The sequence below is a fragment of the Oratosquilla oratoria genome, chromosome 33, assembly GCF_046742065.1.
Source record: "Oratosquilla oratoria isolate Oo_2021 chromosome 33, ASM4674206v1, whole genome shotgun sequence".
Classification (NCBI taxonomy): domain Eukaryota; kingdom Metazoa; phylum Arthropoda; class Malacostraca; order Stomatopoda; family Squillidae; genus Oratosquilla; species Oratosquilla oratoria.
In genome coordinates this window covers 38,086,562-38,149,061 of record NC_134809.1, presented here as the reverse complement: position 1 = coordinate 38,149,061, position 62,500 = coordinate 38,086,562, and the positions used below count along the sequence as shown (strand labels likewise).

The window sequence follows — 62,500 nt, the reverse complement described above, 5'->3', positions numbered from 1 at the left end:
CCTACTCGTACCACATTCATACCGCACCCCCCTTGATCTCGAGATCAACCTATTCGTCGTCTTCCTTGTCTTTCCTACTGTCTACTTCGTAGTCCTGCAGCCATCCCGGAGGACGTCTATTACGCTGCGGTTGTCGAGGCGCTGCTCCCCCATCCACTACCGCGTCGTAATTCTCTTCATCGTTTTCTTCGCCATTCACCACACGACGAAGATCTAAGATATGTCGTGGCACTCCCTCGACAGAGATGTTGTTCCGCGAATCTACCTCCGTTACGATACCCCTCGTCCACTATGAGGTGCACTTACTATCCTTTGGCTTCACCCATACCTCCTCCCCCACCTGTACTGAGGCAGCGCCTTCAGCATTGGCCGGTAGCACCGGCGCTACCCTGGGATGTCGCCAGTCATATTTAAATAAGACTCTCTGTGAAACCGTGTCTTCGTCTTGTCCTGGCCTAGGGGACACATTATACCATAAAACTGCCTCCATGAGCGGTATTAGTGCCCTCTCGGCAATGGACTTGATAGTACAACGGTGTCGTTCTACTATTCCATTCCCGCTCGGCCAGCAAGCAGCCTATTAAAAAAAATAATAATAATAAAAAAAAAAAAAATCGTGCTCCACTTGTCCAGCATTTCTTTCAGTGCTCCCGACCGAAACGCAGTGCTATTATCTATCAGGACTTCATCCACTGGATCCGTTCGAGAAACATCTCATTCATCAGCCGTGAAATTTCCTCTCCCGTCTCCCTCTTCAGCTCCCGTCAGACGGTGAATTGTCCTGGGCGACAATCAACCATCGATAAGTACATGCCCCGTCGATAGTGGGTTACATCAACCGCCAATTTCATCCAGTTCTCTTCTACGCTAAGTTCCCCCGTTGAATGTTGTCTTGGGGTAGGATCTATTAATAGATATCGGACACATGCTCTCGCAGACCGCCAGACTTCTTCCTTCGTTATATTCGTGTCAACTAAATTTCCTTGCTAAGAACAATGGCTTATCAACACCTAGGTGATGTATTCCATGCAACTTCGCGCACACTTTAACCTTCTCCTCTTCGTGTTCTTCCGGCACTCTCAGCCAATATTTCTTTACTCTGGTTGACACGTCTACTTTGTTCACTCTCGACGGCACTTGGATTACGCTCACCTTCGCGCTGAACTCGTCTATTAACTCCCTCAGGATACCAAGGCGCCGTTTCTCAATGACTTATGCTGCTCCTTTCGTGCGTATTCTCTTCTCAGCAGTTAACATTGAGTCCATCCATCCCGCCACCGTGACTGAGTCTGTCCTGATTTCGATCTCGCGTAGTCCCCATTTCAGTGCCAAATTTACTCCTTTTACGACCGCATCTAACTCCAATACGTTAATGTGATGGCATTCATCCTTTTTGCGCTGCCACGCCTCATCTTCGAATACCACATAGCCTATCTCCAGGACTATGCCGGTTGCTATGCTGTTAGCATCACATCACATTACACCTATGTTCTGCTGTGGTACACTCCACTCTCCTTTCAATGGATCATAGCGTCTCACCCGTCGTACGACGTCACATATCATCGTGAGCGTGCCCTCATTAACCTTGTCTCCCCAACCCTTCAACCCTGACCGCCTCTTAATATAACTGCACGCAACACGGAGCCAACCTGCGATCGGGTGGTGACCAACCAATTTGCCACACAGCGAGAAGAGCTCTCGTCTGTTCATCTCGTCCGTCACATCCGGAATGTCGTTGCCTCTCCTGAACATCAGGTTTCTGCTCCCGTCCTTCTCTTGTCACCCTCCTTCCATCGGTTCCGGCTCCTTTGAGACTAATCCAAACCGAGCCAAGTGTTCCACTACGTCCGACGCCGGCACAACAGTTTCATCCACTACTATGTCATCGAGTTAGGAATCCGTGCCCTTCTTCATCACTTCAGTCTTCTTCAGCACTGTCTTCAGAATCTTCATCATTATCTTCGGAGCTGAGCACAACTCGAATCCTAGTCTAGTCAAACCATATGTTTTATCTTTATGTTTTATTAGTTGGTATTTCCACAGCTTCTTCGCCACGTGCATTTGGAGGTAAGCCGCCCGTAGATCTACAATCGTGGACGCACCCCTCATTTGGCACCATTTGCGTAGAGTCTCCTTACAATGTCTACAAAATAATCGCCAGTGTGAGACCTTACAAAATGGTTCAGCTCTCGGAAGTCCAACAACGGTCGTACTTTGTTCTTGGTTAGCTGTACCACTGCCATCAGAGGCAAGATTGCATCCTGCCGTGACGAGCTCTGTACATATATATATATATATATTAATATATATATATATATATATATATATATATATATATATATATACATGATTTCAAGAAGTCTACAGCGACAATGGCGTTGTTGAGCTTATATTGAAGCTTTAATTTGTCTCGTGCAACAAGTTTCTGTGCTGGTTCCAAATAGCTGAGAAGGTGTCCAAAAGACATTTGGTGCGGTTTTCTCTTTGTTTATTTTCTCCAATACGTATTTCGACCTTACTCGGTCATCCTCAGGGAGGGAGTTACAAAGTTTTGGTGATTACAAGGGTTTATATACAGGCCGTACATTGGCCGAACACTGGGAGAGGTCATTGTCTATAGCCGTGATCCGTAGCGTTGCGTACGTGGGAGTAGCAACTTTCTTGTGGATTGTGGAAATGGGTGTAATTGTTTGTGTTATGTGCGTCTATTGCTTGGGAGTGTGGTTGTGGGCATGAGTTGTATGTTAATGGAAGGTTTTTTGATGTAAATGTTCACTGCTTCGGCCATCTTAAGGCGAAGGGGGTCATGAGCTTTGTAAATTATTTTAGTGTTTTCGTTTAGTGTTTGTCTGTTGATGGTGGTTTTGTGTTCTTTTGTCATGTGTGTTTTGATGGCGCCATTCTGGAGGTGGTATGTGAGTCTTTTGGAAAGGGTCATGGAAGTCATGCCAATGTATGAGGAGGTGCGGTGCTGACAATCACCGACAGGGCAATCGAACTCATACACGACGTTGACTTCTTGTAGGGGAGGGTTGGGGGGCTGGCTGTTGTTCTTCATTACCAGGGTGTGTGTTCTAGAGGTTTTGTAGTATATGATTAGGCGTATCTTAGTGTCTGGGTTGATGGGTCGAATGTTACGTGTGATAATATTTCGAAGTGTTCTTTCGTCTTCTTTGTAGCCGGTGTTCATATGTCCTTTGTAGTACAGATCTAGTGTTGGTATATTGGTGTTTGTAGGTGTTGGTTGGGCGATAAAGGAGTTCATCTTGTTTTTGATGATGGATTCGATGGAGTGCTGTGGATAGCCGTTGTTGACGAGTAGTGTTGTTATACGTTGTAGTTCGTTATTCGTAGTTTTCCATGTACTGCTGTGGGAGAAGGCTCTGTTCACTAGTGATTGGATGACACTTTGTTTGTAGCGTTCTGGGCATTCGCTACTGCCGTTAAGACAGAAACCGAGGTTAGTGTCTTTGACGTAGACTTCAGTTGTGAATCGATCTACAGCTGTGCCTACTAGTATGTCTAAGAAGGGGAGAGTGCCATCGTTGCGTTGGTGTTCATAGGTGTAATTGAGGGTTGAATGTTTCTTGAACATGTGTAAGAGTTGAGTTACTGATTGAGGATCTTTTGCGCTAATAAAGATGTCGTCGACATACCGGACGTAGATGGAGGGCTTCATGACAGGAAGGTCGTTGAAGATTTTCTCTTCGATGGATCCTATATAGAAGTTGGCGAAGAGTGGCCCAAGGGGGGATCCCATTGCCACGCCGTCAACCTGTACGCGCATCTTGTGTGTGTGTGTGTGTGTGTGTGTGTGTGTGTGTGTGTGTGTGTGTGTGTGTGTGTGTGTGTGTGTGTGTGTGTGTGTGTGTGTGTGTGTGTATTTACCTAGTTGTATTTACTTAGTTGTATTTTACGGGAAGGGGAGCTATGCTCGTGGTGTCCCGTCTTCATATCTCATTTTATCTAAACTATTTTTAAATTCATGTATTGTTTTTGCACACACTACTTTCTCAGCTAACTTGTTCCAACTGTCTATTACTCTGTAAGGAAAGCTGTTCTTTTTCAGATCTCTTCTATAGCTGTCTTTCTTGATTTTCTTTCCGTGTCCTCTTGTATTTCTATCATCCCATTTTATTAGATCCTCTCTATCAATAATTTCTATGCCTTTCATTATTCTGTAAACAGCTATCAAATCTCCTCTCTCTCTTCTTTGATCTAGTGTCTGTAGCTCAAGTTTTGCTAGTCTCTCTTCATATGATAGTTTTGAGAGTGTTGGTGCCAATTTTGTAATTGTTCTTTGTATTCTTTCAATTTTTTTTCTATACATTTTTTTGTACTTGGTGACCACATCGTTGCTGCATATTCCAATCTTGGTCTTATCAGAGTGATTAGTATTTTCTTCACCATTTCTTCATCCAGGTATGTAAATGCCACTTTGATTGTTAATATTAAAGTATAAGTTTCTCAAAAAATCTTATTTACATGTTTCTCAGGTGATATATCATTCATAACAATGACTCCCAGGTCCTTCTCATTTTCTACTTTCTTTTATTCCTTCTCCCAATTTATATGATCCTGTTTTTCTGTTTTTGCTTTTTCCAAATTCCATTATACTACACTTTTTAGTGTTGAGCTCCATCTCCCACCTCCTACTCCATTCCCATACTTTATTTAGATCACTCTGTAGTGACTCACAATCTTCTTACTTGTTCACTTTTTTCAATAGTTTTGCATTATCTGCAAAGAAGCTCATATAACTTTCAATTTCTTCATCCATATCATTATTATATATAGCAAACATTATTGGGGCCAGAACTGTTCCTTGTGGAACACCACTTATTACTTCATCCCAATTTGAGTGTTTGTCTCTTATCACTACTCTCATTTTTCTTTCTTGCAAAAAGTCTTCCATCCATTTAAGCAGTTTGCCCTGTATTCCTCCTTCAGTTTCTAATTTCTTAAGCAACTTCTTATGTGGTACTTTGTCAAAAGCTTTTTTTAGGTCTAGAAATGCACAATCAGCCCATCCATCTCTTTCTTGTATTATATCTATTAGCCTTGAATAGAAACATATTAAATTGGTGACGCATGATCGTCCTTGTCTGAATCCAAATTGCCTTGGATTTATCACGTTGTTGTTGTTGCTGTTGTTGTTTTTCTAAATACTTTACCCATCTACTTTTGACAATTCTTTCACAAATTTTTGCTATTGTACTTGTTAGAGAGACTGGTCTATAGTTGGTAGGGTCTTCTTTATTTCCCCCTTTATATATTAGTACTATATTTGCTTTTTTCCAATCTTTTGGAACTTTTCCTTCTTTCAAGAAACTGTTCATTATGCTATGTATTTTGTCTGCCAGTTCATTTCTGCATTCTTTCAAAATCCAGTTTGCTATTTCATCTGGTCCATGCGATTTTCTGACATCAAGATTACTCAAGTGTTTCATTATTTCATTCTTTGTTACTTCTATTTCTTTCATAGGGGGGGGGACTTTCTCTTTCCATTCGATCTCTTCAGGTTGTATGTTCTCCCTTGTAAACACTGATTTAAAATGCTTGTTCATAATTTCAGCCATTTCTATTTCCTCTGTGTATCCAACTCCTTGCCTTAATTTTTTCTAATTCTTGTTTGTTTTTCAGTTTGTTGTTTACAAATCTGTAAAATAGCTTTGGTTGATCTTTATATTTTTCTATGACATCTTTTTCATATTTACTCTTTTCCTCTCTGCACACTTGTACATATTCATTTCTATAATAAGTATATATTTTCCATTTTCAGGTCTTTCGTATTTCTTCCATTTGGTCCAAGCTTGGTCTTTTTTGTCTTTTAACTCCCTACAAGTTTTGTTTTAGCAGCACTCTACATATTCTTTTTCTTGTTTTTGTCTAGGGAGATACTTTTCCACTCCTTTTTTTTATAAATTTTTGTCAAAATATTCCATTTCTCTTCCACTGTTGTTTCTTCTTTGTATATTCTTTCCCAATTTTCTTTTTGAAATAATTCTCTTATTTTATAAAAAAAAAAAAAATCATACATCATTCTTCCTTTCTATATTGTTAATTTCTTTTCATGTATTTTTCCTCATTTAGTTCCAGTTCAATCAATATGTGGTCACTTTTACTTATTGGTGTCTTATATTCAATCTTTTCCACTATTCTAGGTTCAGATGTGATTATTAGGTCTAGTCTCGATGGTTCTTCCTCATTTCTATACCTAGTGTTCTCCTGTATCCACTGTGTCATTGTATGATCAATAACCATCTCGAGTAGAACATTTCCCCATGAGCGTCTCCACCCTTTACTGTCATCTCTTCCCAGCAGACTTCTTTGCAATTAAAGTCGCCCATCATAACTATTCTTCCTCCATCTTCCATTATCTTATTTAATGTTATCCTTGTGTCTTCTAACATACTTTTATGTTCACTCTCTTCCCACGAGGCTGTTTTCGGAGGCACATAATTTATCACAAATTTTCTGCTCTTCTTATCTCTGTCTTCTTCCACTTCGATCATAATCATCTCTACTGTATTCTTTCCATATGTGACACACCTCACGTTTATGTCCTTCTTAGTCAGGAACATAACTCCACCCCTTTGTTTTGTCTTTCTGTTTCTAATCCAATAATTATATGCATCATGTCCTACACTGTTGGGTGGTAGTGGACCTTTTAATTTTATTTCTACAATTCCCATTATGTCCGGTTCTTTTTCCTTCGGATAATCATTCAGCTCATTCAATCCTGTTATTAATCCATCTATATTTATGTAAGGCACTTTTAGTTTTCTGCCACTTCCATTGTATTCTGTTTCCCTTTTGTTTTTCTCTAGTATGTCGCATTTCCCTACTTTCATATTCACTACTCTCCAATAGAATTTATCTTTTTCTGTCTCTGTTCTATTCTCGTCTTTTTTTTCTCCTTAACTTCTTGTCTTTTCATTTTTTCCTCCTCTCTTTCCTCTTTATTCATTTCTCTTTTTATCCATACCTTTTTATATTGTTCACTTGCTGCTAGTTTCCCTGTTTTTGCTAAGATATTCTCTGCTGTCGTTTGTGACCTGAATTTAATCTTAATTGGTCTGGTCTTATCTGTACTATACTTTCCGAGTCTATACATCTCTTCAATTTGTTTCATGATTTCAGGTTCATCTTCCTGAACTAATTCTAGTAAACTGCTTACTTTTTATTTTTCCTCACTGATTCTTGTGGTTCTATTTAGGTTATATTTCTCTTCCATTCCTAATATAATTATACATTTCTTTTTATCTGCTAAGTCTCTTACTATATTCTCCTTCTGTCTCATCATTTTGATAACTGAGTATTCAGTTTGTTCCTTCATTTGCTGTTTTATTATGTCAGTAAATGCAACTTTACTGTTTTCTTGGATTTTTTTCCAACCCTGTGCTTCTTTTGCTATGGCCTCTTTATTGTCTTTATTATTCCTCTTTAATTCCTCATTCTCCTCTTTTACTTCTTTTAACTGTCTTTTTAAATCTTCCATTTCTTTAGTTAAGTTTTTGTTCACCTTCTCTAGTTCTTCCAATTTTTCAACTCTCTGCGCAATCTTTGCTACGTTACCGAACGTACTCTCCCAATGTTCGGTCATTTTTTCAAGTTTTTCCTCTAGTCTTGCTAATCGGGGGAGGTTGGTATCCCCCCCCCTCATTAAACCCCTGGAAATTATTATCTTCACCTTCCATTGTGCTGCTCTTATCTATATTTCTAATCTTTACATTCTTGTTAATCCCTTCTTCTCCAAAATCCTCAGTCCTTCGTTTGTTTACACGACGCCTGGCTTCCTGGACCAAGTCCTCCCCTTCCTCATTTCCTTCCATTTCCCTCAGTAATCCCTCCCCTTCTCCTTTTTTCTCACCTTCCCACTACACCACGAGGTTTTCCCCTCCCTGTAAATACAATAGGGTACTTCCTTGACGTTGAGATCCACGTAAAATTTGATTTTTCTTCGGAACTCCAATCTTCGCCGTCCATCCGACGAAAGTGTGTGTGTGTATTTACCTAGTTGTATTTACCTAGTTGTATTTTACGGGAAGGGGAGCTATGCTCGTGGTGTCCCGTCTTCATATCTCATTTTATCTAAACTATTTTTAAATTCATGTATTGTTTTTGCACACACCACTTTCTCATCTAACTTGTTCCAACTGTCTATTACTCTGTGAGGAAAGCTGTTCTTTTTCAGATCTCTTCTATAGCTGTCTTTCTTGATTTTCTTTCCGTGTCCTCTTGTATTTCTATCATCCCATTTTATCAGATTCTCTCTATCAATAATTTCTATGCCTTTCATGATTCTGTAAATAGCTATCAAATCTCCTCTCTCTCTTCTTTTGTGTGTGTGTGTGTGTGGAAGAGTTTAAAGGTCAACTGAGAAGGTTTTGAAAGAGATGGTGAATATTTGCTAGATCTATGGCTTAGTCACGTTTTGATCAAAATAATTCAAAAATAAATCCTAATTATTACGCAGTGTGATAAAAAGGTCTTTCAAAATATCGGTAGCAGAGTATCTTTCCTTCGCCGATCTTCAGCTGTTCTCGTAAGGCTATGACGTCAACCTCGCTGTTTATATTCTGATGTATCCATATGCGTGCACTATTAAATGTTGTGCCGCACTGTCAACTTGATCAGTGATCTATCATATTTTGTGTATTAGCAAGGTTTTGTAGAGTATTCAGTTTGAATATGGTTATGTCGCCACAAATTGCAACAGTGATTCGACGAAACATTCTGCTGCGGTTAGACTTCATTTTCATTCTTTTTCGAAAGATCCTTTTCACAAAAAAGACAGGATTATTTGGTACAGACGGCACGAGTCATGAAAGCCTGGATTGAAAGCGAAACTCTGTTCGAAACATTTCGAAAAAAAGTACATTTAGGGCCTTCGCCTTGCCGAGTCACTGGGAATTAGCATAAATCCCATTGTAATAGAAGATGTAACACCGACAATTTTTGTCATCGACAAAACCCTAGGTTCGGCAAGCAAACGCCGTCTAAGGAGCACTGCTATTGAAAAAAGACAACGCCTGGAGGTAGGTGCATCAGTCTGTATCATGTGTATAGAAAGGCCTGTGTTATCTATGCTGTCACTGACAATCGTTAACAAACATGGTTAGACTTGACTAACAATTTTTGGGCTAGGCCTAAGCAGATTAGGGGTACAGTCATGACATAGGCTAGCTATGCCTGTAGGCCTATAAATATGATCACCCCACTCCACCAGGGTGACAGGCATGACCATGTTGACAGGGCCTTCCATAATAGGCCCATGACCAAGTCTTGTCAATTGGAGTCATCCAAATTAAAGTCCGTTTTTTGAGTCAAACAAATGGAGTCCCCCACCACCACCCAACAGGAGGTAAGCCTAATTATCCTGGACCAGGAGGGAGGAATTCGTACTGATATAGACCTAATGATTTTTCCATCTGTTACAAAGTGCCTGTACAGCCGCGACAGTCACGTGGCATGGAACGTGACTGATGTCGCTCACGACCTGACGCTTTTCTGCCAGTGCGACCCTGCTTGACCCAACCTAACCTAACCCAGTGCAATTATCTAATTACGCACCACGGGTAACTTACCCACGCGATATATATGGCGGCTCCCGCAGCATGTAAAATCAGTTCACTCGTTCCTTAAAATAAAGGAAGACGAACTCACACTTCTTTCTATTCACCAATAGTAGCATCACTACACTGTTGACCATTCGGAGCGACAATGGACCCATCTACCGCTGCCATCCCCGACGCCACGCTGCCCGCTAGCAACACCGTCAACGCCGTCTCCCTCAAGATGCCACTTTTTTCTACGGTCGACGCTCCCACTTGGTTTCGACGGACGGAGATATAGTTCCACCTTTGGAATATCAGCGCGTCCCAAACGAAGGCAGACTATGTTCTCGAGGCAATCCCCGAGGATGTGTTCCCACTCATCTCCCAATCAATGGCTCGATCAACACGACGGCGTTATCCAGTATGACGTTCTGAAACAGTACCTGCTTCAAGAATTAACGCCGTCAGCTGCCTCCAGAGCATCCTCCAACTCTCCCAACAGTCACTGGGGGACATTAAACTAAGTACAGCATACCTCGAGATGATGTCCATCGCCCGCCTCCCACCCACAGCCAACGAAACCAGCAGGAATGTCGATATGCTTCGTCAATTCTGGCTCATGCGCCTCGCAGTGCCCGTCCGATTTCGCCCCTGGCAACGCCGAGGAAATGACCACCGACGAAGTTTCACGGAAGGTGGACCATCACGCCGATGCCCACGCCGCCGCAGCAAGGAGTCAGGATGTCTGTGCTACTGACGACATCACGGACGAAATCTCCGCCTCAGCAGCATCGCCAGCCAACAGACGCCAACAACACCAGCAAAGGCAGCGAAGCCGGACCACCGCCCCTCTGTACCTGTGCTACAACCACACAAGATTCGGCACCTTCGCCAGGAAATGCCAACCAGGATGTACCTGGACAAAAAACGCCTAAAAGAGCCACCGTCCATCACGGTGGCCTCTGCAGGCGCAACGGGCCCCTACATCAACGACAAGGCCTCTAAACGTCGCTTCCTTGTCGACACTGGTGCTTGCAGGTCCATATTTCCTGCATCCGCTGCTGAACGCCGGGTCCCCAAGGACGTTGGCGTTTGGCTCGTCGCCGCTAACGGTACTACCATAGCCACCTACGGGTGGAAACGCCTGCACCTCACCTTTGGAAGTCGCCACTACTCACGGAACTTCATCCTGGCAAACGTCAAGACGCCCCTTCTCGATGCTGACTTCCTCGCTCATTACAGGTTACTGGTCGACGCCGCCAACAACCGCCTAGTCTGCGCATCGGCATCCACCTCGACGCCCCTGCAAATCATGCCACAGCCAACCACGGTCGCTGCCATCGACGCTAGAATGCCCTACGCCCACTTGCTCACGGAATTTCGCAACGTCTTCAAGTCTGAGCTGGGACAGACACCACAGACGCCAGCTAGAAAACAGCTAAAAATGGCGTGTACCACTACATCAAGACGTCTGGGCCCACGGTATTTGCCAAATACCGCCGCCAACGCCCGAGAAACTCGCCGTCGCCAAGAAAACCTTCCAAGAGATGGAAAGACTAGGCCTCTGCCAAAAGGCCTCCAGCCCTGGGTCCCCCCCCCCTCCACCTCGTCAAGAAAAACAATGGTTCTTGGCGCCCCTGCGGCTGAACATGATGACGGAACCTGACCACTACCCACTCCCAAACATCGCCGACGTCACCACATACCTCAACGGCGCCAAGATCTTTTCGACACTGGACCTCCTGAAGGGCTACTACCAAGTTCAGGTACATACAGACGACATCCCGAAGACCGCCATCCCCACCCCCTTCGGGACGCACCTTTAATCACTTCTGCTTCGGTTTGCGAAACTCAGGTGCGACCTTCCAGCGCCCTATGGACGGCATCCTCGGCGACCTCGACTTCTGCGTCTGTTACGTCGACGATATTCTGGTCTTCCCCAACTCGCCTGACCAGCACCTCCAACAACTGCGGACCATCCTCGAGCGTCTCCAGGACAACAGCCACGTTGTCCACTTTGACAAATGCAGCTTCGGAAAAAGGTCTGTCCCCTTTTTGGGACACCTCATCTCTCCTGACGGCGTTCGTCCCCTGCAGGATAAAGTCGCCGCTGTCGACAAATTTCCCAAACCTACTACCATCAAAGCCCTGCAGGAATTTATTGGGATGGTCAACTTCTATCACCGTTTCCTCCCTAACATCGCTCAAACGCTGCACCCACTCTATAACGCCCTTCACGGAAAACCGAAGGACCTCCTGTGGAACCCCGCCATGGAAGCTGCCTTCGTCAACGCCAAAAAAGCCCTTGCCCGTGCCACCACCCTCTCCTTCCCTGCACCAGGTGCCCAGCTACAACTGTCAACGGACGCCAGCAATGTTGCCATAGGGGGTGTGCTCGAACAAATCCTCCGTGGCAGACCTACACCCCTCGGTTTCTTCAGCAGGAAACTCTCCAAGGCCGAGCTCAACTACAGCACCTTCGACAGAGAGCTCCTCGCCATCCACCACGCCGTCCGCCACTTTCGCCATTTCCTCGAGGGCTCCTCATTTATCATCAACACTGACCATCAACCTCTGGTGCACGCCTTCACGAAACAACAGGACGCTTGGTCTGCCAGACAGCGCCGCCACCTCTCCGCCATCGCCGAGTTCAATTGCACCATCAGGCACATCCCCGGCACAAACAACCCCGTCGCAGACGCCCTCTCCCGAATAGCCATTGACGCAGTTCAACTCGGCCTCGACTACGCAGCTATCGCCAGAGAGCAACGGGAGGATCCTGAAACACTTGCCTACAGGACATCCATCACATCCCTTAAGTGGTAAGACGTTCCTTTTCACGACAACCACACTATCCTATGCGACATCAGAACCGGCCACCCACGACACCTCATTCCAGCTGTCTTCCGACGTCAAGGGTTTAATTTAATACACGGCCTGTCTCACCCTTCAGGGCGCGTCACTGCGAAGCTCCTGAAGCAGAAATTCATCTGGCACAGCATCTCCAAGGACGCAAAGGAGTGGGCCAGATCCTGCATTGCCTGCCAGCAAAGCAAAATTCATCGCCACACTGAATCAGGCATCGGATCATTCCATCAGCCCCGACGACGCTTCGCACATATTCATGTCGACGTCGTCGGCCCACTCCACCCCGTCGGAAGGCCATCGTTGCCTCTTCACCGCCATTGATAGATCGACCCGCTTATGGAGGTCATCCCCATGAAGGATAGTACCGCCTCATCCTGCACTACAGCATTTTTCAGTGGATGGATCGCCAGATTTGGCCTCACGGAACATGTCACCTCCGACCGAGGAACTTCCTTCACGTCGTAGCTGTGGCACTCCCTCGCTGAACTCCTGGGTACTACAGTCCACCACACTACCTCCTACAACCCTGCAGCCAACGGCATGGTCGAGCGAACCCACTGCTCACTCAAAGCATCTCTTATGGCACGCTGCAACAACGGCTCCTGGCTACCCCAACTACCATGGATACTCCTTGGCCTTCGGACAGCCATCAAGGGCGACCTCAACGTGTCTCCAGCAGAGATGGTCCTCGGCCAAACCCCACAGAATTCTTCCCTCCACAGGATTCTCCCGAGAACCTGCAGCAGCTGCGACGCACTGTCGGCAAATTCGCCCCATGTGTACCGACACATCACCGGGAGGTGAAGAAATACCTCCCAAAACACCTCCACACCTCGACATAGGTTTTCCTAAGGACGGACGCTCACACCCCACCTCTCACCCATCCCTACACTGGCCCCCATCTTTTCTTTGAACGTAAGGACAAGACCTTCTGCATCTTCATCTTCGGCAGGCCAGAATGGGTTTCCACTGACCGCCTAAAACCGGCACCCCTCGACACTCCGCCCACCAAATTCTCACGTGCAGGACACCCCCTTAAGCCAAGGCAAATTTAAGAGGGGAGTATTGTACAGCCGCGACAGTCACGTGGCATGGAACGTGACTGATGTCGTCCACGACCTGACGCTTTTCTGCCAGTGCGACCCTGTTTGACCCGACCTAACCTAACCCAGTGCAATTATCTAATTACCCACCACGGGTAACTTACGTGGTATATATAGCGCCTCCCGCCACATGTAAAGTCAGTTCACTTGTACCTTACAATAAAGGAAGACGAACTCGCCCAAAACCTCTTTCTATTCACCAATAGTAGTATCGCTACATGCCTATGATGAATATCCACCTACTGCAAGTACCACTACCAGCAAAATTGAGATGGAATGTGAAAGTGACCATGGTGACAGTGGCAGGCATAACCTATGATTGATGGCTTCTCTTCCCCTACAGCAACCACTACCTATGGCAGATGATTTTATAGACACGTCTGTGAGTATCTTCTGCTTGCCTTCCTCTCCCCTCCAATCAAATGATTTCTCTATTCTCTTTGCTACATAGGCCTGTTTTATTGTAACTTATCACAAATAAAATAAAATAAATTAAATCACGAATTCTTTAAACTTTTGCCTGTAAATATGAAGCTTGGCATTCAAATCCGATAAATCTGCTTCACTCGATGTGAAGTCACTTTCCTATCGCTGGCCATGTCCAAGAATGTAAACAACCATTCCGTCATCAGCTGCCCTAGCGGTGGAAAATGTAACTACGACATTGAAAAGTTCATCTGCTATCAGGCATTTTTCAGATCATGCTATTTGGATAAGATCAAAACTATAAAATGCTTGAACGTGCATTTTAGTGCTTTAACTTCAAAGTTATATTTTTATACATGAAATAACAAAAAATAAAGAAATCCAAAACCTTCTCAGTTGACCTTGAAATGTGTTTGGGATGAAATGTATGAGAAGCTTGGTAGGGGTTACTAGGCTGGATAGAGTGAGAAACGAGGAAGAGAAGAGGAGAGCAGGGGTGGAAAGGAGTTGGGAGATAGGGTTGATGAAAGGGCACTGGTATGGTTTGGACACATGGAAAGAATGAATGAAGAAAGATTAGTAAAAGAGGTGTGGAAGGCAGAGGTGGAATAGGTGAACATGAGGGGGCGACCAAGGTAGAGATGGATGGATGGGGTAAAAGGGGCATTGGGAAAGAGGGGAATGTATGTTGAGGATGGGAGAAGACAGAAGATAGGGGTGAGTGGAGAATGGTTGTGTATGGAAGATGCTGTGATGCATGGAAGAGTGGGTAGGGGATGGGGGTCACCGAGTATGTGTGAATGATACTTTAATGCAACCCGAAGGGATTCCTTCCCGTCTTCTCTTTTTCTGCGACCAAGGATGAGCGGGATGGATGGGGTAAAAGGAGCATTGGGAAAGAGGGGAATATATGTTGAGGAAGGGAAAAGGCAGAAGATAGGGGTCAGTGGAGAATGGTTGTGTATGGATGATGCTGTGATGCATAGAAGTGGGTGGGGGGATGGGGGGTGAGGAAGTATGTGTGAATTATATTTTGACGCAGCCCGAATGAGGGGACGGAGAGTCGGGGGGGGGGGGGTTGCCGATTAAATGAAGCGGCCTTGCTATGGATATGCTGTGTCTTGCTACATTGCTTCTGACCCAGGGCAAAGGGTGAGATGCAGGGATGACCCGTCATCCAGGAGCCAAGATATGAGGTAGGGTGGTGAATGGGATTGGAGTCTGTGGGGATTAGAAAGGGTGGGAGGGGGGTTATGTCTTTGTTTTTGGCTACCTCTCTTGTAAATGGGGAAAAGCCGTTGGTGTGTGTGTGTGTGCATATATATATATATATATATATATATATATATATATATATCTTTTCAACCACAAATCTTTGCCATCTCAGTCGAGACTGAGAAGTTCGAGGGAGGCATATATTGAAAACTGAAACGTGGTCGAGCCGGGGACTCGAACTCAGCTCAGACGTGACAAAGTGTCAGTGACTATACCCATTACGCCAATCTCTCTTGGTAGCGTAATGGGTTTAATCACTGACACTTTGTCACGTCCAAGCTGAGTTCGAGTCCTCGGCTCGACCTCGTTTCAATACCCAATATATGCCTCCTTCGAACTTCTCTGTCCCGATTGCGATGGCAAGGAATTAAAAGTGATTTGTGGTTGAAAAGATGTTAATCTGTTCACTGGGAACCATTCAATGTACATATATGTATGTATATATATATATATATATATATATATATATATATGTATATATATGTGTATATATATAATATATACACACACACTATATATATATATATATATATATATATATATATGTATATATACATACACATATATTTGTACCCTGATGATGTCTTGAATAGACGAAAACATTTGGTATTCTTTTTTTTCCATGTGGTTTCTGCAAGTATTGTTATAACGTGTGTTTAGTGAATTGTTTTACATATATATATATATATATATATATATGTGTGTGTGTGTGTGTATGTGCCTATACACATACATACACACACACACATATATATATATATATATTATATATATATACATTTATGCACATACACATACACACACGTCGGTCGAAGTGACAGCGAAGATTGGAACTCCAGAAAAAACATTAATTTTCGTGGATATCAACGAGGGAGTACCTTTTTGTATTTAAAGGAAAGGGGAAAGGTCGTGGTGTGGGAAGGCGATGAAAAAGAAGGGGAGGGATTACTGAGGAGAATGGAAGGAAATGAGGAAGGAGAAGACTGGGTCCAGGAGGCCAGGCGCCTTGTAAACAAATTAAGGCCGGATGATTTTGGTGAAGAAGGGGGTTAGCAAAAATGTAAAGATTAGAAATATAGATAAGAGCAGCACAATGGAAGGTGAAGTTAATAATTTCCATGGATTCAATGAGGGGGGGGGATACCAACCTCCCCCGATTAGCAAGCCTAAAGGAAAAACTTGAGAAAATGACCGAACATTGTGAAAGTAGGTTCGGCCAACTTACACGGATTGCGCAGAGTTGAAAAATTGGAAGAACTAGAGAAGGTGAACAAAAACCTAACTAAAGAAATTTAAGAATTAAAAAGACAGTTAAAAGATGAGAATGAGGAATTAAAGATGAATAATAAAGAGAATAAAGGGTCCATAGCAAAAGAAGCACAGTGTTGGAAGAAAATCCAAGAGAACAACAAAATTGTATTTGATGATATAGTGACATAGCAGATGAAAGAATAAACTGAAGACACAGTTATTAAAATAATGAGGGAGAATATAGTAAGAGAATTAGCAGATAAAAATTATACAAATATATTAGGGATGGAAGAGAAGTATAATCTAAATAGGACTACAAGAATAAAGGAGGAAAAGGAAAAAGTAAATAATATATTAGTAGTTCAAGATGAACCTGAAATAGGAAAACAAATTGAAGAAATATATAGGGTCAGGAAATATAATACAGATAAGACCAGACCAATTAAGGTTAAATTCAGGTTACAAATGACAGCAGAGAATATCTTAGCAAAAACAGGAAAACTAGCAGACAGTGACCAACATAAAAAGGTATGGATAAAAAGAGAAATGAATAAAGAGGAAAGAGAGTATGAGAAATCAAAAAGACTAGAAGCTAAGGAAAAAAACGAGAAAAGAAAAGAGAAAGAAAAAGAGAAATTCTATTGGAGAGTAGTGAATATGAAAGTGAGGAAATGGTTCATAGCAGATAAAAATGGAAGGGAAGCAGAAAACACGATGGAAGTAGCAGAAAATTAAAATTGTCTTGCACAAATATAGATGGATTATTAACAGGCTTGAACGAACTGAATGATTACCTGAATGAAAAAGAACCAGACATAATGGGAATTGTAGAGACAAAATTGAAAAGTCCACTACCACCCAACAGTGTAGGATATGGAGCATATATTTGTTGGATTAGGAACAGAGAGGTAAAACAAGGGGGTGAGTTATGTTCCTAAGAAGGATATGTGAGGAATGTCACATATGGAAAGAATAGATTAGAGATGATTGTGATGGAAGTGGAGGACAAGGATGGGAAGAGCAGAAAGTTTGTAGTAAATTATGTGCCTCCTAAAACGGCTTCGTGGGAAGAAAGAGAACACAAAAATATGTTAGAAGACACCAGGATATCACTAAGCAAGATAATGGAAGATGGAGGACGAATAATTATAATGGGTGACTTTAATTGTAAAGAAATCTGCTGGGAAGATGACAGTGAAGGGTGGAGATGACCTATGGGGAAATGTATTACTTGATATGATTATTGAAAATACAATGACACAATGGATACAAGAGAATACTAGGTATAGAAATGAGGAAGAACCATCAAGACTGAACCTAATAATCACATCAGAACCCGGAATAGTGGACAAGATCAAATATAAAACACCAATAAGTAAAAGTGACCACATATTGATCGAATTGGAACTAAATGAGGAAAAATACATGAAAAAATTAACAACATAGAAAGGGAAGATTGATGTATGAAAAAACAAACTTTGACAAAATAAAAGAATTCTTTCAAAAAGCTGACTGGGAAAGAATACACAAGGAGGAAACAACAGTAGTTGAGAAATGGAGTATTTTGACAAAAATTTATAAAGGAGTGGAAAAGTATGTGCCAAGACAAAAGCATGAAAAAGGATATGTAAAGTGCTGATACAACAAAAGATGTAGGGAGTTAAAAGACAAAAGAGATAAAGCTTGGATAAAATGGAAAAAAAAAAAAACTGAAAAATGGAAAATATATGCTAGTTATAGAAATGAATATGTACAAGTGCGCAGAGAAGAAAAGACAAAATACGAAAAAGATGTCATAGAAAAATGTAAAGATCAACCAAAATTATTTTACAGAATTGTAAACAAACTGAAAAGCAAACAAGAATTAGAGAAACTACGACAAGGAGTCGAATACAGAGAGAAAATAAAAATGGCAGAAATTATGAATAAGCATTTTAAATCAGTGTTTACAAGGGAGAACATACAACCTAGAGATATCGAATGGGAGGAGAGAGTCCCCCCTATGAAGGAGAGAAGTATCAAGAAATGAAATATTGAAACACTTGAGTAATCTTGATGTCAGAAAATTGCATGGACCAGATGAAATGGCAAACTGGATTTTGAGAGAATGCAGGAATGAACTAATAGACAAAATACATAGCCTAATAAACAATTCATTGAAAGAGGGAAAAGTTCCAGAAGACTGGAAAAGAGCAAATATAGTACCAATATATAAAGGGGGAAACAAGGAAGACCCTACTAACTAGAGACCGGTCTCTCTTACAAGTATGATAGCTAAAATCTGTGAAAGAATTATCAAAACTAGATGGGTAAAATTTTTGGAAAAAACAAAGTACTAAATCCAAGACAATTTGGATTTAGACAAGGACGATCATGCGTCACAAACTTAATGTGTTTCTATTCAAGGCTAATAGATGTAATACAAGAAAGAGATGGATGGGCTGATTGTGCATTTCTAGACCTGAAAAAAGCTTTTGATAAGATACCACATAAAAAGTTGCTTAAGAAATTAGAAACGGAAGGAGGAATACAGGACAAACTACTGAAGTGTATGGAAGACTTCTTGCATGAAAGAAAAATGAGAATGGTGATAAGACAAACACTCTAATTGGGATGAAGTGATAAGTGGTGTTCCCCAAGGAACAGTTTTGGCCCCAATAATGTTTGCTATATATATATTAATTACGTGAATGAAGGAATTGAAAGTTATATGAGCTTCTTTGCGGATGATGCAAAATTGTTGAAAAAAGTGAACACAAGAAGATAGTGAGTCGCTACAGAGGCATCTCAATAAAGTATGGGAATGGAGTAGGAAGTGGGAGATGGAATTCAATATCAAGAAGTGTAGTATAATGGAATTTGGAAGAAGCAAAAAAAGAATAGTGGGATCATATAAATTGGGAGAAGAAGAAATAAAAAAAAAGTAGAAAATGAGAAAGACCTGGGAGTCATTATTTTGAATAATATGTCCCCTGAGAAACATAGAAACAAAATTTTTGGACAAACTTATAACTTAATAAGAGCAATCAAAGTGTCATTTACATACCTGGACAAAGAAATGGTGAAGAAAATACTAGTTACTTTGATAAGACCAAGATTGGAATATGCAGTGATGATGTGGTCACCAAGTACAAAAAAATGTATAACAAAACTTGAAAGAATACAAAGAGCAATTACAAAACTAGCACCAACACTCTCAGAACTATCATATGAAGAGACTAACAAAACTTGAACTACAGACATTAGAGCAAAGAAGAGAGAGAGGAAACTTGATAACTAATAATAGAATCATGAAAGGCATAGAAACTATTGATAGAGAGGATCTAATAAAATGGGATAGTAGAAATACAAGAGGACATGGAAAGAAAATTAAGAAAGAGTTATAGAAGAGACCTGAAAAAGAATAGCTTTCCCCACAGAGTAATAGACATCTGGAATAAGTTGGACGAAAAAGTGGTGTGTGCAAAAACAATTCATGAATTTAAAAACAGTTTAGATAAAATGAGATATGAAGACGGGACACCACAAGCATACCTCCCCTTCCCGTAAAATACAACTAGGTAAATACACACACACATATATATATATATATATATTCAGAGCTGGGCGCATTCCTCGATTTTGGGTAGTGCCTAAGCATTCCTGCATTCCTTTGGCCAAGGTTAGCATGTTCTTGGAATAGGGTTCCTCAAAAGAATTCACTCAGTGCATTCCTGCGTTAGCGCTCCCAAACCTATTAAAGCATCCCTCAAAAAAAAGTAGTGTGTTCCTAAGAATAAAAATAAATAACACTGCGTTCCTCAACACTACTGTGCGCATCAAAAGAACTATTATGCAGCTTAAAAATAAAACAAAATACAAGGTAATAATACATCAGAGCTTCATACATTAAAATATATTTCACACAACTAGACAAGTTACAAAAATTTTAGTTTTTAAAGAATTAAATTTACTGCTCCTCCTACTACACTTCCTTCTGCTCCTCCTTGTACCCAAGGAGGTGCATGTTGCCCCTCACAAACTCCAGTTGTTCAAAGTTAATGTTGCTCAGGCTAGACCTTTTTGCCAGCAAAATGTCTACCACTGAGCTCAACAGCTTCTCCACTGCCCTGGGTCAGAAGCAGTGCCACAATACACAGCAAGCCCACTTCATTATATTGGCAAACCCCACTCTCCATCCCTTATGCAGAGAAGAAGACAGAAAGAAATCCCTTTGGGCTGCATCAATTTCTCATACATACGCCCTCAGCCCCCACCCACTCCCCCTCATGCATCACAGCATCATCCATACACAACCATTCTCTATTCACACCTATCTTCTGTCCTCTCCCATCCTTCCTAAACAGACATTCCCCTCTTTCTCAATGCTCCTTTTACCCCATCTATCCATCTCATCCTAGGTCAACCCCTCATGTTCACTCCTATGCCTTCCACATGTCTTTTACTAGTGTTTCTTCACTCATTCTTTCCATCTGTCCAAACCATCCCAATACTCTTTCATCAACTCTATCTCCCAACTCCCTTTCCACCCGTTCTCCTTATTTCTCACTCTATTCAGCCTAGTAACCCCTATCATATTTCTCAGACACCTCATCTCAAACACATTCAAACTCCTTCTCTCTTCCTCCCTTATGTTCCATGTTTCTGCCCCATACTGTGCTGTCGGCACAATCACTCCTTCATACAATCTCCTCTTAGCATCCATTCCGAAATGTCTATTTCTCATTACACTTTTTAATCCCCCAAGGCATTTACTCGCTTCTCTCAATCTACATTCTACCTCCACCGCCACTCCTCCCTTTCCTGCCAAATTTGCACCCAAGTATACATTCTAAATAAACTGCATTTGAGTAGATTGTTATCATGCCATATATTTGATAAACAAGAAATAAAACAGAAGTACAAAACAATTCCTGTAATAATTTTATTTCTATCATGCTATATATTCATTTAATAAATAAAGAAGTAAAACATAAGTGCAAAAATAACATAAAATAGAAGTGAGGACAAAAATATGGTAATTTCATACATGAAATATATGTATTATTCATTTGTTACACTTACATATAAAATAGTGGTTTTATGATAAGCAAGAAAATGTAGGACTATGGCATTTTGTTCTGTCTTCGCATTGTGGCATTATGTCGTGTGGCATTTTGTCACGTATTCTAACAGGACTGTGTTGGCTCAGGAGTGCAAAATTTTTTATTGGGATCAGGATTGTAGTTATTGATTGTAGTTCTTGGATCACCTGATAATAATGATGGTAGCAGGTAATAACATCTGTGAAGAGGATGGGTTGTTCTAGTGTTACCAGTGTTGAGTATTCTTGAATTTTTGGGTGGACCTCTTTGCTTCTGGCAAGTGCTGTGGGATGGGGAAGGAGTGTAACACAAGGAATTTGATTTTTGGAAGGGCTATTACTCCTAATCCGTTTTTTTTTTTTTTTTTTTTTTTTAATCATACTTCTTTATGGATGACCTGGTGAGGTTTGGGGAGGCTATGTTATGGCATCTTTTGTAACCCTTATGGGATGAGCAGAATGGATCCTAAATTGGGCTACTCAGTTGTGTAAGCTGCTACTACATAGGGAAACCATTGGGTCTACACCAAGTACCATGTGGGTTGTAATAAAGGGCTTCTTACCCTCTTCTAGCACCCCCACTGTCACACACCATTGCTAGAGGACTTATGGTTGTTAGAAAAATTATGGTACTGTTAGCTGATGGAAGAGATGGTGACTGAATATACTGTCAGTCTCAGTCACTCTTGCCAACTCCCATGTGGGTAGGTCCCAAGGAGCACCACCTTATGGTGGTGGGACAGCAGTTGGTACCTTTCCAGGTTTTCAATCATTGAGACCCACTTTTTGATCATGCTGTTCTCTTGTTAATAGGGAGAGGAGGTAACGAGTTCCAGGACCTTGAAATGAAATTCATGACAAGTACCAGATACCCGAGGCCCTTACTCCTCCAGCGTGAGGAATTAAAAAACTGATTATTTTGTCTGAGATTTACCACAAATAAATACAAAAATTACAATTGGCAAGAGTACAGCTGGTGATTGGATTTTACTTACACTGATAAGCATATAATACATTAAAAACAATCATACAACTAAATCATAATGGAAATAGGCTCAGTCTTGAAAAAAATTATATATATTTTACTTAACTATATCTTGCCTCAGTGATAAATGATCTTACCTCCTCTGCTTCTTAATCAATAGCATTTCAACTTGTTTCTTATTCCATAAATTTACATAACTGTCACTAATACAAACATTGTGCTCCTGTCTGAGAATCCTTGACTATCATCTGAAACCAACACTTTCCCATGGTGCCTATATAGAATTATTAAGAATTTTATACATTGTTTTTTTGTACTTTTTATATAATTAAATATTACATTATAATTTGAACCTTTTGGGTCACAGAATTGAAAAGTATATTACACAGGAAATAATTGGAAGTTACAGACCATCTAGTCATGCCTTTATTTCATCATCTTCATTTCTTACAAATTATGATATGCAAAACTAACAATTAATCTATGATCCAGTATCAAAACTTACAACCTTTTATTAATTTCATTAAGTAATTTTAAAGATCATTAAGACACCATATTTCTTCCAAATAAATACATAGAATGAAGGATATACCTCTAGTATCAAGAGAGGCACATTTGTCCATACATGTTGCACATACACTAGTGCTATCAAGTTATGATGAACAAAATTCAGATTCCATTAAACTCCATTGCAACTACTTAACCAATTTCACGGCTAGTCCAAAGGTGTATTAGAACTCTGTGGTCCAGCATTACCTGCAAGGATAATTCAGAAATTGTTACCAAATTTAAACAAACATTAGCATACTTCATGCATCTGCCATGAGCATGCACACTTCACAATACAAAATCTACCTGATACAGGCTGCCCCTATCATATGCAAACTCACACAATGCAAATCAACTACACTGTGAGATCCTTATAGGAATATTAACCATTTCTAACTATGCAAATATGTCCCTGAATGTGTGAGTCTGGCATATAATTTCAATACAAACACCCAGAAAATGAGAGGGTGGGTAGTGCAGGTGCATTATCAGTGAACCAACATGCAAGCACCATAGTATGTACAACAGCTTACAACTAGAGAAGGGCAGTCCCAGCTTATTGTACATGCCTTGGGTAGGTGGGTTATCTACCATTATTGTGAAACCATAGTGGGCATATTTGATTCTATAGTGACATCATAGTTTCTTGATGCCAGTATTACTATACAAGTTCTTTTGCACTTTCCCATTTCCTTGCCTATCAGTCATTTTCCTCGCTCCTCCCTCTGCCACAACCAATACCTCCCTAACCACCTTTACATTCAACAATTATCTTTTGCTGCATGCCAGACCTCCTGATATCCATCCCTTTGAATACACTCTTCCCTGAGAGGACAGAGTTCACCTGGCCAGACTGCAATGTGGCCACCATCCAGCCCTTCTGAGTTACCAGAATTGGCTGGATGACCACATCACAGATAACTGTCCAGGATGTAACACTTCACCCCATACTGTACAACACATTATAAAGGACAGCATTGTACACAATCATCCATTCCAACAACACAATATACATTCTATAAGGATTTTGTTTGAAAACTTTCTCACAGCCAGTGCTCCTCTGGGGAATGGGACTGCTCAGACATTCTAGGGAACAACAACATTTCTCTTTCCTTTCTCAGCTTTACTTTCATTAACATCAGTCCACCTCCATCCCTTACATTTTCCACCTCCCCAAACCAACATGAATTCAAAAAAGGAGCAAATCATGCTGCTCATAAACATCACCAAAACAAGTGCTACAGGGATTCAACAAAAAGTCTCAACCAAAAAATGGTCATGATAACTATAAAATAAACAAGGCAATTGATATAAAATTCCAACATATACAACAAAAAATTATAATTGGTGGACTGGCTGGTGAGGTTGTTTAATGTTTGTCTAAAAAAAAGGGTAGAGTACTAGAGGACTGGAAGAGTGCATGTATAGGTCTGTTTTACAAGGGAAATGAGCACAAGTGTGTGTATAGTAGTTTCAGAGGGATCAGTTTGTTGAGTGTAGTTGGGAAGGCTTATAGGAGGGTTCTGATTAAAATTTGATAGAATTAGCAGAGGAACAGGAGTAATTGGTGAGGAACATTGAGGGTCTAGGACAGGTCGGGGTTGCATGGATCAGATTTTTGTGGTAAGGCAGGTTTGTATAAAAGCTTTAGGAAAAGGTAAGAATGTTTTTTGGGCCTTTATGTAATATTTGGAAAAGGTGTATGACAGGGCAGACAGGAAAGCACTGTGGGTATTGCAGATATATGGGATAGGAGGAAAGCTATTAAGAGCAGTCAAGAGTTCTTACAAGAATAGTACAACCTGTGTTAGAATTAGAAATGGAGAGAGTGATTTTGAGGTAAAGGCAGGACTTTGCCAGGAATGTGTTGTCGCCTTGGGTGTTCAATTTATACATGGATGGGGTGGTGCAAGAGGTAAATGCAAGGGTAATGGGCCAGGGATTGGAGATGTCTAAAAAGAATGGAGAAAAATGGGAGATTAGCCAGTTGTTGTTTGCTGACAACACAGTGCCTAGAGCAGGATCAGAGGAAGAATTAAGGAAGTTAGTGATGGAGTTCAGGAAAGTGTGGAAAAGAAGGAAGTTGAGGATAACTGTGGGTAAAAGTAAGGTGATCAAATGTACAAGGGTAGATGGCTTCAAATTGGAAGTGAGTATTAAGGGAGAGAGACTGGAGGATGTGGATAGCTTGAGATACTTGTGTGCAAATGTGGCTGGAAAGGGAGTAGAGGTAGAATGTAGGTTGAGAGAAACAAGTAAATGTCTTGGGTGATTAAAAAGTGTAATGATAGACATTTGGGAATGGATGCTATAAGGAGATTGTATGAAGGAGTGATTGTGCTGACACCCCTGTATGGGTCAGAAACATGGAACATAAGAGAGGAAGAGTTTAAATGTGTTTGAGATGAAATACCTGAGAAGATTGGTAGAGGTTACGAGGCTGGATAGTGTGTGAAATGAGGAAGTGAGGAGGAGGGCAGGGGTGGAGAGGGAGTTGGGAGATTGGGTTGATGAAAGTATTGGGATGGTTTGGACACATGGAAAGAACGAGTAAAGAAAGATTAGTAAATGAGGTGTGGAAGGCAGAGGTAGAGGGAGTGAATATGAGGGGACGACCAAAGATGAGATGGATAGATGGGGGTAACAGGGGCACTGGGAAAGAGGGAAATGTCTGTTGAGGAAGGGAGAAGACAGAAAATAGGGGTGAGAATAGTTGTGTATGGATGATGATGCAATGCATGGGAGTGGGTGAGGAATGGGGGAGGAGGTGAGGGGATATGTGTGAATGATATTTTGACGCAACCCAAAGGGATTTCTCCCAGCCTTCTCTTTTTCTGCAAGGAGCACTTGGTGATTGAATGAGGCCTTACTATGGATGTGCTGTGTCCTGCTACATTTCTTCTGACCCAAGGCAGTGGGTGAGATGCAGGGATGACCTGTCATCCAAAAGCCAAGAAAAGAGGGAGGGAGGGGTGGTGAATGGGAATGGAGTATGTGAGGATGAAATGGGTGGGAGTAGATTTATGCCTTTGACTTTGGTTACCTCCCTTGTAAGGGAGAAAAGACGTTGGTATATGTATGTGTTTCCCATGAAGTCATAAAAGGCAACAAAGTGGGATAGTGATGGGCCTTGGTATCCTGCTCTGTAAAATTATCCTATGAGAAGTCAAGGTATAAGAGGATCTGAAGACATTTCTAATCAAAACCCTAAGATTTGGTACAGATGAGTAAATGGGAAGAGATAAGCAGTATGTTTGTAAAAGGATGAATGTGTTAGGATTAAGTGAAACTAAATTGAAAGGGACGGGTGATTTTGAGTTTGGGAGTGTGGTGAAGGTGTCAGCAGTGAGGAGGGGGGTGAGGGAAGGAAGTAGCTCTGCTGCAAAGTGATGAGGTTAGGAAAATGTGTGGTGGAGTGGAAGGAAGTGCCTTCAAGGTTAATGTGGATAAAGGTAAAACTGGGATGGGAGCTGTGGGTTTTTACAAGCACATATGGGCCTGGTAGTGAGAAGAGTGTACCAAAAAAGAGGGGCATTTTGAACATTTAAATAATTACTCAGAGAGTTTTTGGAGGATTATCAGTGTAGTAGTGTCAGATCTCAATGCTAGAATAAGGGATGAACCAATAGATAGGAAGTTTGGAGTGCCAGGTAAAATCATAGAGTTGATGGTAGAGATATGTTTAGAAAGAGTTGATAGCAAACACATTGTTTAACCACTTCAGTACAAATAAAATTCTCACACACAGCATTGGCTGCCATATGTATAATGCATCACACTACTTGCATTATAAAATATAAAGTCACCACTGTATTACTCTTTCTCTTTTAGATCATCGAAACTTCAAACATCAGGCAGCCTAACACTCATATGAGAATATTCAACTCATATTGAAGAAGTTAAGAGAGAAACGAGAAGTTTTAAATGTGTTCGAGATGAAGTGCCTGGGAAGTATGGTAGAGGTGACAATGGTGGACAGAGTGAGAAATGAGGTGAGGAGAGAAGGGGTAGAAAGGGAGCTGGCAGACCTACCTTTGCCATCACAGGCCACTATCTTCAACTTGTCCACTTGTGCAAAGTCATGCATTTCCTTAAATTCGACATTGTTCATTATGAACGTCCAGACGTTGTCACAGAAGCGGTACGTGTTCAGCTTGTCAGCCTAATATGAAGTAAAAGAAAAAAATAAATTTGTTTGTTTCCTAATTGACTGTGCTTAGAAACCATCTCCAGAACAAGACTACACATATATATAAAAGTGTGAATACACATTACATCATATAGTAAAGCCTATATTTGTAACCTTAAATATCAATTATATATTATAAAAATATAACTGGCCTTTATTATGGTGTTTATAAGATTTAATGATACAAAGCACTCACTGCCTGGTTATTCATGACCAAAAACACAGAAAAACTAGGCAATGTAAAAATCCTTATGAATAGCAGGTTGTACTCAAATAATACATTTAGTCCATATGCACTCAGAAAACATTACTCTCCCCATGCAACCAAACATGAGTGACTGGTTCATAATACTACCAGGTCTACTTGTGGTTATTTCATCACCCAGTAACTAGTTAATGCAGCCATAATAAAAATGTCACTGCATCCACTAATTACATCACTCCATAAATTTTGTACTGTACTTATGAAACCTCTCAGATCCAAGAGTAAACACATAAAACAAATGTAGCAATCAATCAATTAATCCATTGCCCTTAGTATCTCTTACAGATTTTTTTTTTTGCCATGTAAGTGAATCATTCCTACTGCATATGTGCTGTGTCTTGCTGCATTGCTTCTGATCTAGGCATTGGACACGAGACTGGGATGACCTTTCATCCATGAGGAGCTAAGATAAGTTTGAGTTTTAGAGTCAGTGTGGGTCTTGGCATCAGTGTGAGTCTTGGCACCAGTGGTCTTGGTGTCAATCAAGTTAAGTCAAGCTAGTAAAGCTCCTCCTAACAGAGATGCCAAGTGGTTGTGTTCCAGTGATCAGTACCAAAGGGTAGCATTCTCTTCCCCCACCACAGGGCAGGAAAAAAAAGGAAATGAATATTCAGAGAAATGGTACAGGACAGTAACAAGGGGTTGGGGGACAGCATAATGGAGGGACAGTCGTAGTATAAAAGTGTCATCATTTCTCTATGAACAGAGTTTTCCTCTATCACAGACAAAATGATGTGTGGCTCTGGTCCATAGGGGTGCCCCATATAGATCCTAAAGTATCAACTGCATGCTACTTAGCCACAATAACATAGTTCTGATTATAAAGTTGGGTAGATTTAAAGAAATGGTCAATGATGTGTTTGACGAAAGACTTATGGATTATTGGTAGGATTCTGAAATCACTCTTACTCATGTTAGTGTGATTTGGGGGATGTATACATCAGCAAAGATTGGTAGTACTGTTTAGGCTATGTGTGAGTTGAAAGGCAACATTGGCTGCTCCTATTAGAGGTCTGTAGATCACGTGTCATGCATGTGAAATATCGTATGGTTGGTTATCAGGTTAGCAATTGTTATACAAAATTTTCCCAAGAGTGCTAAAAGATAAATCTGAAATCTGTGACCAGCTAAGAGAAATATTTAAAGAGTCTGTAAACAAGGACTTTGTGCCCATTTCTTGGGGGCAGGCAAACATTGTTCCCGTTTTCAAAAAGGATGACAAATCTCCTATGCACAACTACAGGCCAATCAGTTTGACGTCAATTATAGGTAAGATACTTGAATCAACAATGGATAATATAATTAGAGATCACATTGAGATACATTAATTGTGACTCCCAGCATGGGTTCACCAAAAGTATGTCATGTGTAACTAATCTTCTATCTTTTTATAGTAAAGTCTACAAGGTGTTTGAAAACAATGATACATACATACATACATATACCAAGGCTTTTTCCCCCTTCCAAGGGAGGTAGCCAAAAAGGGAAAGGCATAAAAACACTCCCACCCATTTCATCCCTAAATACACTCCACACCCCTCCCACCCTCCCTCTCATCTGAGCACCTCCTGGATGACGGGTCATCCCTGCACCCTGCCCACCGCCCTGGGTCAGAAGCAGTGTCACAAGAAACAGCACATCCACAGCAAGGCCGCTTCATTTAATCGGCGACCCCCCTTGCATATAAGGAGAGGACGTGGAGAAATCCCTTCGGGCTGTGTCAAAATTTACTCACACATACTACCCCCCACCCCACCCATTCCTCCTCATGCAATCACAACATCATCCATATACAACCATTCTCCACTCATCTCTGTCTTCCGTCCTCTCCCTTCCTTCCTCAACAGACATTCCCCTCTTCCCCAAAGCCCCCTTCACCCCATCCATCCACCTCATCCTAGGACGTCCCCTCATGTTCACTCCCTCCACATCTGCCTTCCATACCTCTTTTACTAGTCTTTCTTCACTCATTCTTTCCATGTGTCCAAACCATCCTAATATTCTTTCATCAATCCTATCTCCCAAATCCTTTTTCACCCCTGTTCTCCTCCTCACCTCCTCATTTCTCACTCTATCCAGCCTAGTAACCCCCACCATACTTCTCAGACACCTCATCTCAAACACATTCAAACTCCTTCTCTCTTCTTCTCTTATGTTCCACGTTTCTGCCCCATACAGTGCTGTTGGCACAATCACTCCTTCATACAGTCTCCTCTTCACATCCATTCCCAAATGTCTATTCCTCATTACACTCTTTAATCCACCAAGGCATTTACTCGCTTCTCTCAATCTACATTCTACCTCCACCTTCACTCCACCTTTTCCTGCTACACTTGCACCCAAGTATCTAAAACTATCCACTTCCTCCAGTCGCTCTCCCTTAATGTTCACTTCCAGTCTACTGCCACTTTCACCCCTTGTACATCTCATCACCTTACTTTTACCCACATTTATCTTTAGCTTTCTTCTATCACATACTCTCCCAAACTCTGCCACCAGCTTCCTCAATCCCTCTGACCCTGCCACAAGCGCAGTGTCATCCGCAAACAACAGCTGGCTCACCTCCCACCTTTCTCCACTTTCTTTAACCATCTCCAATCCCTGACCCACTACCCTAGCATTCACCTCTCGCACCACCCCATCCATGTATAAGTTGAACAGCCAGGGCGACATAACGCATCCTTGACGAAGTCCCACCTTTACTTCAAACCACTCACTCTCTCCATTTCTAATCCTGACACAAGCTCTACTACTCTCATAAAAACTCTTGACAGCTCCCAAAAGCTTTCCTCCTATCCCATAAATCTGCATAACCTCCCACAGTGCCTTTCTGTCTACCCTATCATAAGCCTTTTCCAGATCCATAAAAGCCCAAAAAACATCCTTCCCCTTTCCTATAGCTTTCTCACATATCTGTCTTACCACAAAGATCTGATCTACACAACCTCTACCTGTCCTAAATCCACACTGTTCCTCACCAATTACTCCTTCTGTTCCTCTCCTAATCCTCTCAATTAAGATCCTCCCATAAGCCTTCCCTACTACACTTAACAGGCTAATCCCTCTGAAACTACTACATTCACACTTGTCCCCTTTTCCCTTGTAAAGAGGAACTATACAGGCACTTCTCCAGTCCTCCGGTATTCTACCCTCTCTCCAGCAAACATTAAATAACCTCACCAACCAGTCCACCATCACTGAACCTCCCTTTTTCAGACATTCTGCATGGCATCCATCCAGACCAGGTGCCTTACCTGCTTTCATCATCTTTACAACTGCCTTCACCTCATCCTTCCTTATTTCTCCTCCATTCTCCTCACTCATCACTCTCATTTCCCACTGCAGCTATCTTTCCTTCCCTATCCTCCTTCACATTTAGCAACTCCCTAAAATATTCTGCCCATCTTCCCCTTACTGCCATCTCTTCCATTATCATCTCTCCATCTGTACCTTTTACCTTTTCTTCCCTACTTGATTCGCCTCCTCTTCCTCTCTTAATTTCTTTCCAAAACATCTTTTTATTACTTTCAAAATTTTCTGTCATACTCCTACCCCATTTCACATCTGCTCTCCTCTTTGCCTCCTTTACCTTTTGCTTTACTTTTCTTTTCTTTTCTTTGTACGTCTCATATGACTCCCCCGTCCTCTTTTGTAACCAATCTGTGAATGCTCACTTCTTCTCTTCTACAACCTTCTTTGTTTCCTCATCCCACCATTCACTACCCTTTCTTCTATTTCCCCCTGTCCTTCTTGTTCCACACACCATCCTTGCACACTTTAAGACTCCCTCCTTGAACCATCCCCATTCCTCCTCCACACCCATCTCTGCTCCATCCTTTACTCCCTCCCACTCCTCCTTCAGCTTCTTTTCGTACTCCTTCTCCTTTTCATTTTCATTCAAGGAGTTCACTCTAAGAACCTCCCTACCTTTTGTCCCTTTCCTCCTTCTCCATCTATCCTCCACTCTCAGCTTACCTTCCACCAAAAAATGATCTGATATTCCCCCACCCTCTCCCCTTAGCACATGTACATCCTTAACTCTTCCTATCATAATCCTATTCACCACTACATAATCCATTAGCGCTCTATCTACCACCCTTCCCTCCACCACCCTCTCCCATGTGTACTTATGCTTGACTTTCTTCCGAAACACTGTATTTGCTATCATCAACTCTCTTTCTAGACACATTTCCACCATCAACTCTCCACTACGATTCTTTCCTGGAACTCCACACTTCCCAACCACTCCATCGATTGGACCATTTCCCACCCTAGCATTAAGGTCTCCCAGTACTATTACATTGACATTTCTTCCTAAACCCTCTATGCACTCATTTAAATCTATCCAAAACAATGATAGTTTGATGTTATTTACCTTGACTTTAGCAAAGCATTCAACAAGGTGCCCCACCAGAGACTACTATATAAAGTCAAAGTCCATGGCATAGGAGGAAAAGTGTTTGAATGGATTAAAACATGGATCACTGACAGAAAACAGCAGGTTACCATAAACATTGTAAAATCCAAATGGGGGAGTGTTACTAATGGAGTTACCAAGATTCAGTTTTGGGTCCTTATTGCTCATTATGTATATAAACAACTTGGACAATGGGATTATTAGTGATATTAGCAAGTTTGTGGACAACACTAAAATAAGACTCCAAATTAGGTCAGGAGAAAACATCAAGATACTGCAGGAAGATCTTAATAAATTGTTCACATACATGGTGAAATGGCAAATGGACTTCAATATCTCGAAATACAGTGAATTAAACATAGGTTTACATAACCCAGACAGCAGGTATACCTTATATAACACCTTTTTAGAGAAAACTGAGTGTGAGAGAGACTTGGAAGTTCTAGTGACCTCTGACCTTAAATCCAGGGAACAGTGGATTAGCATTAGAAATAGAGCTAACAGAGCATTAGGTTTCACTGCTAGGACCATTATGAATAAAACCGCAGAGGTAGTTATCAAACACTATCTGGCATTAGTTAGACCCATCCTTGACCATGCAGTACAGTTTTGATCTCCATCCCATAAAATGGATATAAATTCACTAGAATCAGTACAGAGGAGAATGATCAAAATGATACATGGGCTCAAAGATTTACCTTACAAGGACAGGCTGAAGCATCTTAATTTACACTCACAGGAAAGAGAGTGTGGAGTGATCTAATACAGGTGTTCAAGTGGATCAAGGGCTTTAACAAGGGGGATGCAGACAAGGTCATCATATCAAGACAACAGGGCAAGACTCATAGTAATGGATCTGAATTGGGCAAATTTATATTTAAGAAGGAAACAAGCAAGAACTGGTTTACCAATAGTGGTCAACGAATGGAACAGATTTAGTAACCACATAGTGAAAACAGTTGAAATTATCATTTGTTTTAAGAAAAGGTTAGATAAACTTATGGATGGGGATAATAGGTGGTAGTGGTCATGAACCTACCTAATGTAGGCCTCATGGTCTCTTGCAGTCCCCTTCATTCCTATGTTCTGAAGACCCACAGCCTCCAGGAAACTGGCAACAGCCTCTGATCAAGACTGTAAGTCACTGATAAGAAATATTGTGTTGCTCTCTGGGGATAGTCTATGTGGGGTATTGTTGTATGCGGTGTTCAGTGTCTTCTGTGAGATGGTTGTTTCTGGGGCAGTCTGAATCTATGGCCAGACCTATTCTTTGTTGGTAAAGGGATTTCTCAAATTACACAAGTTTAAAATACGTGTTTTTTTAATAATACTAGGTAAAAACCTAGTATTTTTTCATGTCACATGGATTACTTTGAATAACAACATGTCAAGAAAATCAAGTTGTACACGGTTTAGTTCCATGATACAGCCACCACGTGTTCTCCATGTGTGCCACCAACATGCTGTCCTCACATGCAGCACTCAAAGCTCATTGTTACCTATACACCACTAGTGTTAATGTCTCTTTCCACTCTTCACTCTCAGTGCTATGCCACAGTGTTTACCTTGGCTTCCAAGCACCCTTTGACTTCTGTAGCAAGTGGCAGTTTATCGATAAGATCTAGGAAGACCTTAACCCTAGAGCATAAACTAGAAGTCCTGGAGAGAATTGATAAGGGGCAGAAAACTTCAGTGATTGTGGACACAATGAAGGTGAACAAGAGCACAATTTGGACCATAAGGAGTAATGCCAATAAAATTTGTGCCAATGCTAAAGCAGGAACTCCAATAAATAGTTCTAAATCTTCATATGCTCATCCTTTGGAGATGCAGCATATGAAGAAAATGTTAGCCACATGGATAGGCCATCAGAACAAGACCCACATGCCCATAAGCTTCAACTTCATACAGGCAAAAGCAAAATCAATCTATGATACACACACAATTTAGTTCAGTAACCATTTTCACTTTACACAATTTCTACATTACACAATCCCTTCAGGAATGCATCCCTTTCATAATTCAAGATCCCTGTACTGTTTCAATGACGGATGGTAATCTGGGCAGAAACATGCTGGTGTAGTTCTAGTCTGGTGTGGGAGGGTTTTCTCTGTGGGACTTACATCTGGGATGAAGTGGGCATTGCATGCAAAAGGAATGTTTGTCAAGCAAGGAAAAGAAAGTGCGAAGATAGGTGTGAATGGGGAGTGGCTGTAAATGGATAAGAAAATCATATGACCTCCCCCCTTTTTTTGTCTGCTCAGTAGATTTTTCAAGTGGATGAGGTAGAAGGTGGGGAGGAGAATGGTTACCATATAATGAAATGGTGGGGGTAAATCAGCTCTAGCTGTTGCACCCTACTATAGAGGTAGTGCATCCTGCTGCATTACCTATGACCCAGGCACTATGGCGGGGACCAAAGATGACCCTTCATCCATGAACAACTAAAATGAAAAGACAATGAATGGGTTCTTGGATGAGTGTACAATGAGTATGTGCTTTGACTTTCGACCACCCCCCCTTAAGGGGAAAATGACTTTCTGGTTCATGAATGCATTGAACAAAACCTAATCACTTAAACCATTCTTCAATACAGTCTACCACATTAAAGAGTGAACACACAAAATAGTGAATAAAATCAACAAACCAGTGTACAAAAAAAACTTCATTACCCCAATACTGAAGTGTGAGCATGGTCAAAAATAATCTGAAAAAGCACCATTTCTTCTAATATTTCCTTTTTTCTCATTCAATGTGCAGGGCCTTTTGGATAATTCCAATGTACAAAAAGTGAGCATTTGCTGAAAAATGCAATAATCATTATGAATATTATATATGTATATATATATATATATATATATATATATATATATACCAAAAGGTTTTTACCCAATTATAAAGGGGTGGGCGAGTCAAAACATACACTCACCCCACACCCATCAAAAACCCATTTATTGTCCTTCCCATCTTATCACCTCATGGATGATAAGATGAAGGCAATGCAGCTAAAGTACTTTCACAGCAGAAGCTGGTTTACCCCCACCTTTTCATTATGTGGCAGAGGCCCCCCTCAAACCTACATGACAAATTTATGAAGCAGACATGAACATACCATCAGGCCATGTTTTTTCTGCCTCCATTTACAACCATTCATCATTCATTCCATTTTTGCATTCTCTCTTACTCAACAGGCATTCCCCTTGTATTCAGTGGCCTCTTCAGTCTGTCCATCCACTTCATTCTTAGTCTTCCTTTCAAGTCAAGAAACCCTAGCAAAAAAATGTGGAAAGCAGAAATGTAAGGTTTTTACATTTCTGCTTTCCACATCATTTTTTGCTAGGGTTTCTTGACTTGTTCTTTCCATATACCCAAACTTTCTCAGCAATTTTTGATCAGCCCTATTTGACAGCTCTTTTTCCACACCTGCCATCTGCCACACCACATTTCTCACTATCCATCTTAATCACTTCAGTAAAAATTAAATTTTTGCATGCAGCATTGGCTGCCATATGTACAATGCAATTCACTACTCGCATTATATAGTCACTGCTGTATTACTCGTTTTCTTTTACTCTCAGTAATAATAAACACAGAAAATGTGATCAAACCAGTTCACAGAATCCAGGGGTAACTCATGTACAACTACAAAAAATATATATATATACAGGAATACCTCACTATACAACCGAGTTGTGTTCCCAGCTGACTGGTCGCAATGTGAAAATTTGTATATCGAGGTGGGTTTTACGTGTAAATAGGGGGCTTGCGTTCATGGATCCTGTCAACCCCCTCCTCAATTTTTGCCTCCTGGGGCTTTCACGTACACCCAACATTTGTTTTACCTATTTAACAGCACTTGGTCATATAGCAAGGTATTCCTGTATATATAATCAAGATGCCGATGTCGGCATCCTCGTGTACCCATTCGAGCCCTGTGACACCTACATAGGAATAATCGTATCAAAGTGGTTAATTACATCTACCATAGTCCATACATATGACATCTCAAGCACATCTAATTTTTTCTTTTCCCATATCTTCTTCAAATTCCCTGTCTCTGCTCCCTACAGTGTTTTGGGCACTGTAGGGAAAAAAGGAAAAGAACAACTTGATAGAGAGGACTTATTAAAGTGGAACAGAGGAAAAACAAGAGGACATGCAATGAAACTCAAAAAGGATAACTACAGAAGAGACCTGAAAAAGAACAGCTTCCCACACAGAGTGATAGATATATGGAACAAATTGGAAGAAAAAATAGTGTGTGCAAACACAATACAAGAATTTAAGAACAAACTTGAACTTGCGAGATATAAAAATGGGTCACCACGAGCATAGTTCCCTTTCCCGTATAATACAACGAGGTAAATATAATATTTTTTTATGTTCATCTCCAGGTACCTATTTGATTTTGTGGTAACATGCCCCAACACATTAGGGACTGTTTTGGGTTGCCCCTATGGACTACAGTCACACATATGCCTCTACTAAGTCAAAATCTCTACTCATAGAAGAATAATTGCACTTTTGTACTACAGCCATCTCTCTTTTATGCTGTTCACCTGAATCAGTCTTTTACCAATTTTAAGCCTCCTTTTCTAGATCCCCCTGTGGTGGGGAAAAGAAATCTGGTGCTGTGTTTCCCATTCATGTCATATATGGTAACTAAGTAGGATGGAGTGATGGAACTAGTGATCCTGCTCTGTGTATTTATTACAAGAAGTCAGGGGCAGAGAGGGAAATTGAGGGTGGAGGAAAATTGAAAAAAGAGGAAAAAGGAGGGAAGTTGAGAAGTGCCGAGAGTAAATACATTGAATGAGCATAAAGAGAAATGTAGGAGGTGACCCAATTATCAGGGTTCTAGTTGGAGTCTTCTTCCCAGACACTTATGCCTTGACTTTTCATGGGAGAAAAATAATAGAGAACCCTAGACCTCCCTACTGACCCATTTAATAACTTTCTACAACACAAGAGAACATGGTAGCATCATTCTTGTCTCCCCTCATCACAAGGGTTTGATCAGACAAGGTAATTGTCACACATACATATACCAAAGGCTTTTCCCCCCTCACAAGGGAGGTAGCCAAAAAACAAAGGCATAAAAAACCATTCCCACCCACAACATCATGGAGAGTGGTCGGAACCCTTGGCTCTGACCACCTTCCAATCATCATCACCACCAAAACAAGATGCACTCCAGTCGGCCACAGACACACTTACACCAATTACAAGAGAGCTAACTGGGAAGCTTTTACTGAAGAGACAGAACAACATTTTGAAAAACTTAACAGTACACCAATCACAAACATAAACAATGCTGTGCACACTTTTAATACAATCATACAAAATGCAGACAAGAGATACATCCCTAGAGGCAACAGAAAATCACACAACCCCAACTTCACACCAGAAATCCAAAGCCTCATCAGACAACGTGACACACTTAAACACGGTACCCCCACACCTATCCCTCAAAACATAGCAGACCAAATACAAACACTAAACACTGTGATTGCCAATAAAATACATGAACAAAAAACACAAAATTGGCAAAACTTTATCAATACACTTGATCACAAAACAAACACCAGCAAATTGTACAAAACACTCAACAGCATTACACTATCCAACAGTAACACTACACGCTCTCACGCAGCAATAATCACAACAACAGATAATCTACCCTCAAACAGACAACAAGCAAACGCACTCGTACGTCATTTTGCACAGACAAGCCATCTCACTTCTCACCCTGACGACCGACGCACCATTCGACGTAAGAAAGACTTTCCCACAGACTCAGACTATATACCCTTCATAGACAGTCAGGCAAAACTCATAATACATAGTCTCAAGCACTCATCTGCCTGTGGCCCTGATAACATAAGCAACATCCACCTAAAACACATTGGACCACAAGGTATACACGCACTCACAAACATTGCAAACTACAGCTATTCACACAACACTATACCCGACATCTGGAAGCATGGTAAAATAATCACCATTCCAAAACCGAACAAAGACCCAACAATCCCAACATCGCACCGTCCAATCACACTTCTCTGCACCCCCTCTAAAGTCATTGAACACCTAATACTTAAACTTGTCACACCACATATTCCCCTTGCTGACTCACAACACGGTTTTAGGCCACTACACTCCACAAACACTCTTCTGACAAACCTCACACAAAGAATTTTAGATGGCATCAATTCAGATAGGCCCCACCAAAGAACACTTCTTATAACATTAGACATTAGTAAAGCTTTTGATGCTATCCCCCGCCACAACCTAACAAATAAAATATATAACATTGACATGCACAATAACACCAAAAGATGGCTGGCCAATTATCTGGCAGGTGGAAATGCTTACGTGTCATATAATGGCCAATCATCGCACATCAGAAACATTAAGAACGGAGTACCACAGGGCTCGGTTCTATCCCCCACACTATTTAATCTATACATGCATGACTTACCCACACCAGACACCTCAGAAATACAAATCTCTTCCTACGCAGACGACATAACAATCACATGCACACATCGTAACACAGACAAAGCTGCAGAAATAATCCAGCCATACCTTGACACACTCAACACATGGTTCATCACAAACAGACTCAAAATAGCTCCAACCAAATCTACAGCAACACTTCTCACCAACTGGACAAAAGAACACAAATACATACCTCATCTCTACATCAACAACACTCTAATACCACACACAAACACACCGAAAATTCTTGGTGTAACATACGATACATCCATGTCTTTCAAACAACACATCACAAACATAAAAAACAAATGCACACCCAGACTTAACGCACTTAAGTCAATCACTAGAACAACATTTGGACAAAACAAAGAAACTAATATAACAATATACAAACAATGCATACGCTCAGTGTTGAATTATGCGAGTCCTGCATGGGCTCCTAATCTCAGTGAGACACACCACAACACCCTTCAAATCATACAAAACAAAGCCCTAAAAACAATTACAGGCTGCACAAATACAACACCTACAGACCATTTACACCATGAAACAAAAGTCCTCAAAGTCAAGGACCACCTCGACATGAGAGGCACACAAACACTTGCCGCAGCCACCACAAACACATTACACCCGCTACACTACATAGCAGAACACCCACACACACCAAGAAACATTAAAACAACACCCAAAGACCTTTATCATGCACAGATACTCTCTTCTCTTCCTCCACAACCACCAAATACCAGCCTCCGGAAACATATTCATAATCATATCACTCACCGCTCCATTAACACACTGAAAGACAACACACTGCTGCATGCCAGACCCCCTGATATCCACCCTTCTGAATCCTCTCTCCCACGAAAGGACAGAGTCCACTTGGCCAGACTGCGGTGTGGTCACCACCCAGCACTTCTAAGCTACCAGAAGAGGCTGGATGACCATGTTGTGAACAGCTGCCCAGGATGTAACACTTCACCCCATACCATACAACACATAGTGGAAGACTGCATTATACACAATCATGCACGCAAACAACACAACATACGCTCTATAAAGGATTTGTGGGAAAACCCAGTTTCGGCTATGGCATTCCTTGGGGAGACGGGACTGCTCGGACAGACAGTCTAGGGAACGACACCAACAACAACAACAACAACAACTCCATCCCTAATACACTCTGCTCCTCTCCACCCTCTACCCTCCCTCTTATCTTGGCACCTCCTGGATGACAGGTCATCCCTGTATCTTGTCCACTGCCCTGGGTCAGAAGCAGTGTCGCAAGACACAGCACATCCACAGCAAGGCCACTTCATTAAATTGACAACCCCCCCTCTCCGTCCTTCCATGCATAAAAGGAGAAGACGGGGAGAAATCCCTTCGGGCTGTGTCAAATTTTTCTTACACATACTTCCTCACACCCCATCCACCCACCCATTCCACCTCATGCATCACAACATGATCCATATACAACCATTTTCCATTCACCCCTGTCTTGTCAAGTCACAGAAATGGTAAAGAATAGGTTCAAAGAGGCAGCAGAAAGGAAGGATAGCAATAATAAAAAAGCATCTCAACCTTTCTTTATAAGCAAACATTTTACTCTAATACAGATGAATGTGTGGCTCTGGTTTGTGAAGGCACACCAAAACAGTCCCTAAAGCACTGCCTCAGTCACCATGCTTTGATATACTTGAATTTTCATGTTTTTTACAAATTTCTGGAGTATTCTGAAATTATTTTTACACTTTTTCCAAATTTCTGAGACATTCTATAATAATTTTGGGACTAACTCAATATTTTAGGATGATCCTATCAACTTGGTTTATTCATTTAACCCCAAATGCTGAATGATCATGAATCCTAAATCACAAGACAATACATTATCTGGGACCAACGTACAGTTTATCAGAACATACAGTTGTCTGAATTACCTTAAAGCTTATCTTGGAACGAACTTTGTTTGCCAGGGCCTGGTTGATGGCTCGGTCAAATTGCAGAAGCACACGTATTGCCAGGTTCGGAGAAATTTGCTGGAACTGAAAAGAGAAAGAGAAAAGAAGTCTATTGAGCTCCACAAGAATTAATTACTTCACTTACAAGATAAGCTATCACAAAATACTCCAAGACCATCTTGTTGACCAGCTATCATTATTCTTCAAAACATAACCATAGCATAACTCTGCTGTACATACTGAAGAAATCAAATGAACAATTAAAATATAGAAAAGTAAAATAATATTAATGTACATAACAAATATTATAAAGGATGAGTAGCCTGATGACTTCTATATTTTGAGCAATCTCTACAAACCCCATTACAGAAAATTCCTGATATACTGAATGTCATACCACATCCAAACTACTCACCGATATATAGAACCTAGCTTCATATACAATGCGGAAGTTCACAAATAATGACACAGTCAATTCAACAAACACCATATTCCTCCTGAGTTACCTATTGGTGACATTTCTTGGAGTGGGAGAACACCCAGTACACAACATCAATTCCATAATTATATTGACATTGACTGGACTGGACACACAACAACATGACGTCTCAAATCTATCATCGCAGCTCCATTTGGTAGTGTATTTACTCTTACAGGTAGTCGTCGACTTATGACCTACGCAACTTATGACTGATCAACTTTATGACCGTCTGTTGGCAGGCATCACTCATTTGCCAGATGGTAGAAAAATATAGTGCATCTAGTTTTGTTCAACATAGTTTTATCACAAGCCATTCCATGGCCCCACACACTTATACTGAAAACTTTTTGTCTCAGTTACATGTTGTCTTCTTTATTTTGTAGCCATGTCACCCCTTGGTATATATATAAATATTTTTATGAAATTCCTCACTCCTATGTACATCATGATCAAATCTCCCACACACACCTCTCTCTTTAAGTGTGGTCTGATTCATTTTGTTCAGTCTTTCTTCAAGAGATCAATTTCTCATACAAGGAATCAGCATAGTTTTCCTCTGTATCACCTCCAGTTTATGTATGTAGTTGTATGGAATAGGGGGGAGGCCGTTCAGGGTGGTCAGAAGGTTAACCTTAAGTAATAGATCTTGTGTTAGAGTAGGAAAGGAAGTTTGAGGATAGTTTGAAAAGGGGGGGCTGCATTAGGGTTGTGTAATGTCGCCATGGTTGCTCAACGTTTACAGATAGTCATCGATTTATGACCAGTTTGTCCGAGTTATTATCATGCACTTAAAAAAATGTTTCGCCACCACTGATTACGACTCCTCACTCATGTGGCACACTGAATCAGTCTTTGTTAGGATTGGTGGATACCAAGTAGGGGCTGTCCAGAGGGTAAACCCTGGAAGGCCATGTGGTTTATCTACAGGGAAAAGTAGGGTTTCACTTTATCTCGTTTGCAAGGCACAGCCCACAGGACCGCAGCTTTCCTGTAGCAATTCGCCATGTGTTTGGCACCAAGTGGAGGGTGATTTCTGGCTCTGGGTGCAAAAAGAGAGACAAATATTGAACTTAATGGCCATGAACCAAGCAGCTGGGAGAGGTTCCAAGGTGATGACTGCAGCTTTGTGGGTGGCAAGAAACACAGCTACTGGAAGTGATAATGTTTGTTGGGTTCCGTTGGGCCTTACATACCAATGAGACAGCTTGAGACAGCAAAGCCAGCTCACATCCTGCGCACTGATTAGCAGCTGTCGTTGTTCCTCTGACCCATAACTCGTGCATCGCTACTTTCAGGTACGCAGCCTAACTCATCCTGGCCAAGCTCATGTTGTGCACGTCAATTGGCTGAGAGTGACCCACCATAAATCACAGTGCATTAAGTAAAGGATAACTGCCTAACACACTCCAACAAAAGTCGAGGCTAGAGATGAGGTCATTTAGATCCTCAAAAAGAAATTACCGAAGTAGTTGTACTCCACGTATCCCAGCAGTTGGGATATGAATGCCTTGAATTATGGTGAGGGATTCTTCTCTGGGGTATGATGGATAATCCTAACATTTTTACCCTATATTAAGAACAAAGACCAATTTGTGACCAAATCGAATGAAAGTTGTTTTTTTTTGTTATTGATTTCTGCCAAGAAAAGAGTACAAGTTGATGCTTTAAGATTTATGGTAAATTTTTAGAAGTGTACATATATTCAATATAACAATAGAAAATTAAATCATAATTTTATAAATTATAATACATCAACATTATATGCATTATTCTTGGCAGAAATCAACAAGAGATGGATAATTCAAATTGCATTGTTCTCATAGCGACATTCTGCATCCCATGAGAACTACTTCAGCTCAAATATCTGGAATTCCATTTTTATGTTGACCTAGCTACTTTAGAATCATAATGCCATCTTTATTAGATTTGGAGGTCGAACATGACAACGATGACCTAATGACCCCTAGAATTACTGGTACCGCCTTACTAAATGCAGATGTTAGTTATTTATAGCTATTTTTTAGTAACTTTTTCTATTATATTGAATTTGCAAAGAATGATGTATATTATGTTGATGTATTATAATCTACATATTTAAATTTTTGCTATATTGTGCAGGTGTGCACTTCTGAAAATTTACCATCTTTTCAGTGGATTGGTTACATTGGGATTGGGCTGGGTTGGGAGTTACTGGACAACTAAGTTTCATGATATCCGTGCTTGTGTGACTATGGAATTTCATTCAAGTGGCTGGGCAAACTACCAGATAGGCCACCCATACCTGGATACCTGAGCCTCCACTATAATTCCCTACCTGAAGCCGCAAGAGTAACAGGGGAGTTTGGGGTCTATCTCTCCTGTGCCATGATTCATGAACAGGTAAAATTAACCCAAGTAACCAAACCAAGTATAGTAAACCAGGTTGTAATAATGAATACACCAATGAACGACTACCCATTAGTTCAACTGCACCTGAATTAGCTCATCAAGAGTTTCTTGGAGCGTATTACCAAGCGTGGTATTACGATAAAGCTGATACGCTGCCATTGTATCAATCTATTTTGTGTAACCTATGCACCGATTAGCGAGATGTAATTTGTTTTGGTTTGTATTGCAACGAAACGGTAGTAAGGTTCGTTCTATAAATTGTTTTTAGCAAATAATAAAATAAATTTACTATATAACTTTATTCAAACACTTTAATTTAATACATGTTTTCTGTATACAGATACATTATTACTTTCTTTCCTGTTTGCATTAATTTGCCGTCCTCCTTCAAGGATTTCTGGAGCGAGTATTTCTATCAGTTCTAACAGTTGATGTTCTGGAAGAGGCTGTAAGCCTGTACATCCAGCTCGGAATGATTAACTAGATTTGTGATTACACTGGTGGTGGTGGTAGCTATATTATAAATAATTTTACTATAATCTATTTTAGCTCTATAATTATAAAATAAATCTTGATCCCTCCATGCCTTATCTACATTGTTTTCAAATTTCCAAATAGACTGTGAGTCAACAACAAATTGTGGCAGCATGTTCCAATTGTTAACCACTCTATTACAAAATGAATTCTTTATTTTTTCCAGTCTCGTTCTTTTCTTATAAATCCTCTTGGAGTGACCTCTTGTTCTATCGCTATCTCTTAACATGAACAGTCCTTGACATACTTCCGTATTATACCCGCCGGACAGGATTTTGAACGTTTCCAACATGTCTCCCCTCGCCCGTCTGTAAGCCAGTGTGGGTATCTTCAATTTCCTGAGGCGCTCTTCATAACTTAGATTCTTCAGTGTTGGAACTAATTTGGTGGCTCTCCTCTGTACATTTTCTATAGCCTCCATGTCCTTCACCAGGTATGGGGCCCATGCTTGATTACAAAGGATTACAAAGGCGGAGCATGCCGACAGGAGACCTTTTGGTCCATATCTAGGCCGGATGCGAAAAAAAATCATAATAGAATAATAATAATAATAAAAAAAAACTATGATAATGTATGCAACAAACAAAATACATAAATAAATGCACAGGTATAGTTGAACAACAAACAAATAGGTAAACAGTAAACAGCAATAAACCGACACATAACTAATAATAAATTAAAATCAAACGACAAGTGACAACAAAGCAAAAACAAATAATATAAAATAAATCATAAACATTACAGCTTGGAACTGAACTACATGGCACTACCTGTGCAGGAAGTTTATTCCATTCATGAACTACACGGTTGGGAAAGTTGTTTCTACCTACTTCCAAATTGAATCTATTTCCGGATAGTTTGAGACCATTGAGACACCTAGAGATTTGCATACTCTAGGTGTGGTCTGACCAGTGCCACATATAATTGCTTGAATATCACCTCATCCAAAGATACAAATGTTCTCCTGATAAGTCCTGTTATCTTGTTAGCCATATTTATTTTCATATTTATGTACTCAGAAAAGTTTAACCTATTATCAATTATGACTCCAAGATCTTTTTCATGTCCAACTTCTAATAACTGTTCTTTCATATAGTAATTTCCATGGGGCACTTCAGATCTGCCAATTCTCATAGATTTACATTTCTTTGGATGAAAACTCAATAACCACTGGTCAGACCACTGCCTCATACAGATGATGTCCTCTTGCAAAAACTTAGTATCATCGTCTTTCTTGATTTGTCTATACATCTTTGTGTCATCGGCATACAAATACAATTGACTATCATTTTTTATTACTTCCGGTAGATCGTTTATATATAAGACAAATAGCAATGGTCCCAATACTGTTCTAGTTGTTGATGTCGGCCAGAGTTTGTATTCATCTTCCACAATTTCCAGCTCCACAACTTCACTTAAGTACGAATGTGCTCAGTATTCCTTATTATTCAATATATGTAGTATCCTACAGGTCAGCTAGGAACATATAGTCTTGGAACAAACTATCTACAATGATAATAAAAAACACACCCACACTCACACATTGTTGTCACCCAGTACCAAAAAGAATGTAAAGAAAACAGAAAGAATCCAGAGATCAGCCACAAAAGTGGCACCTGCACTTTCAAACTTGTCATGCGAGGAGAGACTGGCTAAATTAGGGTTACCTACTCTGGAGCAAAGAAGAGAGAGAGGCGACCTATTGACCATCTATAGAATCATAAAAGGCACAGAAATAATCGATAGAGAGGACCTGTTAATCTGGGACAAGAGAAACACAAGAAGACATGGAAAGAAACTCAAAAACATAGTTATAGAAGAGATCTGAAGAAGAACAGTTTTTCACATAGAGTGGCGCACACTTGGAACAAACTGGACGAAAAAATAGTGTGTGCAAAAACCATTCATGAATTTTAGAGCAAACTAGACACTGCGAGATACAAAGGCGGGACACCACATGTCACAACTTTCGGGGTTGTGACACACCATCCATTCCCAAATTCCACGTCTGTTTTCAAACCATAATTTGCAAATACTTTCGTTCAAGGACCTAGCTGTTGCAGTAGGCTTTATAGTTGTACTTTCGTTCCTATAAGTTGTCATCTCCTCTATTCTGTGAAATGACCAGAATTCTTAGAATCTTTAACAACTTGTTATTTTACTCGCCATTATTCTTATTATCTGTATCTCCAATTTGGCCATTGTTTGTGAATCATTAACGAGTTTAAAGAATTGTCTATTCATAGGAAAGTCCCGCCCTTTGTACACGATACCCATTGATGACGAAATACGGATATGTCACGAATGTTTAAGGGTTGAACCTGGAGTATGTCACCCTTGTGAATTTATTGTTCCACCAGGTAATTATAAATTGGTGTCTTGTGTACAAATTAACATTTCAACTAAGCATCACCTTGTGAATCTGTTTCAACGGTTTGAAATTTCAATCCCTGCGCACTTGCCACCTCTCATATAAGTTATGTAATTAGGTTAACTACTTAGGTTAATTAGGATTTATAATATTCTCTCGTCTCTAGTGATTGTCTTAAAAGGATTGCTAGAGATGAATCGACTCCTACAGACTCATTACACACCGTACCCTTCGGGGGCAATGATTTAAAACTATAAAACTTGGCAACATTGCGCGATTTTCCCGCCGTGCCCCATCACCGACGAGTTTAGTTCGACAAGAATCTAGGGAGAGGTGGGTAGTGCTTCCGCGAAGAAACTTGCATTAACCACATGTAGTGGTTGTAGGAACATTCCATTATACTTCTGACTCACGTGAGAGTTGTACTATTGAACTGTGGGAGGGGATGAGCTTATGGCGTGTGAATCGGACTTGATCGGTCTCTTTGGGTGAGTTGACTGTGGTGGCGTCATCCAGCGAACTGTGAATCCGGCCCCATCAATCATACCCACCATGATGAGATGTTCTCATGTATCCGGCTTTATCGAACACATCCGTGAAGATTGGAAGCTATGTGACTAACTAAAGCGCTATCTCATGTTTTCTAAGTGTGTTCACTGTGCTAAAGCGCTATCTCATGTTTTCTATGTGTATTCACTGTGCTAGAGCGCTATCTCATGTTTTCTATGTGTATTCACTGTGCTAAAGTGCTGTCTCATGTTTTCTAAGTGTATTCACTGTGGAAATTATTCTATTAAATCGATTTCTTCTAGTTTATTTAATTAGCCCAGGGTTGTGATTAGTTAAATGAGTTGAATCATTCTGTATCCCCTTTCAAGTACTGAATTTTATACACACCGCTCAGAGGGAAGCGTGTGTGGTCCCGGTCGGTGATGCAAATTTTCTGGACTTCGGCTCCCACTGTAGCTATCTACCCTCGCCCGTTCCAACCCCCATCCTCTCCTTTCCACTGTCCTGAGATTTGTGACACCACAAGCGTAGCTCCCTTTCCCGTAAAATGCAACTAGGTAAATACAAATACACATAAAGGACTGGTACAACAAAAAATGTAGTGAAGCCAAGGATAAAAGAGACAAAGCCTGGAAAAAATGAAAAAAAGAGCAAATGGCAAACATACATCAAACTATGAAACGATTATGTAAAAATACGCATAGAAGAAAAGAGAAATTGCGAAAAGGAAATAATAGAAAAATACAAGGAACAGTCGAAACTATTTTATAGATAAGTGAACGGTAACTAAAAACAAACAAGAAATAGAAAAGTTGCGCCAAGGAAGTCATGAATACACAGAAGAACAAGAAATGGCAGAAGTTATGAGCAACCACTTCACATCGGTTTCACAATTGAGAACACACCTAACTGTGAGGGAATAGAGAGACAGAACCCCCCCCCCCCATGAGGGATATAACTATAACAAAGAAGGAAATCAGCGACCAAATAAAAAAAACCTTGATGTCAGAAAATCGCATGGTCCTGATGGAATTGCAAACTGGATACTGAAGGAATGCGTAGAGGAATTAACAGATAGAATACACACTATAATCAAATGTTCTCTCAAAGAAGGTAAGGTACCACACGACTGGAAAAATGCAAACATAGTACCAATATGTAAAGGAGGAAAAAAAGAAAATCCAACTAACTACAGACCGGTCTCCCTAACAAGCACAGTAGCAAAAATATGTGAAAAGGTGATCAAAAGTTAAACACCTGGGAGAAAAGACTATATTAATCCCAAGCCAATTTGGATTTAGACAAGGAAGATCATGTACAACAAACCTAATCTGCTTCTACTCGAGATTAATAGATATAATAGATGAGAGAGATGGATGGACAGACGACTGTGTCTATCTAGACCTACAAAAGGTATTTGATAAAGTACCACACAAGAAATTAATAAGAAAATTAGAATCAATAGGTGGCATCGCAGGTAAATTATTAAAATGGATGGAAGGTTTCCTGAATGGGAGAAAAATTATAGTAATTAGAGACAAATACTCGAAATGGGAAGAAATAATAAGTGATGTTCCACAAGGGTCAGTGTTGGTTCCAATCATGTTTGCCATATACATAAACAACATGGATGAAGGAGTTGAATGTTATATGAATTTCTTCGCAGATGACGCAAAAATATTAAAGAAAGAACTGAATCAGACCTGGACAAAATCTGGAAATGTACTCAAAAGTGGGAACTGAACTTCAATATCAAGAAGTGCAGCATAATGGAACTTGGAAAAAGCAAAAACAGAATTTCAAAAAATTATAAATTTGGCAAAGAAGAAAAAAAAAAAAAAACACGGAAAGGGACCTTGGAGTATTAATCAGCAAAGACATGACACGGGATAAACATATAAGCAAAATAGTCGGTAAAACCTACAACCTATTAAGGTCAATGAAAGTGGCATTTGACTATTTGAATCAGAACCAGGGAAACTAGCTAAAAAGTGACCAGTATAAACAGGTATGGATAAAAAGAGGGACAAATAAAGAGGAAAGAAAGGGGAAAAAATCGAAACTAAGAAAAAACAAAACGAGAACAGAACAGAGACAGACAAGGAGAAATTCTATTGAAGAGTAAAGGATATGGAAGTAAGGAAATGGTTCATAGTAGAGAAAAACAGAAGGGAAACGGGATGGAGGTAACAGAAAATTAAAAGTGTCTTTCACAAATATAGATGGATTAATAACAGGCTTGAGTGAACTGAATGATTACCCGAAGGAAAAAGAACCTGGCACAATGGGAATTGTAGAGACAAAACTGAAAGTTCCATTACAACCCAACATTGTAGGACATGGCTCATACAGTTATTGGATTAGAAACAGAGAAGTAAAACAGGGGGGTGGAGTTATGTTCCTGACTAAGAATGATATAAATGTGAGGAATGTTACATATGGAAAGAATAGAGTGGAGATGATTATGATGGAAATAGAGGACAGGGACAAGAAGAGCAGGAAGTTTGTGGTGAATTATGTACCTCCTAAAACGGCTTCGTGGGAAGAGAAAGAACACAAAAATATGTCAGAAGACACAAGGATAACACTGAATAAGATAATGGAAGATAGAGGAAGAATAGTTATAATGGGTGACTTTAATTGTAAAGAAATCTGCTGGGAAGAGATGACAGTGAAGGGTGGAGACGACCTAAGGGGAAATGTACTACTTGATATGATTATAGAACACACAATGACGCAATGGATACAAGAGAATAGTAGGTATAGAAATGAGGAAGAACCATCGAGACTGGACCTAATAATCACATAAGAACCCGAAATAGTGGACAAGATTGAATATAAGACACAAATAAGTAAAAGTGACCACATATTAGTTAAACTGGAACGAAACGAAGAAAAATACATGGAAAAAAACGGGCAATATAGAAAGGGAACATTGATGCATGGAAAAACAAATTTTGATAAAATGAGAAAATTTTGTTCAAAAAGCAGACTGGGGAAGGATAACCTACACAAGGAGGAAACAACAGTAGAAGAGAAATGGAGTATTTTGACAAAAAATTATAAAGAAGGAGTGGAAAATTATGTTCCAAGACAAAAACAAGAAAAATTATATGTAAGATGTTGGTACAACAAAAGATGTAGGGAGTTAAAAAAACAAAAGGGATAAAGCTTGCATAAAATGGAGGAAAGACAAAGACCCGAAAAATGGAAAATATATAGGCTACCGGTTATATAAACCAATATGTACAAGTGCGCAGAGAAGAAAAGACAAAATACGATGTAATAGAAAAATGTAAAGATAAACCAAAACTATTTTAGAGATTTGTAAACAACAAACTGAAAAACAAACAAGAATTAGAGAAACTACGACAAGGAGTTGAATACACAGAGGAAATAGAAATGGCAGAAATTATGAACAAGCATTTTAAATCGGTGTTTACGAGGGAGAACATACAACCTAGAGATATCGAGTGGGAGGAGAAAGTCCCCCATATGAAAGAGATAGAAGTAGCAAGGAATGAAATAATGAATCACTTGTGTAATCTTGATGTCAGAAAATCGCATGGACCAGATGAAATGGCAAACTGGATTTTGAGAGAATGCAGGAATGAACTAACAGACAAAATACATAGTCTAATAAACAGTTCATTGAAAGAAGGAAAAGTACCAGAAGATTGGAAAAGAGCAAATATAGTACCAATATATAAAGGGGGAAACAAGGAAGACCCTACTAACTATAGAGCGGTCTCTCTTACAAGTACGATAGCTAAAATTTGTGAAAGAATGATCAAAACTAGATGGGTAAGGCATTTGAAAAAAAAAACACGTACTAAATCCAAGGCAATTTGGATTTAGACAAGGACGATCATGCGTCACAAACTTAACGCGTTTCTATTCAAGGCTAATATATGTAATATAAGAAAGGATTGGATGGGCTGATTGTGCATTTCTAGACCTGACCAGCGGAGCGCACACTCAAGAAATTGAGAGTACATGAAACACCTTAAAACAGAGATAAAACATATTGAGGTACTCACCGTCAGATGCTAGACTCATATCTCTATGAATATATGTGACGGAAAAGAAATATAAATGAGGATTTGTTTAAAATACTATTACTTAACATATCTCAGTTTCAATGAATCGCCAATGAATATTGTCATTTGACCATTACTCCGCGTAAACTAGTGCGCATTAAATTTCAATTTTTTTTCAACTTCCTTTCATTTTTCCACAAAATAAATGTTATATTTGTATTCAGCACTAAAATCTGTATTACTGGATTCATCTAAGGTGCACGAATAAAGGACAACTTGTTCTTGCTCTAATTCTGCATAGAGGACATGCTACAACAACAACAAAACACTGATCTGGTTGTATAGACACGGTAAAGGAAACATGGACTGGAGGTGAAGCTTTTATTCCTGACGTTTCGTCTAACGACTTTCTCAAAGGAATTCCTTTGAGAAAGTCGTTAGACGAAACGTCAGGAATAAAAGCTTCACCTCCAGTCCATGTTTCCTTTACCGTGTCTATACAACTTGTTCACATGGAAAAACACTGATCGTAACATCAGGAGATTATTCACAAGCATATTACAAAGGCGGAGCATGCCGACAGGAGACCTTTTGATCCATATCTAGGTCGGATGCGAAAAAAATCATATTAATAATAAATTAATAAACAAAAACTATAACAATGTAAATAACAAGTAAAATACATAAATAAATGCATAGGTATAGTTAAATAATAAACAAACAGGTAAATAGTAAATAATGATAAATTGACATATAACTAATAATACATGAAAATCAGACAGACAAATGATAACAAAACAAAAAACAAATAATATAAGATAAATTATAATCATTACAGCATCTTACTTAGGTATTTATCTAAATGATTCTTAAAGCTTCGAACTGAACTACATTGCACTACCTGTGCAGGAAGTTTATTCCATTAATTAACTACACGGTTGGCAAAGTTGTTTCTACCTACTTCCAAACTGAATCTATTTCCGGACAGTTTGAGACCATTGTTTCTTGTCTGATTTTCATTCAATGTGAAAATTTTGTCACTTTTGATGTTGTCAATTCCCTTTAAAATCTTAAAGACCTGTATCAAGTCACCTCTGAGTCTACGCTTTTTTAGGGAAAACAGATTCATATGTTTTAGTCGATTTTCGTATGATTTATTTTTTATATTTGGAATCAGTTTTGTGGCTCGCCGTTGTACTTTTTCCAGTCTGTCAATGTCTTTAATGAGATTCGGTGACCATACAGAAACAGCATATTCCAAATGTGGACGAACTAATGAGTGGTGGACTTTTGAAATCAAAAGATCGCGCAATCAGTCCCATAATCTTATTTGCTTTCTCAGAGGCTGAAATACACTGCTTGGATGATTTGAGATCGTTACTGATAATTACGCCGAGATATTTTTCACTATCCACTTTTGTTAACGAATTTCCAAATAACTTGTAATCGTACTTACTGTTATTTTTACCTATGTGCATTACCTTGCATTTACTTGTGTTAAATTTCATTAGCCACTTTTCAGACCATTGCTGTAATTTATCTAAGTCTTCTTGAATATCTAATTGGTCTGAGTGATCATTAGCCACTCCGCACAGTTTTGTATCATCAGCAAATTTGGAAACAGTAGATTTTAGTCCATGGTCTATATCATTTATATATACTATGAATAGAAGTGGCCCAAGAACGGAACCCTGAGGAACTCCACTTGCAACACTTTTCCATCTAGAAGTTTTTCCATTTAAAACAACTATCTGTTTTCGACCATTCAACCAATTACTAGTCCAACCTAATAGGCTACCACTTATTCCATGCAAAGCTAATTTAGTAAGTAGTCTTTCGTGTGGGACGGTATCAAAAGCTTTTGCAAAGTCTAGATATATTAAATCTATATTGTTTCTTTTGTCATAATTCGAGATAACTGTGTTGTAGAATTCGAGTAAGTTAGTCACGCAAGAACGTTTCCGTCTGAAACCATGCTGGCTATCATTTATCAAACGGTTACTTTCTAAATGATGTTCGATAGCATCTCTGATGATAGTTTCCATGATTTTTCCTACGATTGAAGTCAAACTTATAGGCCTATAGTTATTTGGTTTCTTTTTGTCACCTTTTTGAATATGGGAGTAACGTTAGCTAGCTTCAATTCTCTTGGGACATCTTCGGATATGATGGATTTCTTGAAAATAATTTCTAGTGGAACAACAATCTCATTTTTCATTTCCTTTAAGATTCTTGGATGCCAACCGTCAGGCCCTGGTGTTTTATTAACTTTGAGTTTCTCTATACAACTTTTAATTTTTTCTTTTGTTATATTTACCGTAGTGAGTAAGTTTACCCCAGACTTTTCACAGGTTTCAGTTTGGAATTCACTTTAAGGTGTTTCGTTTACGAATACCGAGCTAAAATAATTGTTTAAGATATTACACATTCCTTCATTTGAATATTCAAGTTGACCATCAGCAGATAATAGTGGACCAATGTGATTCCTAACAACCTTTTTATCTCTAATGTAACTATAGAATTCTTTGGGATTCTCTTTGGATTTATCAGCGATGTTCATTTCGTATTGTCGTTTTCTTTTTCTTATTGTCTTTTTTAAATCTCTCTGTATTGGTATATAAGTTTCATAGTCATTAGATGCACCCGCGCACTTATATTTCTTATAAGCCTGTCTCTTTTTAGCAATACTTTTTTCAGTTTCTTTGTCGAGCCACCTTGGGCGAGCCTGATTTGGGGGACGTCTGTCCTTAATAGGAATGTAAGTTTGAATCATCTTAGTGAGCGTATTTTGAAATATTTCCCACATCTGATCTACAGGTCTTTCGTTTAATTTTGTAAGCTGTAAGCTGTAAGCTGAAGCTCCTGACGTAGTTCTATGAACTGAGCTTTACTGAAATCGGGTATTTTAGAAACACAAGTGTCTATTCTAAAATTGTTTAGGAGTATGAATCTAACTAAGTTGTGATCGCTATTTGCAACAGATTCACCGACTTCTACATCAGTTACCATGCTTTCGCGGCTAGTGATCAAAAGATCGAGTAAGTTTCCATATCTTGTGGGCTCTTTTACATGCTGAATTAAGTAATTGTCACCAAGAAAATCAATCAAGCGACTACCTATATGGCCATGTTCAAGGGTCATCCAATCAATGTCAGTAAAATTGAAATCACCCATTATCAATAAATCCCGGTTGCAGAAACTAGACAGTTCTTGAAATAACAGTTTGTCGTCTGCTAATGATAATGTCTTTGGCCTATATATTACACCTATATTCATTTTTTGTCCATTTATTTGGGTTAACTCAACCCACAAACTATCATATGCATCCTGTTTCACTTTCTCTAAAACACAAGCATGAACATTGTTTTTAACGTACAATAGAACACCCCCACCTTTCTTGTGGTTTCTATCCTGATGAAAGTGTTTAAATCCCGCAATATTAGATTCAGCTTCTAGCTCTGTACCATTTAACCATGTCTCAGTTATTCCTATCATATCGAGATATTCGCTTTTGACATACGCCTGTATTTCTTGAAATTTGTTCCTAATACTACGGGCATTAAATTACATGGTTTTAAGAAACTCGTGATTATTTCTTTTGACACATTTTGAGTTTTAATATCATGTCTTACATTATCATTTTGTTTTTTAACTATACCTTGCTCTTTATTATTATTTAGTCCTTCATTGACATTCAATGCCTCATTAACATTTCTCTTATCAAAATTAATAATTTCCCCCATCACAGACATCTGGTCGATCACGGTCATCCGACCTCTTTTGTACATTTTGTCCCCCTACGTCACCGTGATTCACGCCGGCCTCCCGTCGTTCAGTGACATTATGTCCGGCATCCCTTTCTAAAATTATATTTTGTCCTCCAGTGACATTATATCCTACCGTGATATTTTTTCCTCCACTATAATTACATCCCATCGTGATCTTTTGTCTTCCACTGTCATTACATCCTATCTTGATATTTTGGCCTTCATTGACATACTGTCCGGTATCCCTTCCTAAAATTATATTTTGTCCTTCACTGATATTATATCCTACCGTGATATTTTCTCCATTATCATTACATCCTATCGTGATATTTTGTTCTCCACTATCATTATTTCCCATCGTGATCTTTTGTCCTCCACTGTCATTACATCCCATTGCGACATTTTGTCCTATGACATTACATCCTAATGTGACATTTCGTCCTCTAGCGACATTACATCCTATCATGATACTTTGGCCTTCATTGACATTCTGTCCGGTATCTCTTCCTAAAATTATATTTTGTCCTTCACTGACATTATATCCTACCGTGATATTTTCTCCTCCATTATCATTACATCCTATCGTGATATTTTGTTCTCCACTATCACTGACATTATATCCTACCGTGATATTTTCTCCTCCATTATCATTACATCCTATCGTTTATAAACAGAGAGAAAATAGTGGTAGCACTGAGGGAACACAGAGTCCATCCATCCATGATAACCACCATAACAAACATTTGCAAAGAAGATAACACAATACTGAAGATATCAGATACATCACAACAGTAATAGAAGTCACTAATGGAGCATGACAAGGGTGTACGGGTTCCATGACACTCGTTAAAAAGCCAAGCTTAGTATCATTATGGTTGTCGCTATTTGTAACTCTTCTATCCTGTTTAAACCCTTCTTTTTGCGTAGTGACCACACCATTGCTGTATATTCCAGTCTGGAAGGAATCAGACGTTCATATATATCATATCCTTATCCATTTAATAAATGATTTTCTGGCGACATATCATCTCGGATACGAATACCTAAATTTATTTTCCTTCTTTGCCTTTGTTTCATCGACCATTACAAAATTCTGAGGGTATCTTCGTACTTGTTTTGAATCTTAACTTGATAGACAGACAGACAGACAGACAGACAGACAGACAGACAGACAGACAGACAAATAGACAGACAGACAGACAAGGGGAGAGAGAGAGATGTAAATGGATAGATAAATGGATAGATAGATATATACATAGATAGATAGATAAAGATATAGATATAGATAGATGGAGAGAGATAGACAGACAGATAGACATATATAGAGAGAGTGAGGAAGAGAGAGAGAGGGAGACCATGAGTGTGCTCTGTGCGTGTAAATTGTGTAATTATCTGTAAGAGTTGTTTCAGATGTGTGTGGATACTTCGGTTCGAAATATTAACCAGTTGGAGAAGGTCTACTGAAGTGATCTGTGTCGCCTCCACAGGTATCAAAATACACAAATGAAGAAATTTCTCCAAGAACCGCTGGGGATATCCAAAGTGATGTATTGACAAAGTCTCGCTTAGGTTGTGCGACGGACACACCAACACCCACACGGACGCAAACCCACACCCACCCACAAACACAACACACACACACACACACACACACACACACACACACACACACACACACACACACACACACACACACACACACACACACACACACACACACACACACACACACACACACACACACACACACACACACACACACACACACACACACACACACACACACACACACACACACACACACACACACACACACACACACACACACACACACACACACACACACACACATATATAATATATATATATATATATATATATATATATATATATATATATATGTGTGTGTGTGTGTGTGTGTGTGTATGCATATATATACATATATATATATATATATATATATATATATATATATATAAAATATACATGTATATATATGCATATATATAAATGTATATGTATGTATGTATATGTATATGAATGTATACACATATGTAGGTATATGTATATGAATGTATATGTATATGTAGGCATATGTATATATATATATATATATATATATATATATATACATATACATACATAAGTACACACACACACACACACACACACACACACACACACACACACACACACACACACACAACACAACACACACACACACACACACACACACACACACACACACACACACACACACACACACACACACACACACACACACACACACACACACACACACTTTCGTCGAATGGACGGCGAGAATTAGTGTACCGAAGAAAAAGGAAAATCTACGTGGATCTCAACGTCCAGGAAGTGCCTTATTGTATTTATAGGGAAGGGGAGTGCTCGTGGTGTAGTGGGGGAGTGATAGGGAAGGAGAAGGGAAGGGATTATTGAGGGAAATGGAAGGAAATGAGGAAGAGAGGGACATGGTCCAGGAGGCCAGGCGTCTAGTAAACAAGAGGCGGACCGACAATAATGATTTTGGTGACGACGGGATCAACAAAAATGTAAAGATTAGAAGTATAGATAAGAGCAGCACAGTGGAAGGTGATGATAGTAGTTTCCAGGGATTTAAAGAGGGTGGGGGGGGATACCAACCTCCCCCGATTGGCAAGACTAGAGGAAAACTTGATAAGATGACCGAACATTGGGAAAACAGGTTCGGTTACGTAGCCAAAATTGCGCAGAGAGTTGAAAAATTGGAAGAACTAGAGAGGACGAACAAAAATTTAACTAATGAAATAGAAGAATTAAAAAGGCAGTTAAAATAAGTAAAGGAGGAGAATGAAGAATTAAAGAGGAATAATAAAGACAACAAAGAGGCCATAGCAAAGGAAGCACAGGGTTGGAAAAAATACAGGAAAACAGTAAAGTTGCATTTTCTGACATAATTAAACAGCAAATGAAAGAACAAACTGAAGACTCAGTTATCAAAGTGATGAGACAGAAGGAGAATATAGTAAGAGACTTAGCAGATAAAAATAAATGTATAATTATATTAGGAATGGAAGAGAAACATAACCCAGATAGAACTTCAAGAATCAATGAGGAAAAAGAAAAAGTAAGCAGTTTACTAGAATTAGTTCAGGAAGATGAACCTGAAATCATGAAACAAATTGAAGGGATGTTTAGGCTCGGAAAGTATAGTACAGATAAGACCAGACCAATTAAGATTAAATTCAGGTCACAAACGATGACAGAGAATATCTTAACAAAAACAGGGAAACTAGCAGCAAGTGAACAATATAAAAAGGTATGGATAAAAAGAGAAATTAATAAAGAGGAAAGAGAGGAGGAAAAAATGAAAAGACATGAAGCTAAGGAAAAAAACGAGATGAGAACAAAGTCAGAAAAAGAGAAATTCTAATGGAGAGTAGTGAATATGAAAGTAAGGAAATGCAACATACTAGAGAAAAACAAAAGGGAAACAGAGAATGCAATGGAAGTGGCAGAAAACTAAGAGTGTCTTACACAAATATAGATGGATTAATAACAGGATTGAATGAGCTGAATGATTATCTGAAGGAAAAATAACCGGACATAATGGGAATTATAGAAACGAAATTAAAAGGTCCACTACCACCCAACAGTGTAGGACATGATGCATATAATTATTGGATTAGAAACAGAGAGACAAAGCAAGGGGGTGGAGTTATGTTCCTGATTAAGAAGGATATAAACGTGAGATGTGTCACATATGGAAAGAATACAGTAGAGATGATTATGATGGAAGTGGAAGACAGAGATAAGAAGAGCAGAAAGTTTGTGATAAATTATGTGCCTCCAAAAACAGCCTCGTGGGAAGAGAGTGAACATAAAAGTATGTTAGAAGAGACAAGGATAACATTAAATAAGATAATGGAAGATGGAGGAAGAATAGTTATGATGGGCGACTTTAATTGCAAAGAAGTCTGCTAGGAAGAGATGACAGTAAAGGGTGGAGACGGCTCATGGGGAAATGTTCTACTCGAGATGATTATTGAACATACAATGACACAGTGGATACAGGAGAACACTAGGTATAGAAATGAAGAAGAACCATCGAGACTAGACTTAATAATCACATCTGAACCTAGAATAGTGGAAAAGATTGAATATAAAGCACCAATAAGTAAAAGTGACCACATATTGATTGAACTGGAACTAAATGAGGAAAAATACATGAAAAGAGATGAACAATATAGAAAAGGAAGAATGATGTATGAAAAAACAAACTTTGATAGAATAAGAGAATTCCTTAAAAAAGAAAGCTTGGAGGGAATATACAAAGAAGAAACAACAGTGGAAGAGAAATGGAATATTTTGAAAAAAAAAAGAGTGGAAAAGTATGTCCCAAGACAAAAACAAGAAAAAGAATATGTAAAGTGATGGTACAACAAAAGTTGTAGGAAGTTAAAAGACAAAAGAGACAAAGCTTGGACCAAATGAAGAAATACAAAAGACCCGAAAAATGGAAAATGTATACTTGTTATAGAAATTTATACAGTCGAACCTCGAAAGCCCGGACCCCGAATGCCCGGACCCTCATATGACCGGTCGAAATGAACAAAGGACGGACTTTTCAAGCAAAGTTCCCTATTTGTCCGGTAGGTGACAGCGACGGCCGTACACGTGTACTCAAACCAGGACCAGTCAAACCGCCACCAGGGCTGCCGTTTCGTAGAATTTTGTACCAAAACGTAGTAAACTAGCGGCATGTGGCAACTGCACAGGGACATGAGGAATTTTTTTCTACATATCAGCGGGCTGTTAAAAACATTAAAAAACTCAAACTTTTGTTTAAAAATCATAGAACTAGTTATGAAATAATAAATGGTACATCAAAATATGACTTTTATTGGTAATTGTGTTACTTATAAAATATTATACCCCAAAAGATACGTTTTTACCATGTAGAAAAAAAAAATTCTACGCTAAAGTTTCAGCTTTCTTTTAGCAATAATGATATAGAAAAAATATTTTTTATATCTTACTGAATATGTTAGGGCATGGGGGCCTTATATACATTCAAGAATAAAAAAAAAAAAACTAGAACCAACATTTTGTCAAAGTTTGACAAGTATATCTTGCTATGAAAGTCTGCACACGCCCGAGAAAAATGTATGCCCTGGTATGGCAACACTCCCATTCTACACGGCAGTGTAGAAAACGCGGCAACCCTGCCCGCCACCACTGTCCCGCGTGCATACCTTCCGATATTTACAGTGTACGTAATAAAAAATACAGTACAGTACACTGTATATACAGTACATTTACATGCCTGTATTACAGTTATTACAGAATTATTAGTATTATAGTATTATTATTACAGTATTGTTATTATTACAGTGTTAGAGTATTATTCTTATGTGTTTCTATGCCATATCATACATTACCTATACGTATACCGCTACGAAAATCTACGGGTGTTAGGGCGATATTTTCGATGACCGGACTTTTGGCATGACCGGACCACCCTTCCCCCCAATTAGTCCGGGCTTTCGAGGTTCGACTGTATGTACAAGCGTGCAGAGAGGAGAAGAGAAAAAGTGAGAAAAAAAATGTCATAGAAAAATGTAAAGATCAACCAAAACTATTTTACAGATTTGTAAACAACAAACTGAAAAACAAACAAGATTTGGAGAAATTAAGGCAAGGAGAAGTTGAATACACAGAGGAAATAGAAATGGTGGAAATTATGAACAAGCATTTTAAATCAGTGTTTACAAGGGAGAACATACAACCTGAAGAGATCGAATGGAAAGAGAAAGTCCCCCCTATGAAAGAAATAGAAGTAACAAAGAATGAAATAATGAAACACTTGAGTAATCTTAATGTCAGAAAATCGCATGGACCAGATGAAATAGCAAACTGGATTTTGAAAGAATGCAGGAATGAACTGGCAGACAAAATACATAGCAAAATAAAAAGTTCCTTGAAAGAAAAGTTCCAGAAGATTGGAAAAAAAAAACAAATATAGTACCTATATATAAAGGGGGGAAATAAAGAAGACCCTACCAACTATAGACTAGTCTCTCTAACAAGTACAATAGCAAAAATTTGTGAAAGAATTACCAAAAGTAGATGGGTAAAATATTTAGAGAAAAACGTGCTAAATCCAAGGCAATTTGGATTCAGACAAGGACGATCATGCGTCACCAATTTAATATGTTTCTATTCAAGGCTAATAGATATAATACAAGAAAGAGATGGATGGGCTGATTGTGCATTTCTAGACCTAAAAAAAGCTTTTGACAAAGTACCACATAAGAAGTTACTTAAGAAATTAGAAACTGAAGGAGGAATACAGGGCAAACTGCTTAAATGGATGGAAGACTTTTTGCAAGGAAGAAAAATGAGAGTAGTGATAAGAGACCAACACTCAAAATGGGATGAAGTAATAAGCGGTGTTCCACAAGGAACAGTTCTGGCCCCAATAATGTTTGCTATATATATTAATGATATGGATGAAGAAATTAAAAGTTATATGAGCTTCTTTGCAGATGATGCAAAACTATTAAAAAAAGTGAACACGGAAGAAGATTGTGAGTCACTACAGAGTGATCTAAATAAAGTATGGGAATGGAGTAGGAAGTGGGAGATGGAGTTCAACACTAAAAAGTGTAGTATAATGGAATTTGGGAAAAACAAAAACAGAATAACAGGATCATATAAATTGGGAGAAGAAGGAATAAAAAAAAGTAGAAAATGAGAAGGACCTAGGAGTCATTGTTATGAATAATATGTCACCTGAGAAACATATAAATAAGATTTTTGGAGAAACCTATAATCTAATAAGAACAATCAAAGTTGCATTTACATACCTGGATGAAGAAATGGTGAAGAAAATTCTAACCACTCTGATAAGACCAAGATTGGAATATGCAGCAACGATGTGGTCACCAAGTACAAAAAAAATGTATAAAAAACTTGAAAGAATACAAAGAGCAATTACAAAATTGGCACCAACACTCTCAAAACTATCATATGAAGAGAGACTAGCAAAACTTGAACTACAGACACTAGAGCAAAGAAGAGAGAGAGGAGATTTGATAGCTATTTACAGAATCATGAAAGGCATAGAAATTATTGATAGAGAGAATCTGATAAAATGGGATGATAGAAATACAAGAGGACACGGAAATAAGATCAAGAAAGACAGCTATAGAAGAGATGTGAAAAAGAACAGCTTTCCTCACAGAGTAATAGACAGTTGGAACAAGTTAGATGAGAAAGTGGTGTGTGCAAAAACAATACATGAATTTAAAAAGAGTTTAGATAAAATGAGATATGAAGACGGGACACCACGAGCATAGCTCCCCTTCCCGTAAAATACAACTAGGTAAATACAACTAGGTAAATACACACACACACACACACACACACGCACGCACGCACGCACGCACGCACACGATTCCCTGCCCATCAGAATTGGAGTGCCGGCTCGCTGTATAGCGATGGTGAACTTTCCAGTTCTGGGAGGGATTCGAACCCGAATCACATTCAAACAATCCTCCAGCTGTCTCGACATTTATAGCCTCTGCTAAATCTAATTTCAGAATAGTGATGAAACAACGGCTAGAAAAAATGAAGAAAATCGCAGCCCTGTTTAGTCTGACGGTTGCTGTGGGAATGTTCTTCATGGCAACCGACAACACATTCCTAAAATCACTGAAAGGATTCACATCTAGCTGGCAAACTTCCGATATGAGAAACATAACATTCAACACGGAAGAGAAACAAGGGACAAAAGCGTTAGAAAAGAACAATGAAGGCAATGGTACAATTTTTTTTACAGAAAAAGCAGAAGACGCGAGGCAAAAGGAAAACAAAACGAACGAACTAATTCAGCCAGACGACCGAGACACAAAAATAGCAATGAGGTAAATTTTGTTTGTTATAAGATTGTTTGTAGTGCGTACCATAAAACGTCGTTT

The 62,500-nt window shown here is 39.6% G+C and overlaps 2 protein-coding genes across 3 annotated transcripts in view; both read right to left on the bottom strand.

Moving 5' to 3' along the window:
• LOC143017846 (dystrobrevin beta-like) overlaps positions 1-53 on the bottom strand; it is a 436,897-nt gene extending 436,844 nt beyond the window's left edge. Inside the window, exon 1 of the mRNA XM_076172805.1 lies at positions 1-53. This exon is cut by the window's left edge and continues 264 nt beyond it. The gene's annotated coding sequence lies outside the window, so the exon portion shown is untranslated.
• Positions 54-21,917: 21,864 nt separating this feature from the next.
• On the bottom strand, positions 21,918-43,539 carry LOC143017845 (transcription initiation factor IIA subunit 2-like). Of its 2 annotated transcripts, none has more exons than XM_076172792.1 (4): positions 43,381-43,539; positions 40,407-40,511; positions 27,133-27,262; positions 21,918-23,307 (listed from the first exon to the last, which is right to left on the bottom strand). In XM_076172792.1, exons 1-4 carry the CDS (start codon positions 43,453-43,455, stop codon positions 23,267-23,269), a joined length of 351 nt encoding a protein of 116 aa, XP_076028907.1. In that variant the 5' UTR covers positions 43,456-43,539; the 3' UTR covers positions 21,918-23,266. The 2 variants fall into 2 exon arrangements, with proteins under 2 accessions (XP_076028907.1, XP_076028906.1); XM_076172791.1 differs by lacking the exon at positions 43,381-43,539 and adding an exon at positions 43,223-43,374.
• Positions 43,540-62,500: the final 18,961 nt, after the last annotated feature.

Excerpts from the sequence above, each read along its gene's own strand:
- LOC143017845 (XM_076172791.1), bottom strand. The coding sequence starts at position 43,366 with ATGGGTAGTCGTTCATTGGTGTATTCATTATTACAACCTGGTTTACTA. Across the intron at positions 40,512-43,222 it reads TGTTACTCTTGCGGCTTCAG|TTCCAGCAAATTTCTCCGAA; the intron begins GTAGGGAATTAT and ends TTCTCTTTTCAG. Across the intron at positions 23,308-27,132 it reads AGTGGCCTGTGATGGCAAAG|GTAATGCTGGACCACAGAGT; the intron begins GTAGGTCTGCCA and ends TTATCCTTGCAG.